General features: G+C 44.1%; 4 protein-coding genes across 6 annotated transcripts; all 4 read right to left on the reverse strand.

Annotated features, from left to right (window-relative positions):
- Positions 1–12,388: 12,388 nt before the first annotated feature.
- LOC311119722 (serine/threonine-protein kinase 40) lies at positions 12,389–35,827 on the reverse strand. Of its 3 annotated transcripts, none has more exons than XM_084157777.1 (11): positions 35,613–35,827; positions 31,302–31,428; positions 30,854–30,939; positions 29,940–30,083; positions 28,565–28,795; positions 27,364–27,416; positions 19,006–19,121; positions 16,689–16,833; positions 16,017–16,136; positions 15,713–15,797; positions 12,389–13,412 (listed from the first exon to the last, which is right to left on the reverse strand). In XM_084157777.1, the coding sequence occupies exons 2-11, from the start codon at positions 31,417–31,419 to the stop codon at positions 13,191–13,193; spliced, it is 1,320 nt and encodes a 439-aa protein (XP_084013903.1). In that variant the 5' UTR covers positions 31,420–31,428; positions 35,613–35,827; the 3' UTR covers positions 12,389–13,190. The 3 variants fall into 3 exon arrangements, with proteins under 3 accessions (XP_084013903.1, XP_084013905.1, XP_084013904.1); XM_084157779.1 differs by lacking the exon at positions 35,613–35,827 and adding an exon at positions 34,563–34,620 and having other exon boundaries at positions 13,103–13,412; XM_084157778.1 differs by lacking the exon at positions 35,613–35,827 and adding an exon at positions 34,093–34,164 and having other exon boundaries at positions 13,103–13,412.
- A 2,744-nt stretch (positions 35,828–38,571) lies between these two features.
- On the reverse strand, positions 38,572–47,445 carry LOC311112449 (protein OSCP1-like; the record flags this gene model as incomplete). The annotated part of the gene is made up of 10 exons (XM_084155583.1): positions 38,572–40,460; positions 40,899–40,962; positions 42,777–42,916; positions 43,299–43,368; positions 43,630–43,758; positions 44,260–44,363; positions 44,902–44,982; positions 45,074–45,241; positions 45,948–46,102; positions 47,334–47,445. The coding sequence occupies 10 exons, from the start codon at positions 47,443–47,445 to the stop codon at positions 40,335–40,337; spliced, it is 1,149 nt and encodes a 382-aa protein (XP_084011709.1). The 3' UTR covers positions 38,572–40,334.
- A 109-nt stretch (positions 47,446–47,554) lies between these two features.
- LOC311116885 (PLAC8-like protein 1) lies at positions 47,555–49,819 on the reverse strand. The gene is made up of 4 exons (XM_084157462.1): positions 49,383–49,819; positions 48,730–48,877; positions 48,442–48,578; positions 47,555–48,179 (listed from the first exon to the last, which is right to left on the reverse strand). Exons 2-4 carry the CDS (start codon positions 48,839–48,841, stop codon positions 48,081–48,083), a joined length of 348 nt encoding a protein of 115 aa, XP_084013588.1. The 5' UTR covers positions 48,842–48,877; positions 49,383–49,819; the 3' UTR covers positions 47,555–48,080.
- A 103-nt stretch (positions 49,820–49,922) lies between these two features.
- On the reverse strand, positions 49,923–57,511 carry LOC311116876 (small ribosomal subunit protein uS15m-like). Its single transcript, XM_084157461.1, has 8 exons — positions 57,215–57,511; positions 54,145–54,210; positions 53,989–54,064; positions 52,108–52,156; positions 51,835–51,919; positions 51,669–51,727; positions 50,763–50,954; positions 49,923–50,477 (listed from the first exon to the last, which is right to left on the reverse strand). Exons 1-8 carry the CDS (start codon positions 57,387–57,389, stop codon positions 50,367–50,369), a joined length of 813 nt encoding a protein of 270 aa, XP_084013587.1. The 5' UTR covers positions 57,390–57,511; the 3' UTR covers positions 49,923–50,366.
- Positions 57,512–71,828: the final 14,317 nt, after the last annotated feature.

The raw sequence follows: 71,828 nt of genomic DNA on the forward strand, positions 1-71,828 counted from the left end.
TAACCCTGCTAGCATTAGATAACTTCCCCACTAGGACCTACTGTATCCACAAAGAGCCAGTGACCTCAGGGAGAGAAATGTTGGGTTTTATGTTTACTGAAGCTGAAATACCCTCTTTGGTAGCTGAATTCAATCAACACAGGAAGAGATGCTATTGGCGTAATATTCGGGGCTTCTTAACATGGAACAGTTTGAGACTGCGTCACCACCCAGAGAAAGTATAAAGATATGACCTTTCCACCACATTTTTCAAATACAAACATTATCTTAGGAAAATGATAGACTTTCAGGAATTCAACAGCGACAGCCTAAAAAAACTCTTTAAAATGTAAAATAAAACTCTACCGCTCTTAGAATGTCTCAATCAGACAAACTCCAAGGTTTTTATTTATCACTTTGTAACTCCTTATTGGATATAGACTGGACATTTACACATTCATTATCTATATGAAAACTATTTGCGTATGTACATTTGGAAGATTTCATTTATGTTTCCATAATTAGACCCCTAGGTTATGTGGAAAGCTTTGATATATAGAGTATATGAAAAATGGTATAGTGCAGTTCAGCAAAGTAAGCATATTTTATGCTACAGAGACGCCATCCTTTACACACGCCTGGAATGAAAACATAAACACACTTCTTTACTTTGGCTAGAGAGGTGATGACACTGTCGAGGAGGCTTGTTATGATGTCGACCAGACCGAGCTCCATTCTCCTCTGCCAAATCTTTTAAATGATTGACAGCGACGGCTTGACCTCATAACAGACCATATACTGCACCAGGTGACCCCCACAGCCCAGACAGGCTCCAAACATGGGCATAATCTAGCTACCAGACTACTCAGGAGACTCCACTCCTTTTCCCTTAGCTTGTGGGTAGAACTGTTTTGGTCCCCTGCAAAGCCACTTCTTGGTTCCACAGTTACAACCCAACAGCCAGCCAGAGACGGCCCGAGCCAAACCCATGGAATCCACATGTGGGCCAGCATGTGAACTGGACAAGTCGGGACCAGCCTGGTCCAGACTACATTCAGCACTATGGGTAACTAAAACTGGCACTGTTTAGGACACGCTGACAGGACGCAGGACTTAGCCCCGGGCATTGCAGGCAGCACTCCAACCATGTCCCATTGTGGCCCGAAGGGAGAGCCACAAGAATTACACCCTGCAGGATTGTTTGACGCCCCACTGCTTCTAAGAACCACCACCACCCTCTAAGATTGGGCCTGAGTCAGACTGCCTAAGACGGGAGTTGTCAGTTAAGCGTCACCCACGTAAGCCCATAATGACCACCTAGCTGTGTTGGCCTCTCTGTGGCTAAGAGGACAGGCTGAGAGAGAAACAGAGAGCTCGATAAAAATAGTAGCTCTTCCAGCCACTGAGCTCCATGGGTTGTTGTTCCCTCCCACCCCTGGTTCTCGCCTCCTTTCTTCCCATGTTCAAAAGGACAAAGGTTGTCCAAGAGGAGAAAAGGCACAATAGCATAATGGCAATCAGAACTGTCTGTTTGTATTGTGTGAAGGGGATTGTAAGTGTGCTGGAGAATGACCTGCGGCACAATTGCAGTCCAAATTCTTTATGAAAAGCCCATTACAATATTCCCATATCACTGTGTGTCGACAGCTGTAGGTTGATGTCTGGCAAATATGTGACTTAGTAATAGTCACATTATGTAGGCCAACCGAGTTGCAGTAAAATGTACCTCCTAAACCATACACGTACACAGCCAGTCGGCCACACACACTAACTCACGTACACAGTCCTGTGCCTGGCTCATGCTGTTCTTTGATGAGAGCTGTAGTGATGGGCTTTAACAGATTAAACTGGCCTCTGAAGTTTGGGGGATTTAATTACAGAGACTATTTACTGCATGTTACTGGGAGATGTGCTCCTACCACCGCCCGCCCACACCAAAGCCTCCTTTTGAAGGGGCAGATTGAGACAGAGGAAGTCCAAGGGCTGTTTCCCATCACTCCATGAAACTCCCCAATGCAACATACTAGGAATTCACTTTAAAAAACACGTTTTCTATGTCTTATAACTCTGTTCTTAAGCGTTGCTCCCAATTCCACCCCTGGTTAGTATGAAAGGGAAAACTATGAGCCACAAGACAAAGAGAGCCCCTTGGCACTTGCATAAAATAACAAAATAAAGACTTTACATCTGTTTTAGCAGTCAACTGTTTCAGCCTTTCTGTTGAACAAGCCCAGTATCATTCATGTCAGTTGCATGTACAGCTATCACCAAAACAAGACTAGACCAAGTGTAGTCAACCATTGACAACATAATTCTAAATGTCGAAGCTCAACAACATAATGAAAACATCACATATTTCACTGGCGGACACGGTAATTGAATTATCTGTGTCATCTCATTTGTGAGCAAGAAGTGAGAAGTTGAGGGAGTATGCTTCTACACATCATTAGGAATGGAAAGTGTGGAAAGAAAGACAGCTGAGTTTCTTTCCTGCAGCATTCCCAATGCTCCTGTCTGGAACCAAAACGAAGCACAGCCTGATGTTTCCTCATTCCCTGGGAGCAGTGTGTGTGTGTGTGTGTGTGTGCTGACAGTGTGAATGAGGACAGCTGTTAGAGTCGTAATCACTGAGTGTTCAGAGGCCTTTTCTCAAGCCTTCCCAAGACTTCCCCCACATTTGGACGTCGCTAAACCTCTGAGGGATAGGTGAGGGTGTGTGTGTATGTGTGTCTATATCCATTAAGTTGGGCTACCATCCAGCGAAAGCGAGACCGCTAGAGTATTTAAGTAAGAGGGATATCAAACTAAATGGTACCAAAAATGTTTTCCTTTTCAAAACGACTGAAAGCTTGAACGTGATACCATCATATTTCAACATTTGGTATTTTGAAAACATCAATGGCCCATTTGTTCAAACCAATTATATTTAATGTCAGACTCAATTAATTTTGTTCACTTTCTATCGGCTTGGGTGTCTCTTTATGCATTCCAAATGAAAACTGTAGCAAAGTAATTTTCATCCAAGACTTATTTCAATTCATCACATAATACGCCTCAGTTTGAATTCAGCATAGCGTTAATATGTGAGTGGATACAGGTAACTCTATCCATGAATGAGTGTTTGTAATAAGAAAAGTAGATTTGAATGGTGCTTGCATTTGTGAGGCTTCATACATTACATTACTTACAGTTGGGAACCATCACACTGGCTTCCTGTAAGGGCAAGGATAGACATTCCTGAAGTGGAACAGAAAACTGGGTCATATTCAGTAGGCAGCAAATGGGATAAAACAGACCCAAACAGGGAGGGACTACCTGAACCTGTCCAATAAGAAACACTCGTTTTTGTTTCTCGTTCCAAAAGGCTTTGCTACGGTGTGCCACAATAAACATGACCCAGTATGGTAGGAGGAGCAAAAGTGAGACGACACCAAGGATATGTAGTATAGTTGTGGGCATTAAAAAGGTTAATTTTCAAAATGTCTGTTGCAGCAACGGTACATTATTACTGTGACAAACACTCTTGCTGGGTGACGCCAAGCAGCATCTCCATCAGCGATCATCTAACAATAACCTATGCAGTTAAATAGATTTCTGAAATATAACAGTGCAATTGCGTCCCTTTTTGAAGCAAATGTTTTTACATGAACTGCAGTGCAGGTTAACTTTAGCATGCCCACAACTGTATGATTAACCTTACCACTCCTAAGACATACTATTAGCAAAAGTGCAAACACCAACAAAAGACCACTCCACAAATGTACACATGAACATACTCAATACTGTTCTGCACAGTGCATAGTGTCCACATACATGTACAGAAACTCAAACATGCATACTCTTGCACATGTGTTCTGCACACATGCTTGCACGTTAGGACAGGGACACAAACACATGTACACGCACTCACACTCACACACACACACACACACACACACACACACACACACACACACAGGCAGCCAGAGCGTGCACACACACACCTCCTTGTTCACCTTGTGGTGGGCCGGTATCCTGTGTTGACAGTGCGGACAAGGACTCCCATTGAAAAGTTCACTCTTCTCCTCCCCCCTGGCAGATGTTCACAGTCAGCGGGCAATTTGAGAATGACAGATCCGCTCACGCGCCATTTTAGATATCCCAAATACCCTGAGACATGGCATGGACAGATGGAGAGAGGGAAGAGAAACCATGCATGCCTGACATGCAAAATGGATGGGATAGTCTTGTGTGGCTCAGTTGGTAGCGCTAGCAATGTCAAGGGTTCAATTCCCACAGGGATAACATAGACATACAAAAAATGTATGCACTCACTAAGTGGAATGTATTAAGTATCTGAACCTGGCTGTATGCAGCAGCCGACAAGTGAATTGACGTCTATGAATCTCTATGGTAAAGAGGAGTGACTGGTGTAATGCACGACAGTTAAGAAAATCTTCTCCCCTTCAGAGGACTCAACATGTCTCTTTATTGCCTAAATTCCAATCCTATCTTGCACAGAGAACAGACTCAGATGCGTCATTCTTTAAAGAATCAAACATGTTGTTTATCCATAGAGCGGCCCAGTTCAGTTGGACTGGCTAATCTCATCTCTCACCCCAGAGAGTTATGTAAGAAGTACATTTCTCCACGTGGAGCGGAGTGGAGTCCAGAGATAAATATGAAAGGAATGGACATTCATCCCCCATTGCCCTGCAACATGTCAAACATGAACACTGTGTGCCTGTGTTGCACAAAATGGGATGAGAAAGAATCATTAATGCCCACTCCAAACAGACAAGAACCAGCGCCAAGTTGGCCAAAGACAAGGCCGCTGCGGGAGCTACACTGCAGCGCGAGAGAGTGGGAGAGAGTGTGTGAGAGAGAGAGAGAGAGAGAGAGAGAGAGAGAGAGAGAGAGAGAGAGAGAGAGAGAGAGAGAGAGAGAGAGAGACAGAGAGAGAGAGACAGAGACAGAGACAGAGACAGAGAAAAAGACAATGGGAAAGAGAGAGAGAGGGGAATGAGAGAGAGAAAGAGAGCGAGAGGGAGGGAGCAGGAGGGGGCAGCTGAAAGCAATCATCTGCCATGGGAAGAGGCCGTTACTGATGTATTTCAGATGCTGATGATGACTTAGAGGTTATGTTGCAGGTACAGTATGTGAAGGTTTAGTAAGAATTGCCTCTATTATCCCTTGAGTTCATGAGGGTACACTATAGCAAAACGTTTCAAAACATTGTGCAACGGAAAACGCAGATTTTCAAATAGTACCTTGCCACATCCCTCCGTTTCTGACCATTTTCCTTTGTTTCGTGCCCAGTAAACACGATCCTGGTCTCACTCAGAGGTGGGTGGGTGGTGCGGATGATGCTGGAATCATTTGTCAGGAAGAGAAGATCAGCCTGTGATTGGACATGAGCGGCTAAAACAGATGTTTTACTTTTAAACTCGGACAAAACAGAGATGTTAGTTCTAGGTGCCAAGAAACAAAGAGATCTTCTGTTGGATCTGACAATTAATCTTGATGGTTGTACAGTCGTCTAAAAACAACAACTGTGAAGGACCTCTGCGTTACTCTGGACCCTGATCTCTCTTTTGACGAACATATCAAGAATATTTCAATGACATCTTTCTTCCATCTTCATAACATCGCAAAAATCAGAAACTTTTTGTCAAAAAATGCAGAAAAGCTAATCCATGCTTTTGTCACTTCTAGATTAGACTATTGCTTGCTGGGTTTCTGTATAGCACTTTGTGACATCTGCTAATGTAAAAAGGGCTTTATAAATCAAATTTGATTGATTGATGACAGATTTGGATTGATTACACTGGATATTCTCTGGACATTCTCCTACTTAAACCGTTGTTGTATCAAATTATGTCAATTACACAGTTATTGAGACAGTCAGTTGTAATCAGGGGTGAAATAGGTCAAAACTCACTCTGGATACTGACCATGTAAAATCCTAGAAATTCACCTTGAAAAACATTGCCTGACGACTCAAACAGAATTCTCCCACTGCTCTATGTTTGCTACACACTTCAGTCTGAGACTGCCATCGTTGAAGTCGTTGTGGTAACATCAAAATGAGGGGTATTGTACAAAACTAAGTAATCAGTGATTGGATAATCTCTAACCAATCAGAGTATCAAAACCAATGACGAATTTTCTAAATGCTGCTTAACCCACGTGTGTTCTGGCTCTGGCCGAACCCATCGGTTTCTGGAATCAATCAGAATGGTTACAATGTTGTGTTTGCGTTCTAGAAATCATAGAGGAGGTACTCAGATCCAGACCCATTGTGGAGAAGAAACTAGTGTGACATGGCAGGAGCAAGGAGTTTGGGTAGCCAGGCAATGAAAAACACACTTTTACATGTCAAAATGTTTCCACTCCTACTTGTAATGTCTTATGCAGAACAAGTCTTCCACAGAGAGCAGTGACGTGTCGTGAACACTGGCCTATGCAGTTGTCTTAATCCATTTAGATTGGACACTCCCCATGTCTACATCACATAACTGACTCCAATGCCACCACAAAGTATTTATTTTAGCTGGCACCAGCTTTGCAACTGTGTTGAAAGTCAGTAACCATTGTTGAATTTGTCTGTCCCCTTTAATGTGGGGACAGAAATAAGCCCTTGTGGTTTGGACGAGAGACCCAGCTGGATTTATAGGTCCTATTTAATGTGGAATTCAGAACTCCATTAGTGATATCAAGTTCAGCAGTGATGACTTGATCTGTGTCCATCCATCTGTCTGATTAAATCAACTAAAGTCAACAGGAAGACGTCATTCTGTGGCTATAAACTGCATCACTAAACAAATGAAAACAAAGACATACATAGTCACTCAGTCACAGCAGTGACTGTACAACTAAATTGCCCTGTGGTCAATGAATCCATCAGTTTATTGCATCTTAATCCAGTTTTAGATCTTTGGGTTTATTTCCTGCATTTACTGGAGTGAAAAAAAAATGAAAGCAATATATCAAAAGAGAGGGATGGTTGTTTGAGCAACAACTGAAGGACAGGAATCTTCTCTCCAAGTGTTTTCCCTAGCTGCTCATATGGAAACCTTATGCACATTCTGAGTGAAGAAGAGATGCCTCGAAGAGCAACAGACCCTCCGCAACACAAAGTAGATGCTCAGAGGAAAGTCAACAAAACACTGACTATGAGATGAGTGGGTGACACACAGGGTCACATTAAAAATTTTGTAAACGGAAGAAAATGTCCTGAAACAGGTTGGCACTACCTGAATTTGTCCAATAAGGAACGCTTGTTATCATTTTCAACGGTGTGCCAAAATCAATGACCCTGCAGTCAGTTAGGTCAATCACCCTAATCTCAACTATTTGACTGTTTATTTCCGACCTTGGACAATGAAGTGTTTACAATAGACTTCAACATGATCAGTTGTGGCATCTTTTTTAGACTCTGCAAAATGAGTTACTCTTTGTTGACGTTGAAGTTGCATGGAAGGTAAACCCTTATGAGCTAATCAGGGCATCATGACAATGGTGAAGCCAAAGTGTAGTGTTGTCTTTTGTTCTGAGCCTGCCAGAGAATGCATCAGCCCAACAGGACACAGCTCAAACACACGCACACACTTTAATTTAAACATATCTGCATAGTGAAACACAACATTACAAACGTACAACACACACACACATCTGGGGATCTAGTTCCATCTCCATGTCCTCATGAGTGGCCAGATGAAGAAAATGTCCTGTTTTCTCAATTGAAAACAACTGTGTAATACTCCAACGCAATTAAGTAAAGACATCATCACAGCCCATGGGGTTGCCTTTAACGAAGCATCCCATCTTGAGACACACAGGAATTCTAGATGGACCCTCTTAACCTCCAGCTGTTTCTAGGCTTATGACAGACTTTGCAGCCATAGAAATATCATTACTAGAATGGAGGGAAAAAAGATCTTCATACAACATAAATTTGGCTGCACCCTCAGAATGTCAGCTTGAATGGGGATGACCATTCTAGTAATTCTATTAATACTGTTGGAGGCTCGGAGCTATTGAGCCGACCCCCGTGGAGACCACCAGTCTTCATCCTTAGCTGGGGGAGAAGGGGTGGGGTACAGCCAAGCGAGCCAGGCCTCCAGTGGCCAAGGCACAGCCAACCATGACATACTCTAGTTGTAGGAGTCTCTGAGGGATGGGCAAGGCTCTGTAGTGTGTCAAACCCCTCGTCATCCACACATTTGTGCCGTTGCTGAGAGACAGCTAGGTCACTGAGCGATGCGCTGTTTGGCAGAATTTTAGGTGACCTCTGGTTTCGAATCTCTCTGTAATGTCATCAGAGCGAGTTGAAAGCAAAGCAGCGGAGTTCTTGTACAGACAGGTACTGAAAAACCTACGAAACAGCTATCCAATCACACTGTATTAATAATTTACTTTAGAGTCCTCTTCATCTCAGTGGGACATAAGGCAGTAACAATCATTTGTCACTGGCCACAGCTTGTGCCCTGTCCCATGAGAGACCAATCTCTTCCAGCTTAGCCACCACTGTATGAATAAGGTAACAAAAAAAAGGCACATCATCCATAACTCAAAATGATATCACAGGAATCCATGTTACAGGACCGATCAGGAGCTTCTGTGTGATAGCAAATGCAGAGACGTGTAAAGAAATGAATCCCCCACTAGGAGAGGGTGTGTGTGTTTAAAGGGCTGAGGTGAGGCAGCCGAGAAGGGGCACATGCCCGTGGTGCAGGGGGAACCAGCAGGGGCCTTCCTGTTGGAGCAGATCAACCTTGGCCCATGGTCCAAAATTCCCTCAGAGAGAAAAGAGACGCACTGTTTCAATCTAGTATTCAACATACACACGCCACTCTCTGCAGGGAGTCTATACACATTCTGTAATGGCATGAGACAGACCCAAGAGACTAAAAACTATAGGAAGATAACCATTCCTTTCAAATTGGTGAACTGAATACATAGTGTTTCATTGATGATTTAGGATCAACACTTAGGATCATTATCATCATTACTACACAATATCTGGTGTTCTTGGTTCTACATAGTCAGAGCAAATGCATTTCTATTTTTTGAGAAGGTACTCCACCTACTGGCAATGACGGGAAGTTTCGTCAACATTTAAAGTTTCACATTAAATAAATGGTAGGAATAGTGTATTTTTCCATATCAAAGTTTATTGCTGACATGCATGTAGAGATTTGATGAAGTACAAAAATATGTCTTTTATACAAACTTTTCTAAATCTCTGTACAATTAGCCAGGTTTTTGTATTAGATGCCCATATCCAACCAAGCAGCTTACAACACAAATCCCGCTGGTTTCAACAAGTTTTACCACCACATCATACACCATAATCTATTTTCCAGTTGAAATATTCAGCAAATCAAATACATCGTTAAACTGACAGACATTTCCCCAATTTTAGAATTATGGTAAAAATGAAAAATAATGTTGAATATTCATTAAATGAAAAAATCCGTTGTATTATGAAAAACATTAGGTTTTTCTGTAAGACTCAAATTCCCAATTCTTCCTGGTTGGTTGATTTCAGGGAACTAGATTGTGGGACCACCTTGCAAGTAAAAAAAATCATGCAAAATCACATTTTACAAAGAGCTCAACATCATGCTTCGTATGGTGCTTTCAGTCCACAGACCATCTATGAAGGGGACAACTTTCTTAGACATCAAATGGGACAATTCCAAAAGCTAAAATGTGAACACCATCTTGATAATGCTACAGATAATACATTACTATCAAGGGTATTTTCTAATAAACCTACATATTTATATCCAATAGTGGGTTATGGTCACCCTCAAGTAAGATGGGATTACAAATTTGCCTTCAACTTCAGCAAGGGCTGTGGTGTTCACAAAACACCCTTTTCTCATGAACTACTGACACACTATCAACTACAATACTGCTTTTATACCCAGAAATTCACATTGAGGTGGGGAAAAAGCGAACATTTCTCAAAATCTAATTTAATTATTATTTTTTTCCTCAAAATGTGGTGGCTAGCATCGCCTCTAATGCATGTCTATATATATCATTTGTGTTAAAGCAGGGCTGTTCAGGAGTGTGCAATGTTACAAAACGTTCAGATAGAAATGAAGATATGATTTTCTGTCATGTTGAATTCGGAATCATGTCAGTTCTATTCAACACATATCTAGCTGCAACATTTGGAACATTTCCCCACATTGAATGTACCCCTGATCAGAGCTGGTATCATTCCACTAGATGTAGATGGCAGCTCTCATGGTGTTGTCGCTGTCATGTTGGTATTATATTTACATACTGACCATAAGTCTGGTATGGGGCGATAAACAGTTGGCCTGGTCATTGTCAAGGCAATAGGCGTTGGCAAGACCGCACAAACAGATCTGGGACCAGGCTAATAAACAGTACATCACTACCATAAATCATTATTTATAATGTGCGATTATTTTCTGTGTAAAAAATAGAACTATACAGTCCGTCTCATTATTAGTGTAGCTTAAATCGACCACGAGTGTGTGGCAATGGCAAAAAATTATAATAAAGAGAACTTCTTTAATGAAGATAGCTGATAGAGAGAAAAAACTGCAATGGTGGCTCAAGTTTCAATGTCTGAAGAAACAAATGGAACCAGAACACTTCTTGCTTAAAGCAATAATGACAAAGATTTGATGCCTGAAAATGGACAGTGAATAAATAAATCAACATACATGAAATTAAGGAAAAATACAACATACAATGACATAGGAGACTGACTCGAGTTTCTACTCATGTGATCAATTTAGATATAAATATGGTGGAGGTCTAAGCAATGCGGATACCCATTAATATGGGCAAGCTTATGTGAACAGATGCCTAATATTGTTCACGAGTTAGTAGTTCAGCAACATTTTGGTAAAGATGTGAATGCATCAACACCTAAAGGCCCCAACACCAACTAACCAATGAGCCTAATCATGGGTTGCACGTTTCTGTACAATATTGTTTTGAACATTTGTTTTGGACTGATGACTGACTGAGCATTCTACTCAATGACCGCTGATTAAGATTTAATCAAAAGTGCGTTACTGTGGCTTGGAAAGAAAATTATCATTTTGATGTCGCCAGATTGACTTTAGATGGAGTATAACGTTAGCTAGCTAGCTAAATTTAAAGGGGAGCCCACCGGATTTTAGCTAGCTAACGTTAGCATCGCTAGCTACTTTTGACAAACTTTGCTAACTAACGACAACATTGCCATCTTTCTAAAGTAAATTTGACGACATGATCAATGGCAAAGCAGTTTCCTACCAAATATCTACCTACTTTAGCAATGTCATCGTATTTCCAGGACACTAGTGCAACTTAGACGAAACAGCCTTTAGCCTCCGTCCAGAATGATTGGATTTATCACGACGTTTGGCACCACTATGGTGCCGCCAGCAGAGGGAGGCCTAACAATGGAATGACGCGACCGAGTGACGGAGACGCAACCTCATTGTTGAGTTTCTCTATGAAATATGACACTATCTATTCAATTATCACGATCATCATAGTTAAGTCTTTCATGATGAGCTACTACAATATAACTTACAACAGCTAAAGGGGCTTGAGTACTATGAGCATTACTGTTGTCTGATTTTAAACTTAAGACATTGCTACGCACTAGAGCATTCACGACTAAAACAGGCAACATGAGGGATGCCCATCTTTCAGTGGACACATTCAGTCCAGCCAGTTTTAGAAAAACCTGTATGTTCTCGGTGTGTGCAAGCAACGGAGGCAGGCAAGATAAAGAGATTGGGAGGATGGCTAGCTTAAGGGTCTGCACTGACTCACTGGGCTTAAATAATGTGGCTCTAGTCTGCACCTACCACTGAAAAGGCCCTGGCTTTGTCTAATACACCCCTGGCCGGAATCACACTTATCTGCACACTGGCAATCACTGGCATTACCATTCATTCACATTCATGCCCAATACTTGTCCCACAATGATGATGTCACACAGGATAAGTGGGAAGTTGAATACCTGGAAGTTGTTCAGTGGTGAACGAGGGGGAGGTATAATTTCCTTGGCTAACAATCAGTTAAGACGCTCCATGATTTTTCACCCAAAGAAATGTGTCCACGTCTCCATTATTAATCAAAGATGCCATTTAGAACAGCAATAACGAGAGAGGATCAACATTAAACATCTAATAAATGTCTAATAAACTTCCCCCCCATCCAGCTCTTGGCATCACAACTTCCAGGTACTTGACACTAGATGCCTAAATGGTAATGGTTCCATAGGGGGTGAGCGAAAGCAAGAAAACAATGCAATCTGCTAGACTTAAAGATAGAAGTTGGCGATTTTGCCACCCTTTGATAGTTAGCATCTTCAATGTAGAATGGATAGAAGGGTAAAATGCTACTTATTACTCATAAGGAAAAAAGCTTATTCATATTCCACATTCCAAACCTTTATGCACCAAAACATAGTAATGCTTTCTGTCTATGGTGACAACATTACCTCTACAATTCCTTGTTTTTTGAGAATGGTGGACATGGCGTAAAATGCACACATGGTTAGAAAGCGATTGAGAGAGGTAGATTTGAAGTCGTAGTTTAGAGACAGACAGGACAAGTCCAGATCATTTTGGTTATGAGGAAACTAAAGAGTGAGCAGGCAGGCGCGTGAGTGAGTGACGTCCATGATCAGGTGATCTCAGTTTGGAGAGTTGAGGGAGGGAGGTTAGAGGAAGGTTGCTACATGGTTCTTCTGGCCCTGTATTGCTCAGGGTTTTCCTAAATAAATGGGGGTAGGTAGGAGGGTGATGGCCAGGTTTCAGCAGAGGGAAACACACACGCGTGTCTGGAATCCCCCTGGCTTGTATGAGTCCATATGTGCCCATAGCTGGCTGGCTGAGAGCAGCGTGTGTTTAAGATCAGTGGGGTTCGGTGGAAGCCTTTGGTTCAGATCTTCAGATTCTCCAGCCATCCCATTCCTGTGCACACCGCCGACACCCAGACTTGAAGTGTGAAAACGATGAGAGGTTGTCAGGTGAGTGATCAGTTCTGGTGCTCCCCCATGTCTGTTCCCACTCCACCTACCTAACTCACCACATCTAGGGGCCCCTCTACCCAAGGGAGGGTCTGGCTGGGGCTAAGCTCCCATCGACATTCTCAGTTTTAGGTTCCCTTCCCGACCCAACCCTTATGTGTTCCTCACCCAACGTGTCCCACAGAGGGCAAGACGAGGGGCGAAGGGGCTACTTCCGGAGGAAGCGCTGGGCCAGGATGGCGGCGTCCAGAGGGCTGACGGGCGTGGCATCGTGGCCCAGGCGCCGCACGGGCGGGATGGCGCCAAACTGGCGCTTGGCGAGGAAGCTGGCCTTGGCCTCGTGAATAGTGTTCTTCTCCTCGGCCAGTAGCAGCTGCTGACGCATGTAGTTCTCAAACTCGTACTGCGACGACTCCTCCGTCACCTTCACCTGGGATACAGAGACAGATGATGTTAGTTACACACTGGGGTCGTGTTCATCAGGGCAGTGGTTTTCAAACCACTTCTCAGTGACCCCCAGACATTTTACAATTTTGTTATATTTACACATTTGTTATTGATTAGTTTAAAATCAGGTGTACTAGATCTGGTATTGCTAAAATACATGGAAGGATGGGGGTCCCTGAGGAGAGGTTTGGAAACACCTGCATTAGGGCACAAAATGAGCAAAAGGTAGTCCCTTCCCAGTTTGTTAGTTTTCTTCTGTTTGGTGCCTACTGAACACAGCCCTGCTGTTACACATAGGGATACTGTTGCACAAGTTAGAGAGTCTGGTTAATGATCTCTTCAGCATCCTTGTCAAAACAGAGCTGATTAACCTACAGTGAGGGAAAATAGTATTTGATCCACTGCTGACTTTGTACGTTTGCCCACTGACAAAGACATGATCAGTCTATAATTTAATGGTAGGTTTATTTGAACAGTGAGAGACAGAATAACAACAAAAAAATCCAGAAAAATGCATGTCAAAAATGTTATTAATTGATTTGCATTTTAATGAGGGAAATAAGTATTTGACCCCCTCTCAATCAGAAAGATTTCTGGCTCCCAGGTGTCTTTTATACAGGTAACAAGCTGAGATTAGGAGCACACTCTTAAAGGGAGTTCTCCTAATCTCAGCTTGTTACCTGTATAAAAGACACCTGTCCACAGAAGCAATCAATCAATCAGATTCCAAACTCTCCACCATGGCCAAGACCAAAGAGCTCTCCGAGGATGTCAGGGACAAGATTGTAGACCTACACAAGGCTGGAATGGGCTACAAGACCATCGTCAAGCAGCTTGGTGAGAAGGTGACAACAGTTGGTGTGATTATTCGCAAATGGAAGAAACACAAAAGAACTGTCAATCTCCCTCGGCCTGGGACTCCATGCAAGATCTCACCTCGTGGAGTTGCAATGATCATGAGAATGGTGAGGAATCAGCCCAGAACTACACGGGAGGATCTTGTCAATGATCTCAAGGCAGCTGGGACCATAGTCACCAAGAAAACCATTGGTAACACACTACGCCGTGAAGGACTGAAATCCTGCAACGCCCGCAAGGTCCCCCTGCTCAAGAAAGCACATATGCAGGCCCGTCTGAAGTTTGCCAATGAACATCTGAATGATTCAGAGGAGAAGTGGGTGAAAGTGTTGTGGTCAGATGAGACAAAAATTGAGCTCTTTGCCATAAACTCAACTCGCTGTGTTTGGAGGAGGAGGAGGAATGCTGCCTATGACCCCAAGAACACCATCCCCACCGTCAAACATGGAGGTGAAAACATTATGCTTTGGGGGTGTTTTTCTGCTAAGGGGACAGGACAACTTCACCGCATCAAAGGGAAGATGGACGGGGCTATGTACCGTCAAATCTTGGGTGAGAACCTCCTTCCCTCAGCTAGGGCATTGAAAATGGGTCGTGGATGGGTATTCCAGCATGACAATGACCCAAAACACACAGCCAAGGCAACAAAGGAGTGGCTCAAGAAGAAGCACATTAAGGTCCTGGAGTGGCCTAGCCAGTCTCCAGACCTTTAATCCCATAGAACATCTGTGGAGCGAGCTGAAGGTTTGAGTTGCCAAACGTCAGCCTCGAAACCTTAATGACTTGGAGAATATCTGCAAAGAGGAGTGGGACAAAATCCCTCCTGAGATGTGTGCAAACCTGGTGGCCAACTACAAGAAACGTCTGACCTCTGATTGCCAACAAGGGTTTTGCCACCAAGTACTAAGTCATGTTTTGCAGAGGGGTCAAATACTTATTTCCCTCATTAAAATGCAAATCAATTTATAACATTTTTGACATGCATTTTTCTGGATTTTTGTTGTTGTTATTCTGTCTCTCACTGTTCAAATACACCTACCATTAAACTTATAGACTGATCATGTCTTTGTCAGTGGACAAACGTACAAAATCAGCAGGGGATCAAATACTTTTTTCCCCTCACTGTATGTCAATCTACAGCTTTATGACTGAGAATGTTTCTTGTCAAGCCATACTTGTACACACTTTTGTATTTCTTACAACACCTTTACATTTATAAAGAACATTGGATTCAACTGCAATGTAATGAAAGTGCTAGCCTCATGGTGGCGCAGTGAGAGCAAGGCACCAGTCAGTAAGGGAGGAGCATTTGGCTCTGTTCCCCGGCAGGCTTTGGGTGAGCTGAAGTTCTGTCTGATGATTAGCCATGTGCTAACGCTAAAGGCTGAAGGAGGATCAAGGGGTTGTTGACCACAGGGATCTCACCTCCTGGAGATGCTCTGGGTGGCTGACCTGGTCATCGATGTCCGGTACAACCTGAAGAGGACCGGTCAAAGATGATACTGACTGCCTGCAAAGCACACACACAGGATACAGTTTATCGACACAGCAAGGGCTGACTGATGATTCTATTGTGCAGCGTTTAAATTAAACATCTTGATGGCATTAAAGATGATATTCTCACACCTGATGAGACATATTGTATTGTCGTTATGCACTTTTCCAACCACAAAACCACTACTGTCAATATTTCCAGTTCTCTCCCTGTCCACCAGGGGGCATGACTCACCATGAGGCGATAATGCCGCTGAGAGACTCCAGGACCTCTGCTGCGGTCAGCCTCTGCTGGGGGTCCAGCACCAGCAACTTCCGTATAAGACACACGGTGTTTTCCGACACACGCCCGTCCCTGAGGGGAGAGAGGGAGGAAAGGGAAGAAGGGTTATATTTATGGCCTTCAGCACCAGAAGGAGAAACTGTTGAATAATAAAATTGGAGGAACCAATAAGAGCATGGTGCCCTGTAGATCAGCTGGTATAGCATAGCGTTTGCAATGACAGGATAGTGGGTTCGATTCCAAGGACCACCTGTTCGTAAAATGTATGCATGCATGACTAAGTCACTTTGAATAAAAGCATCTGCTAAATGGCATATATTACTATTAGTTATAATAGTGTGTGGCTCAGAACTTAATTGATATTGGCAGACTTGCACAAAGTCCTTGAGTAGCCCAACTGTCATGATATGCATAATTGTAGCGTCTTCCAATTTACACCAACGCAGTATAAAAATGGCCTTGAAAAATGCCTATTTGCCGTTGTATGGGATGGAAGGTGTTGTGTGGGATGGAAGGTGTTGTATGACATGTAGCATGCACTCTGTATGGGGTGCATGGTGTAATAATGCTTGTGGTTTTGTATGGGATGTGTGGGACTGTGTGGCGTGTTGTATGTTGACCTACTCTGGGATGGAGTACTCTGCAGCCTTGATCTTGCGGAATAGCTCCTGAGGTATGCTGTCGTAGAAGGGGAACTGGCCATAGAGCATGGTGAACAGCACCACGCCAAGGGCCCACATGTCACTGGGCTTACCGTGGTACGGCCGACCTTCAAAAGGAGACATTAAATAGATTCATTTCAATGTTTCACTAGCTAGGTTTCTATCCAATTTGCGACAGATTTTCATGCGAATCGTAAAAAGATCTGCATAAAAAACAATGCGCATTTTCCCCACAAGTGATGTTTCCATCAAATGTACTTGTTACAGATAAGTCTCTGCGTGATGACGTAGTGCACATAAAAATACTTTGTTGTTAAATTCCCATGTACTGATAGAAAGATACTGGCACGTGCTCTCTAGCCAACAGTCCTATCTGCACGCTGTTGGCTAGAGAGCACGTATAGCCTACATTAGATTATTATTATGGTCAAACGGCAGCCAAGCGTCAACTTTCATGTCACTAGAATAAGACCCTCGATATATATTGGAAAGGAGCATCAAGCTCATCACCATGCACTTCCACCATCTTGTGAAGCTCATCATTTATTTCATCTGTAGCCTAATAAACTGCATGCTTTCTCGACAAGTCGTAGTGGGAGGACCACACATGACATCGCGTGACTCCAAGTTTACTTCGATATGATGTTATTATATCAATTTGAGCAGAAAAATCATTTCCACCGGCATTTCTTGCGTAATTAATTTTACAGACAAAAAAAAAAGATCAGCTCCAGCGTATTTTTTGTTTTGTCAACATTTGGAAAGTTTACCAAAATTTTTTTTTCCATAATGACATTTATTATCCAACATGTTTGGATGGAAACCTGGTTAACATTTTGCGACTGAGAAATGACTCTTCTTTAAAAACATGTTTTGCATATAGGCTTACATATCATGTAACAGCATTTATCATGCATGTCCATGCACCAGTACAATGACACTCAAATATTAATTCAACTACAAATGAAATTGTTTGTCGTTAATCCTCAACCCACTGCTCTTCGCCTCTAGAACCATACAGAATATCTAATTATCAACCACAGAATGAAAGAATAACCAATTGGACACAAACAGAAGACCATGTGACTCTACACTATCCAACTGCAGATCTAGACTCATCTTTCCAAGAAATGTCCAACCACAATTACATTTGGCAATACCATACCTCCATTATGCTTAAACCTAAAAAGGCATGATGAGTCAGAAGCCAGTGATTGTAATGGTGGAGCAATGAGCATGGTGTTCTGCTTTAGGACCAGAGGCAAGTGTTGTTATAAAGCGGTGGCAGCAGTTGCTTCCCTCCCTTCACCCATGGTGCAATTATGGTAATGCCTTTGACACACACACACACACACACAGGGGGGAGGGGTTGGGAGTAGTTTCCCTCTCGGTGAGTCATCGGAGTGACTCACTGGAGCTTCATTTCATTGTTCTGTTTTCAACTTGTCATGTTCCGCTCATATATGCCTGGGTTCTATCTGTGTTTTAATGGAGAGAGGGGAAGAGGCAAGCAAACACCAGCCCAACCTGCTCTTTTCACATATTTCCTGCCAATCGTGTCTAGACTGAAGAGCTTTGAAAAGTAATTCTCATGGTTAGAACCTCAGTGTATGCATGAAGTGCAGGCACAAACTGCTGAGTGATGGAATAGTGTACCGTCTCTTGCAGCAAGCAATTCAAATAATAGCAAAGTGTAGCGCAGTAACGTGTTTGCAGTAAAACCAAACAAAATCAACACCACATACCCTAACACATAGCTTAGCACGAGAGAACATCATGCAACTCTAAGATGATCAAGTCAATAAATGAAAAAAATGCCTTGAGATATTTTCAGCCTTAACCAATGTTCCAAGTTTGCAAAATAGGCTATCTGTGTTGCCTAATAACCGGAAAACAAACATTAAGCAAGCCTCCTGACTGACTCGCAGGTCGACCCAGATTAACTAGGCTGACCCTTCCTTTCAACAGAACAGTAAACGATAACAGGAGCTTAGTCAAACCACCACCAATACATTTCACAAATAACATGTGAATTACCCTTGGAAATCAATAGGCCTACATGATTTGAATCCACTTGTTACATAAAGTAAGCATGGAGATATGCAAGTTTCAATTTAACTGTTATGTGATTGTGTTTGGCATCAGTCAGTAGCATTTGTGACAGACTGATAGAGAACTTCCCTCTCCTTTCCCCGCTCATTCCATCTGTGTGTGTGTGTGTGTGTGTGTGTGTGTGTGTGTGTGTGTGTGTGTGTGTGTGTGTGTGTGTGTCATCTCACCACTCAGAACGTCAGGGCTGATGTAGGCTGGACTTCCTCGCTGGTCCTTCAGCAGGTCGTCCTCACTCACCAGGTGCTTGCCCAGGCAGAAGTTGGTGATGGAGATCCGGTGAATCCTAGGGTACACAGAGAGACACCAACACACCAGGGTCATATTCAGTAGACACAAAACGGAAGGTAGGCCTGTGAGACACACAATGCTTCATGAAACAACTAAATAGATGCAGGCTGACGTTAAAGTGTTTTTTCAGGGAGGTGTAATTCACTCACTGCTTAATTTTACAATCACAGTTAACTGAACATAGCATTATTGACTCCTTAGCATCATCTTAAAAGAAACCAGAGGAAGTTTCAAAGAAACACAAGACTATACGATCATCACGACCACCAGTTGAAGGGCCAACTCCAAACCAGAAGGACAGTGATATCTAGGAGACAGGGTAAACTCCAGACAGTGTGGTGCTCAAGCACCGTTGCTAGGTACCATATTGGTTTCTGTGGAAACATCATAGGCCTATCAGATGTTTGCCTGAGTCATCGTAGATAAAACAGTGTGTGTGGGGGGAGGGGAGCCATGCAGGGTTTAATGGTAGACTTTCATACAGTATCCCCCTGTCCTTTCCAGAACATGTAGAGAGAAAGAGGAAATAAAAAAGCTGCACTGACAAATATGTGAGTCAACCTGTGGTTTGGGATAATTGTCTTGATGACTAATCCTGCATGGCATTGGGTTGGCGAATGTGTATGCAAAGCACATAAGGAAAAGTGCACACACAAGCTTAAGTCCACCCACACGCACACGCACAAGCACACACACACGCATGCACGACACATGCACAGGCTACACAATCACAACTGCAATTTAGCGCCCGAGTCCACTCAAGATCACGTTCTCACCCACATCCCCTTTCTCAAAGGACTGAGGTCAATGCAGCTTCCCCTATTCTCTCTCACTTTCACACTGTATGTAGTTCACATTCTGCTCACACAGACAGAAGGCCACATTCAGGCTAAGGTTAATTCCTGTGAAAACACATGCTCGCTAAATATGCCACATTGTAAAAACATTTTTGAAGATGAAATAATTATGTCTAGATAGTCTACCATTGGAGTAAGCTGTTCAAAATGATTTGTGAACATGAGTAGTCTATAATACAGTTGCCTTTTGAACTTCACAATGACAGGAGGCTGCGCTTGAAGGGCTCTCTAGATAAAAAGCTGCTTTATGAAGGGGGCCTTTCTTTTGCTGGCACTCATCACACAACTGCGGTTGCTATTCTTACTCAGTATCCTCTCCATGAATGAGATGGCGTGTTCGCCTCGTGAGAGGGACCCTTAGGACTGGGTCGACCAAAAGAACCACACCGTCTCCGCTTTCTGGTCATGTGACCCCAGGAGACAGGAAACCAGAAACCTCAACATCCCTTGTGACTCCCCCCGTCCTGCCCAAAATAACCCGACTGATGGGAAAGGGGTTGAACATGGCATCCTCTGGCTCTGCATGAAGTTCAACAAATTGCACTCAAAAATAAACTAAGACTACCAATAGTTCAGCAGGAGTCCCTCAATTGAAGCTACATTTAATTGAGATTTTATCTTCAGAAAAACAACATTAGAACAGTGTGGTGAGGTTAAGGACTTCTCAAACATTTTGGGATTTACCTGTGCGTGACTGGTGTCCCATCCAACACAATTTACAGTATTAAAAAAGGCCAACTTGGCTTTCCAATACATAAAAAATAATAATACAAAGATTCACTATGAAATGCTACTAAAAGCTGCTCCTATTTTTACTTATTTGTCAACCCGGTACTGCCAGCCAAACCTTTTTTTAAGTTTGATTTGCAAATGTTTATTTTCTGCATAAGCAAACTCCTGACAGCACACTGAGCTTTGCAAGACGGGGAGAAGTTGGTGAGGGGAGGAAGGTAAGATTGTCAAAGGTGTAAACTAATCTTCAGCACAGTCAGTGGGAATAAATGCATCAGAGGTTGATGTCGCACCTCACCATCTAAAAGACTGTGCCTAGACGGACGAGAGGGATGACCTGACAAGTGTCTAGTTTGCGATCAACCCAACATCTTACAACCCTGAAGTACACCCTCAACATTTAACATTTTAGTCATTTAGCAGATGCTCTTATCCAGAGCGACTTACAGTTAGTGAGTGCATACATTATTTTATTAATTATTCATTGTAAATAAGAATTTGTTCTTAACTGACTTGCCTAGTTAAATAAAAAAAATCTAAGTAAACTTCGATTCACGCGATGATAGGCTATGTTGTGTGGTCCTCCCACTAGGACTCGGGAAAGCATGCCGTTTATTAGGCAACAGATGAAATAAGTTAGTGAGTGGGGTCACAGTCAGGGATCAGCCATTATTGTTGGCGACTCTGGAGCAATTAGGGTTAAGTACCTTGCTCAAGGGCAGAACGACATTTTTCACAAAGTCAGCTCGGGGATTCAAACTAGCAATCTTTTGGTTACTGGCCCAACGCTAATTAGCTTGATGCTCCTTTCCAATAAATATAGAGGGTCTTATTCTGGTGACATGGTGATCGATGCTTGGCTGCCATTTGACAAATCAAAATAATCTCGCTCTTATCCATGATAATGTCTTCATGTAGGCTACCCTACCCACACTGTATGTGCGAGCTGTTGGCTAGAGCGCACGTGCCAAGACCAGAGTGGATACATTTGCTATATAACGCAACAGTTTTTGTGATAAAACCATCAGTAGAGTTCAAAATGTTATGGAAAACCAGTTAAGTTATAATTTTTTATTAAAAGTTATTTTTATTTGCACTAAGTCATCACGCACAGCCTTTTATCTGCAATAATTCCATTGGAAAAACATCTCCGGTGGGAAAATGTGCACAATGTTCTATGCAGATTATTTTATATTTGCATGAAAATCTGTCATCAATTGGTTTGAAACAGACGTCGCATCAGGCCATGTGATGAGTGATATGAAAAGCACTACAAAATAAATCTGGGAGGCCTTCCTCCCTACATCTCTCCAACCATCCCCCACACTATATGCATGCACACCTAGCGAGGACACATGAAACACAAAATGAGAGCAAAGGCGAAAGACAAAAAAGGAAGACGAGGGAATGGAAGAAGGGAATCATGAGAAAGAAAAAAACAGAAAAAGGAGTAACGAGCAAAGACAGTTTGTGAGTAAAAAAAGAAAGCCTTATGACAGACAGAGCAGAGGGAGAGAAAGTAAATAGAGGGCTGAGTGTAAGACATGTGTGTCCGTGGTGAGTCAGCCCTGAGCTATGGAGGGCCTTTGGCAGGCCTCTCCTTTTGTCTCCAGCTGGGACAGAGTGTTCTGCTCGTCTGCTCTGTTCCGTGAAGCAGCCCCAACGGCCAAAACAAAACACTTTGTTTCATCACCACTACGGCTGCCGCATGGCGCTCACTAGGGCTGCACAATTAATTGAATTTTAATTTAAATTGCGAAATTGACATCCACAATATCTATATCGCAAGAGGCTGCTATATTTTGAAATGCCACTTAGCCATCTGTAACGCACACTTTTTTAAACTTTTGATTTATTACTTGTAGTTCAGAGTTCTCTCAGTGTCTCCTCTTTTGGCCACTACCCAAACACCAAGCCCCACCCCTCAAGCAGGCACTTCCTCATGCTAGATTCACTATAGATGGGTTAGCGGACAACGTCACGAAAACGATGTGTGCTCCCATGGTGCAGAAGTCAGCGTGTTGTTGAGATTCTGGATGGCCAGATTGCTAGGAAGAATGACAAGAAACTTCCATGTGGGGAATTGAAAGTGGCTTGTTTCATCTTGTTATCGATACCATGTGTTGTTTTGACTGATTTTAGGTCAATGCTAATATGGCAAAAATTTGCTAGCTAGCTAACCAACAACTGTAAATGATGTATTTGAGAGACAAGTGCTCAGTGTGCAAATGTATGTTTTCAATAAACAGAGATTAAATATAGCTTACATGTTGTCATCACTAAGGCAACCCAGTCTATTTTCCCCCCATAGTTGCGCACGCCTCGGTTTTGTTGCTAAACAACCAACCAATCTATGCATGCATTGACCAAACAGCATGCTCTCAACAGATGTCCAAACAAGACAGCTTTTCACTTTGCTTCTTAATATAAATCCACATTTTCTACATTATACTACTCATTTGTGTAACTTGCTCTCTGCAAAACGCTAGCTTGTTGGTCTTAGCAAGCTGCTAAATCTCACTAAACCACAGATCTTGCTAGCAGACTTTTGCTCTAATACAGGCTGGTACCAGCGGTGGAGTATATCAGCATTGTTTATGCAATAGCTTGTTCTTAAATCAGAGAGGAAAATAAATAATATTCTCAAATCTGTCTGAATGTACCTATTTAAATCTAATTAGGGTCCCATGGGAAACACTGACTAACACTTTGGTTCCTACTGTCACATCCAACCCCTCCCTTACTTTTTCCATTTGTTGTCATTAGAAAAAACTGCATTCCAAGTGCCCACTGTATTCCAACCATAAAATTTGAATGGCCATTCCATTTCTAGGATGCCATCAGTTTACCCAAGTGTTTTGATCGATATTCACTAGTAAAATCACAATTCTGTTTTTTGCAGCCCTAGCGCTCACCATTACGGGCACCGGCCGTCTCCGTTCCCAGTGTGTGCATAGCAGTGTTTCCCAATCCTGGTCCTGAGGATCCAAAGGGGTGCACACTTTTGTTTTTGCTTAATTCAACTAAAACCAGCTTATCAACAAGTCTTTAGTTGACCAGGATCGGGAAACACTGCTGCACAGTATGTTAGTGTGTAGTGGAGAGGGGGTGGGGAGAAGGAATTGAGGTAGTAAACACTTCCTGGCAGTGGCTAAAATGCTTTATGTGCATAGACTCACATTTAGGTGGTGTATGGCCACTTGTATGTGTGAGTGGGATTATGTAAATCCATGATTATACGCACACTTATATGATGTATATATCATATTAATATTTAGATATGAATGTGTATGCATGAATGAAACTCATTCAGACACATGAATATGCCACTTTCCCATTGTTTAATAGCATACACATGCAGCATACACATGCAGAAATACTATATGAGCAAGGGGAGGAATAGCAAAAGCCTGCACTGTTGATCTATTACAAAACAGTCACTAGCATACTCCTACATTTCATGGGCTCAAGACAAACTGTGAATTTAGATCAATTCACTGTAAAAAAAAAAATATATAACCTGTGTGTCTTTAAAAATGAAGAAATCCATCAGGGTTTTTGAGAGGCTCTGGGTGCACAATAGAGCTGGCAATTGCCAGGGACCTCACGATATGATATTACCACGATACTTAGGTGCCGATACAATATGTATTGCGATTCTTACAATTCTATATGTATTGCGATTCAATACTGTGATTTTATTGCGATTCGATGTTCCAAACATATTGCTCACCATATATATGCTACAGAGGGACAAGAGAGGATGAGAAAACAAGTTTTGATCAGCCATGGAAATAAGTGCTGAAAACAAATTGGCTCCCTATTTAAAAATATGGAAAACTAGCTATGAAGGAAAAATACTGGAGTTTTGGGTGCAGGTACAGCCAACTAGCGCAAAAACAATATTGCGATATTGTCAAAACGATATATCGTCAAAAACAATATCCTGATATGCAACTATCGATTTGTTCCCAGATCACTAGTGCACAACCCCCCTCCGCCCTCACTAACACGCACTCCGTTCACACACACCGCACATGTGCCCCAATTCTTGAAGCTGGGTGTATGACGCAGTTTCCTGCTTTTTTTGCAGAAATGCCTTTTTGGAAATGTGAACTTTCATGTGCCTTAATAACAACCTCGTATGTAATCTGTAAATATATATAAAATGTGAAATCACGAAGCTGTTTAGCCATGGAGAAAATACAGAACACTGCCTAGCCATGATTGGTTGAGATAATGAGGGGGTTGGGACATTCACGAGAAAGAGTCTCAATTATGTCACTCAAGGCTTCCCTGTCAAATGGCACGTCCTGATCTCTGCTACCACAGATATTTGTAAACTTATTTGGATGGACTCATTTTCATCATGGACAACATGCAAAGTGTAGCTACAGCTTTCAATAACAGCGTTGTCCTGAATACAGCTGCTGGTATCGACACAGCTATGTCTTCTGTGGCAATAGCAGTCTGTTTGAAGCATAGCGAGAAGGATTCTTTTGAAAGTGTTTGTCTGCCGTGAATCATAATCCATACACAGGTAAAAGCTTACAGTTAAAATGGTGAGATAGCTACATGTGCATACGTTATTGGCTCAACTGTATCAAAAGGTCATTTTTATTGTTAGACAGTTGCATACAGGTAACGTTATAGCCAGCTAGCTAGCTGAGCTGGCCAGTTGCATTCTGAAGTTAATGTTGATTGCTGATGTGCAAAGCCATGACGATAATGTTTGTCATCAACCGAAAATAGCCACTGTGGTTAAGTGACAGGGACACATAAAATGATGGCTAAATAGCTAGCTATCTACACTGAGGTAGTTTTTTGCATGTTCAACTAGCAAGATGAATACTAGCCTCTTTTAGAATCCGAGAGTGAAATAGTTACACTCTCATCTCTAACATGTAGGCTCAGCGTTCCCGAACAGACCCATTACAAGTCAGAATGTTGAACAAACGTCATTTCAACATACTTTACCGGTTGTCCGCCAATTTCGTCCCCATGTCGGAGGTAATCTGATTCAAAATATCCACAGGGAAGTGTTATCAACCCGACCTTTTGTACGCTGGTCTGTATATCGGTTTGTATTTCCAGTTGTTATTTTCAACACGGATGCAATTTGCACGTGACAAACACTTGCACAATATGGCAGAGTATAACCAAACCACAGACCGACTGATTGTGAGGAAACGTGCGTCAGATGACTACGTTAGGTTACATTCGGCTCTTGTTTACATAGTGTATCAAGTGTAATGCGTCAAGAAATTGAAATTACAAGCGACAGAAACTACTGGCACCGCAAAAAGTCGGGTAAACACTTTCCTGTGGATACCCTATCTCCACCTCCTACCGACAGCATGTACAACCGGTAAAGTGTAAATATCATTTTATTCAACATTCTGACTTGTAGAGACAACCCGGCAAACATATTTTTATAAGATAAGGACTTTTGCAATGAAAAGGCCATGGACATTACATGCCCTGTTCCAAAGGGCAAGACAAAAATATGTTCTCAGGCTAGATTCCTTTGTTCATTTCATAACCTGAACCAAAGTCACTCAAATGATCTCATAATATAGGCCTAGGTCTAGATAGTGTTTACCTTTATGTGTTATGTTTTTTCTAATTGTAGGCTACTACCTTTCAAGATTAAAATACTTGATTAACTTATTTTGTCTTTCAAGCACTACCTTACTGCTTTAGCACATGGCCACAGTCACGTGTTCACATGTGAATTATTTAAGAGATGGTTGGGTCTAAGGCTTAAGAGGGTGTGAATAATGCTAAACGGGCGTAAACAATGAGCAACACGTAGCTGTTCAATGTGAAAGGTTCTTTATTATACAACAATAGGCAATTTGATACTGTTAATGGTTTGCCTAATGGGGGAACTTGGTGAGATAATGTTCAGAGAATCCATTTTGGCAATTTGGTGAAAGTATTCCTTTTCTAAATATACGTTTCCTAAGGATTAATGTAGAGCAAGCGTGAAATCATATCAAAATGTTTGAATGCCCTTTTTTCCCAAATGGGATTATAAATGTATTAACTTTTAAACCAGCATTACTTCCCCATGTTTTCTCCAACTGCAGTTTATGATGTACCATTTTGAAGCTCTGAGTCTAATTTTATCCAACGTAAAAAACACCATTTAAAATTTGGGAACATAAGACCGAAAAGAGATGGGGGGTGTTTGGAAAGGGGGCTTTACGGATGAGGAGCTGGCTGCATTCTGTAGGGCCTATATGCACTGTGACCTGCACAGCACTGTGACCTGATGTGCACCCGAGTCAGAGTTCAAACCATGTGCGGTTCCAACCCCCTCACTCCCAGAGAGAACAAAGCAAGAGGGCACGTTCCTCGCTCTCTTTATTTTTCCTCGCTAGGTTCCCATCACTGCCTTCCAAACCCGAACGCAGGGAATTATTCACTGACTCGTACGAGACAGAGAGAGATGTGGAGAACGAGGGAGAGCGAAAGAAAGAGGGAGGGGGTGAAGGGGGACTGGGTTGGGATATCAGTCTCTGCCTTGAGGTTGCAAGGACTTGACCCTGCTCAGGTTGAAGGCCAGTTGCACACCGGATACACGCTAGATGGGGCCTCTCGCATGGCTGAACCAAATATGAAAGCGTGAATCTGAGCCCTTACCGTTTGTTCAGCACCATGTTTCCAAGCTTCAGGTCTCGGTGCACTATGTTTTTCTGCAGGGGGAAAGAGGTAGAGATGGATCAGATGTGTCACCGTCAGACTGTTGATGAATGAAGCACTGGAACAAAAGCAACTCAAGTCAATGCTGTTTCTGCTCTATAGGAGCGGTTTATCTTGGACGATGACTCATCGGAGGGGCTACATAACAAAAATGTAACATTCAGATTTTTCTGAACTCGCCAGACAAATGTTTTAGAACACCTACTCATTCAAGGGTTTTTCTTTATTTTCTACATTGTAGAATAATAGTGAAGACATCAAAACTATGAAATAACACATATGGAATCATGTAGCAACCAAAAAAAAGTGTTGAACAAATCAGAATATATTTAAAATTTGAGATTCTTCAAATAGCCACCCCTTTGCCTTGATGACAGCTTGAGTGAAGGAAAAGCAGCCAACATGTGCTCAGCATATGTGGGAACTCCTTCAAGACTGTTGAAATAGCACTCCAGGTGAAGCTGGTTGAGAGAATGCCAAGAGTGTGCAAAGCTGTCATCAAAGCAAAGGGTGGCTATTTGAAGAATCTCACATTTTGATTTGTTAAACACTTTTTTGGTTACTACATGATTCAGTGTGTTATTTCATAGTTTTTTTTATTCTACAATGTAGAAAATAGTAAACAAAGAAAAACCCTTGAATGAGTAGGTGTTCTAAAACTTTTGACCGGTAGTGTAAATTGGAGACGGTAAAGAAAATACACTTACATAATACATTTTTCATTCAAAAACAAATTGTCAAAGCTATGCGTCATCTCGGCTATAGATAACTATATAGTCAAGTCAGTGACCAATTACTTGATCATGAAGGTCAGCCTGTCAAGGCAGTTGGCACTGACCAGATAATCTGATCTACAAATCACTAACTTCCAAACAACTGGCCATCAACAGATAATGAAAAGTCTGGTAAATCTGCAAAGCACATAGCAGACTGAACCTTAGTCAAGAAGCAGATGGCTTTAGACTGTTTCGTACACGTCCAACAGCTACATTGTAGTCGGACTGAGTTGAATCACTGATCTACAAATCACCTCGCATTCCAAATAATCAGGCACACGCATTATGTGATCAAGATTAGCACCTCATCTTCCTCAAACTGATCCCCTCAAATGTGCTGTACGCGTTTTGTTGGTCGGTCTCACCTTGTGCAGGGCCTCCACCACGCGCACCACGTCATAGAAGACGACGATGGCCTCGCGCTCGCTCAGCCGCTTCTCCTTGATGACGTAGTGCTGCAGGTTGATGAGGTCCGCAGTCTTGTCGCTGAAGTCGTGCGCACAGAGGCAGTCCAGCACCAGGCAGATCCGCTTCTTCATCCGGCGCACCTTGCCATTGTTGGCCTCCGGGTCCTCAACGATCTCGTATGCCCGGTCCTAAAGTGGACAGGGAGGGAGAGCGGGCTGGTTAGGGTGATGAGAGAGGAGACCGTATTCTTTATCTGTGCGTGTTACGATCTGTTGATATGGGTAGTGTTCAGTAAACACAAAACAAAAGGCTTGTCCAATAAAACGTTGGTTTTCCATTGCAAAACATTTTGCTACGGTGTGCCCTAAAAAATACAACTCTGGGGCATCTCTTTAGAAGCATGTAATAAAAAAATATACATTCTGACAAAAGTCATGACAATTGAACAGCTTCCAAATCATACGTGCCAAATGGCATCACATGGACCACCTCTTCCATAGCAGAGTGAAGTTGCAGTCTGGCTTCAACCAGCTATGAGAGAGAGATGACAGGGCTCAGTGATCTGTGCACAATCATCCCATCTCCAATGTGAATAGGACACATTCACCTCTCTACTGAGCCGGGGGGGGGGGGGGGGGGGGGTGAGATGAATAACAATGGTCATTCTCTTCTATTCACCTCAGAGCGAGCCATCGTCCCCAACTGCTCCCCATTGGTATTGGTTTGTCCAGGTTTAGAGATGGCTGGGCCTCTAAAGGCTTTCTGAGAAAAATCGTTATTAACTGGTCCTCTTGGTGACGGAACTATAATAAACCGATCAATACCACTGTAGCCTTGAATGAATCACGCCGCAGCCGCACGGCTCAATGTAGCTATTCTAGGAAGAGCGCGTTGAGGATCAGGAATAGGGTTGTGAAAGAGAGAGAGGCGGCAGATGGAACAATAACAAAGTTCTAAAGAAATGGGAAGGGCGGTAGGGCTGAGACACTACGTGAGTGGTCGGCTGGGAAAGTGATGGCTTGAAAAAAAAGGTGCTTCAATATCTCTACGGAAGTATCTCTAAGCTCAACTGGACTGGGATTGTGCAGTGTGGTTACTCGCAATGTGCTAACTTGTGAGAGCTCCTTGTGGTTGGTAGGTAGGGGGTTTGATTATAACTTTGGGAGGCTGGCAGAAAACTATGCAAGTCTCATCAGAATGAATAATATACAATCACAGTAATTCAGTACAGGTCTGTGAAGTTCTCATCATTGAAAGACATTGCAATGGGCAGCAGCGCCTAGCGATGTACCTGAAAGTTTGTGACACTCCAAGTAAACTCTTGCTATTTACCTGGAACAGGCCATGGTGGTGCACCACTCCGTCCTGGTTATGTAGCAGAGAAAGGAGGGAGTACTCGGTGTGCAGCAGCATCTTCCCCTGCCTCTCCTCCTGGGTCTCCCCGGCCGCGTCTGCCCGCTCCTCCAGCGTCAGAATCTACAACAGAAAGCAGCAGCAGGGTCGTGTTCATTAGGCACCAAAAGGAAGAAAACTGACTGAAACAGTGAGGGCCCACCTAGATTTGTCCAATAAGAAAGACTTGTTTTTGTTTCCCATTGCAAAACATCTTGCTACTGTGTCGCCTAATGAATTCGACCCCGAGGTCACGAGCCCAGACGCTCTGGGACTGGGGAGAAATCCCTAAACAATGAACCACATGCAGTCGTCTCCCCACAACAATGCCTAAAGATGTACCATAACAGCTGACCCCAGACAGGTGATCTAGGGCTCGGGAAAGCACTTATGAAGAGGGGGTTGCGAGCCAGAGGGGACACAATACAGGCCTGCATGTTTGGCACATGTCCCTAAATGCTACGGTCAACACACTCAGGAGACACTGAAGGAGGGGGTGAGGAGGGGTCATACCATAGACTTAGCACTGGAGCCAAAGCAGGGTGGGGAGACACCTTTTCACTCTTCCTAAAACACCTCGTGTGTAAAACAGATTATTGGATTGCCCCAATAAACAAATTGCCTCTACAGTTTGCCTTCCGCCTAAGCAAGCTGCTGCTCTCAAATAGGGCCGTAAAGGAATAACTGAACACCAACAAAGATGTCTGTTTAGGAAGGTCAAAGGTTCAAATGGCTATTGGGACACTGTAACTAACTAGCTATTGTTTGAAGATACTAATTAATCTCCATCGAACAATGAAAATAAATAATTCAAAAGAAACAGATATTGAGTGTGAGTCTGTGCGTTCACTCACCTTTAGCTGGTAGAAGTCATCCGTCCCATCCTTCCTGGCCAGACACTGCACTATGCTTGGCACGGGCGAGTTCCCCAAACGAGGCCCTGTAAAGAAGAAGTGGCAACAGCTGCATGACCAAAAGGTAAGGAGTGTGTGTGCCCTAATGTAAACCATTAGGAGGCATGCACATTTCAACACCCCTAACATAACGTTTTGTTACACGTCATCTAGCAGACAGCAGAAGTATTGTGCTAAGGTTTCACAATAAAGTTAACAGCATACATTTCCTGAAAAGACTGCAGAAACAACAACTCTGCAGAATAGATTCTGAGCCGTCTACCCCATGTCAAAAATTCCTCACATTCTTGTCTCAGGCAAACTGAATCCCCCCACCTTTTCCTTCTTTCCTGCGCACACACAGTTGTAAGAGGCCAACCTTTCCCCCTGAGTAAACCCCATCTCTTACCCAGGACGAAGGGACCTGCCCTCTTGGCGTTGCTTCCAGCTATTCCAGGACACAGGAGTTTGCTGGCCCTGCCTGAGGTCTCTCCGGCCCCCCTCTCCAAAGAGCGCCGCTTAGACATGCTGGAGCTCTGCAGGAAGAACACAGCGAAAAAAAGCTAATCAGATAACATCAGATCAAGATAGGCACGTTAAATGGTGTAAGACAGAAATGTGACCACAAGAAGCAAATCTCTCAAACTAGCTGATACGGTCTTGATGTTCTTCCAGGCCACTAGCAAAATATCCATCTTGAGCTGCATAATTAAACCGCTAAGATTCTGACCAAAATTCTATCAATGTGTCATACAGTAGAAAATACATTAGTTCTCAATTATCAATGAAACTGCATGACTATACCTGGGTCTCTCCAGAAGTTCTTTAATGACTCTATTGACTAATGCAGCAGACTGTCTGTCTTGTGGTATGAGAGAGGAGAGGGTTTAACCCCTCCCAAACACTTTACTAAACCCCTCCCACAAGTTTACCAACACAGTGTGAATAGCTAGCCATTATAGGTTCATTCAGATGATGTCTCTGGTGAGAGCGATGACACCTCAGCTTTAATCCCCACAATGTGGCATGCAAACGAAACATCCATGTACTCCCACTGAATGACAAATGCCTTGATGCAGAATGCAGTAGGATTACTGCAACATCAGCTCCTGCAAGGGTGGAATTCTGGTGAAAATGCTAAAGATGGCAAAAAATGTAATAGGGCTAGGCTGAATGCTTTTTTTGTGCATACATGCTTTTTCATGCTGGTTTCATTTGATCCTTTACAATTACTTTCTGAAAATCCTGCTGCAGCTCTTAGGACCTCTATATCAGGCGGTGTGAAAGGAAAGCCCGGAAAATCGTTGAAGACTCCAGCCACCCAAGCCATAGACTGTTCTCTCTGCTTCCATACAGCAAGCTGTACCGGTGCATCAAGTCTGACACCAACAGGCTCCTGAACAGCTTCTACACCCAAGCCATAAGACTGCTAAATAGCTAACAGAATGGCTACACGGACTGACTGAGTTGACCCTTGTATTTTATTTTTGCACTGTTTATGCACACTCACAGGACTCTACACACTCACTGACACTCCAACACATACATTTATACTGACTCTACACACATGCACTCACATACAATCATCATTTATGCTGCTGCTAGTCTGTTAATCCTATATCTGTATGCCTAATCACCTTACTCCTATACATATCTAACTATCACTCCAGTATCCCTGCACATTGTAAATATGGTATTGGAACTGACCCTGTATATAGCTTCTTACTTTCTTGTATTCTTCTTATTTCGATCTTATGTTATTTTTAGTGCTACATTGATATTGATTACTGGATTGTTGGGTTTGGAGCTTGGAAGAAAGGCATTTCACAGTACTTGTGCACATTACATTAAAACTTGAAACTTAATCTGCACTGGTTCGTGGTTCTCTCAATCTGTGGCCTAGGCTATGTGGTGAGTTTCAACCATTGACAGTAAAAGGGCACGACTTCCTCTCAGAAGACAGTTTCCCATAAAAGGTTAGGTTCATGGCTTTTTTCATGACAGAAAAATAAATAACAACGCTACCATTTCTGATAAGGAACTGAAGGCACATGCCAGGGGAACCTGTTTGTGACACATTGTGACATCTATGTAGAGTAACCTGCCTACCTTTATAAGACCTATGGTATTCTATCTTTGAGCGGTATTTGCTTTGCTTGCTGCCTGCTGATAATGAGTTCCTAAGTGATGAAATGCGCTCTGGTTCCCGTAACAGGGAAGTAATGCCCAGAACCAACTGGAGGGGAGTGAATCACTCGGTTCAGTTGCCCCCAGGGTTACCATGGACTAGGATTTGTCAGAAATACTAAAATGTCAGAGGGATCACACCAATAAGAGCGTGAACTGAAACATGTCCCAGAGTGTAAAAAGGGGGCATCGTTTCAGAGTGAAAACAATGAGAATTTCTGCTGTGAAAATGCAGCACAAAGATGGTAGGTCAATGTGCCTAAAGACAGCATTGTGGTGACCGGAGATCTTTAGTGGACACATGCCAGTACAATTTCAACCCTACTAGAGACGTTCCAGGGTGAGATGAATCGGGCTGATAAAGTGGAAGCATAGAGGGCAATAACATTGCATTTGAATTACCTGCATGAGAGTAGACATTGGAAACTGACACACACCCAAAAAACTCAAAGTATGCATTACAGGCAACACTAGTCAAAATGCTCACACATTAGTCAACACAGCGAACATTTGAATTAACCCCACGAAAAATTAGACATCTTTCCACTTTGAAACTGTTCCGCCATGGGCCACACGGCTTGGCTCTGGTGAGGACAGGACAGTTTGCAGCAGTCACAGTGGGCCTACACAAATTCTCACTTCTATGAGAATTTTTTCAGATCCCAGACAGCAGACAGTGTCATAATCATGTCTCTCGCCATCTCAAGCAGTCATCAATCACCCAGGGAGGCATATGAACAGTGCTTTTCATATGACTCCCAGTCACATGTGCAACTGTAGGAGAGCAGTATATTATATCAATCAATTACTATACTATTTATTTACACAAGTCATCTAAACTAAATACATGTTAGACATTGCAAATTGCAAAGATGGAATAGTACACAGGGTATGCTGCTAAAATGACTGTCCAACAAGGTAACTATTACAAACAGCACCTGCCGGCTCTCATTCAGATGTGCATTTCTACAAGAGCACTGTACTGCCCTAAAACCATCTGACAAAACAATTACCTTTCTGTAATGTATGCACCTTAGGCTTGCCTGAAATGGGCTGCTCACAACTTGACTTCAGATTCGTTTGACGTTTGATGAATGTAAGCCAACCAAGGAAAGCACAATGATTGGCAACAATAACTTCAGTGCAATGGCATGCTAAGATGCAGTCTTATCTGCTGCTGACTGTACTGAGAGAGTAGGAACATAGCCCACTGAATCATATCAGACAAAAGGCACCAGAGAGAGAATCTCCCACACCATCCACGAGAACATGCACTCTTTAAATAGCTAGAGAGAGCGCACACACACACAAACGGCCACCATAGGTGACTGGAGATCCACCCACGGCCTATTATAGCGGCATGAATCATGCATTGCACACCGTGTTCTGTTGCAAAATAAAATAATTTGCTAAAAGCATTGCTAAAGGAGCCAACCCGAAAAAAAAAAAAATAGAAACAACTATAATTTTTACACATTCATACCTGGAACCTATGCTATAACCTGATAATTAATTGAAAAAGAATAGTCCAAGCTATCACAATGTTGTCAGAGGATTTGATTCACACAAATCACGTGTGATCGAAGTTGAACAAAGGATTTCTTGACTTGAGCTTGCACCTGTCAATCACCCTAACTATATTGGACATCATGGTAAAGATACCTAGCTAGCTCGTAATGGGCTTATCTGTTTGATGTACATCGGTGAAACCTTAACAGCCTTCAGCGCTCCTGACCTACCATCTTGCAGCTGGCTGCCTATTGTTACATTTTGAACGCCCTTGGCCATACAAGGTCACAAAAAAATAAACTAGAGACATAGGAATGACGACAGAATGTTGCAAGGGGGTGTCCGTTGCAACATTGGATCAGGCTATCATTTGATAAATTAGCACGCATCGCAGCTATGCAATCCCTCAAGTACACGACCCCTTTTGACTCTTACAACCGACACGAACAATCACCATTTGTCCTCAAGCCATTGAGCCACCCTGATCTTATGTCATGACATGAGTAAAGTCTAACTAGGTACCATTTATAGTACCGACTGACCGACAACCCACGAGCGTTCACAAACAAGCCCCACGCCCGAACGCAATGTTGTAGCAAAATAAGTTTGTAAACGAACAGGAATTAGTAAAACACAGCGCATATACGGTGTATGGGAAAAGTGGGTACGTTAATTACAAAACAATGTACGATAATCGGCGTCAGCGAAGCTATGCTAGGTAGCCTAACTAAGGTTAGCTAAATGTGCTAAGTCCATTCGGCACGAGCAACCCAAAGCTAGCGCGAACTACAACACCGTTCACACATCGGAACGACCCAATGACAAATGTGCATGGTATTTGTGGCAATTAATTTGTGCCGTTTCCAATTTACCCATTGTCTGCTACACAATACACATTGCGCAGAACGGGGAGGCCATTTAAACAAAGTACATGCTAGCTAGCTACTACTAACGTTACTACCGCTCGAGCAAGCTCGTTCGCCACCTCGCTCACTCAGGTCTTTTTTCTTTATCAACAACTTACCTCGAGCTGAAAACGCCGAGGAAAGTCTACGTTGTATTGCTACAGAATGGGCATTTCTTTAAAAGTATTGTTCCGTGCATACGCAGTTGGTTCCCCCAACCAAAGGACACCGTATATGGAGGGTTGATATCGCGCTATGTTTGTTTTAGCCACTATTACCGAAATGACCACTCAGGAAAAGCTGCCATTCGTCAGCTTTCTGATCGCATCTTTCCATAGCAGCGCCACCTGACAACGGAAATGACGCAAATTGCATGACTGACAGACTTGCTCAGCCAATAAAAAAAAAAACATAATTTGGTTCAGTAATTTTGTCTCACAGATGCAGTTGATTGATTGAGCGTTTGATGAAATGTGTTCGACAGGAGTACTAGCGATGACATAACGTTGAGCAGAGGTTCAGTGTCAAACTATGTGTCAAATTCAATTCAATATAGTTTCAAAATGCATACATGGTTTTACAACACTGTTATACAAAAATTAATAAGTAAATTGTGAGCTTGGAGGCAAATATTGTATCCATTCATAACTAATCAATGGCAGCAAAAAGTCCAGCATTACACTCAATTCTCCATTCACATGCTGTGATAGCTTTGTGCCTTAGTGAAATTCTATATCCTTAATTGCAAACAATTCCTCCATTCACGAGAAAGGATCTAGCAAGAGAGAGGAATGTCCCTTGAGAATGAAATAGGCTACAATAACTTTATATTCCTATCATTATCCTCATCTCTACTCAGATGGATAAGAGGATTTTGGTTTGACTCCCAAACATATCTACACCTTCATTATAATGCATGACTATCGTACATATCGTACATATTGTACGAGATAACTTGAGTATTATACAGTTATACAGACATTTACAGTACATGTATTTGATTGATTAGCAATCTTTTAAGCAATAATGAAAGGTGCAGAACCACTCTGAAAAAAGAATAGTCTTTTTCCTCCCTGACCTGTTATGCTGACTAACATTTCCTTTGGTCCAAAAAATGAATCCTTCTACAAGCAGACCCTCCCATGCTGATCCAAATGTAGCATCCCTCTTATGGAACAATAATCTCTCCCCCACTTACTAGTTTCGATCCAGTGGGTAGGTAATAGGGGGGATGTAAAGGGCACAAAGTGATTTGGGCTGCACTAGTCTTCCTGTGTTGACTCAGCACAGTGGATGCCCCTGGCCACATTAAACACTTGTCAGCCTGTGTGGTTAACAGTGTCCAGCCCACAGCTTTTGATGAGGAAACTATGAATCATACCTTAAGAGAGCTTAGAGGTAGAGAGGGACATACACTATATTTCTAAAGTGTTCTATTTAATTATGTGGGAAGCAACCCGGCCTTGTAAGAGTCTTCCATTTGCACATGGCCCATTCTCTCTTTACATGCTTCAATTAAAACATGAAAAATAGTGGATGATTGGTGTAGGAATATAAAGCATATTTTTGTTGGTTTTTTTGTTTTTTAACCCTTGTTTAAGAAAATAAGCTAACTGATAACACATTCTCATTTACGGGAACAACCTGGAGATGAGTAGCAGAGAGGAGGGGGTGTGCTCCAGTGACTGTTTGTTTCCCAAAGAAACCATGCCCTTGTGTAAGGCTCTGGTCTGACATCTCTCCCTCTCCCCAGCAGACTGTTAAGAAGGCCTCACCTGAATCCCCCACCCACAGGTCCATTCAGCACAGTCATGTCTCAGCATGTTTTGACTGCTTGGTTTGCACTGATCTTGTGTCTGTGTGTGTGTGTGAGTGAAAGAGAGAATGTCTGGGCGTGTGGTTGACTGGGGGAGAGGGTTCTTCAGAGACATGCCCAGACTATCAGTTTCTCTTTGACTTGATTTGAGGAGGCACTCAAATAGCCCAAACACATGCAGGTACAGCATTGTGCTGTTTACATTGCAATCTTAATTGTAGGCCGGCCTATGCAGACAAGCAGGGAATTTGGGAAGGGTGAGATTTACTTGGACATAGTGTTTGTGTCGGATATTAGGTTTGTATGTTATGATGGCTAATCCCATGTTCCATATAATGCTGTGATGTTGTTTTTATAGAGATGAGTTGACTATATTATTTTGTGAAAGATTTGTTTCTGGGTGCCGATATTATGAGTTGACTGACTTTAGATGGGCAATGTGGGTGTCTTTATGGAAAGGTAAACGAGTGCTAAAGTCACAACCCAGGGAGTGGGAGTAGACTCGTCACCCCTGTAATGTCAATACAACTTTTTCATTATTGCTCAATTGAAAAACTCAGTAAACACAAAATGTCTCAGCAGTGTGTGGGCAAGGGGGTGATAGTGTCGGCGAGAATAAACCAGATTACAAGAAATGAGGAGCAATATTCTCCCCTCTCTCTCGCCTTGAAAATGATTTTGCCTCAGGCAAAGTGTTTGTACACTGAATGTAACGAAAACTCTTGAAAAAAAATACTCTTTCTGCACTCTCATACTGCTGTCAAGCAGTCTAGACATGACTATATACAAAGTTATAAAGCAACAGCTCCCTCTAGTGACAGGACTCCTCTACAACAACAACAAAAAGGAGACGTAACAAAACAGCTCTAGATTAGCACTCTATTGCATCATCAAGGGCACTTAAAATGGCCAATCTGCTATTGAAACAATAACAAAGCAGGGACCCCGTCTGTTCTGGTAAAAAGTTGAGGAATGGGCCAGGAGAAATGTAACCCCTCTCAAATTCATAGACAGAGCTACGGGTGCAAGGACTGACCATCCATGTCAAAATGATCATTTTAACCATGTTGAGGAGTAAAACAATATTATATTTTGGAATCTGAAGGGGTGTGACAATTGAACCAAGCTCATGAGTAATTTAAGTTATATTCTTCAAGAATCAATGGGTATATATCATTAATTTATAAATCCAAAAATGGATGTAGCAACTGCAGATTGACCCTTTAAATAGAAATGAATACAGTACATAAATTAAACAAAGCTAATGAGAGTTTCATATTTATTTACTTTCCAATCTATGTATTACGAAATTGACTTTTCTATAAAAAAATGTTTTACAATCTTTAATATTTCACCCCCCCCAAAAAACAGAAAAAGACATACACTGAAAACATGTACACCTCATGATAAATAAATAAATCTTAGACCATATGTCATATTGCATCAAAGAATCAGCTACTTCAATACATTATTGTGGTTTCATTAGTGTTGTGTCCCACATAATCTATTAGCATTCCATTTGATGATGACATTTTGCAATAATTCACAAAATATTTACAAATTATTTGTCTTCATTTATTTGAAGACACTAAAGGCCTAAGCCCTAAACATACTTTATATATTTTTATATTTATCCCATACCAAAAAAAAAATCAAGGTACAGTAGAACTTTCTCAAAATATTGATTGAAGCGGGATCAGCAGAGCAGAAACCATTGATTGGAACAAATATGTTCCAACGATTCCATTTGACTTTTCAGTGCGACCTCTAGTACAGAGCTGTTGTATCTGTAACTTAAAAAACAAACTATTGAGATTACCACAATAGCACAAAATACAATCAGCAGCCAGTTTATTAGGTACACCCGGTTCACGAAAATGGATCGCTCCTACAGACAGTGAGTCACGTGGCCTGCTATATAAAGCAGGCAGACAGGCATCAAGGCATTCAGTTACTGTTCGATTGAACGTTAGAATGGGCAAAACGAGTGACCTAATTGACTTTGAGCGTGGTATGATCATCGGTGCCAGGCGCCCCGTATCCAATATCTCAGAAACGGCCGCCCTCCTGGGCCTTTCACACACGACTAGGGTTTACCGAGAATGGTGCGACAAACTAAAAACATCCAGTCAGCGGCCGTCCTGTGGGTGAAAACAGCTCGTTGATGAGAGAGGTCGAAGGAGAATGGCAAGAATCGTGCAAGGTAACAGGAGGCCACAAACAGACAAATAACGGAGCAGTACAACAGTGGTGTGCCAAACAGCATCTCGGAATGCACAACTCATCGATCCTTGTCACGGATGGGCTATTGCAGCAGACGACCACACCGGGTTCCACTCCTATAAGCTAAAAACAAGAAGAAGAGGCTCCAGTGGGCATGCGATCACCAACACTGGACATTTGAGGAGTGGAACAACGTCGCCTGGTCCGACGAATCCCGGTTCCTTTTGCGTCATGCTGATGGCAGAGTCAGAATTTGCCGTAAGCAGCATGAGTCCATGGCCCCATCCTGCCTGGTGTCAACGGCACAGGGTGGTGGCGGTGGTGTAAAGGTGTGGGGAATGTTTTCCTGGCACACGTTAGGTCCCTTGATACCAGTTGATCAACATTTGAATGACACAGCGTATCTGAACATTGTTGCTGAACAGGTGCATCCCTTCATGGCTACAGGGGGGTCCGACCCGGTACTAGATGGGTGTACCTAATAAACTGGCCACTGAGCTTACAACGTTTCCCCACTCTCTTTTGCAAAATGCACAGTCTTGCAGACAGTTTACAGTTGGTCCTTGCTGAACAAATGAATTGACCTGCTCAGGTCACATCAGCATCGAAAAGCTCTACAGACACACGAAGATGAGGTTTGTGTTGTGTGTGCGTTTGTTAGACAGTTGCCATATTTGCTGAGTGAGAAAGACGGCACAGCACAGCAGAGCAGACAAGACACTGTCCTACAGTAGAACACACCGTTCCTAACCAACTCAGCTTTGAGCCCCGCCCTCGGATTCTGGTCACCATGGTAACACTGTCACAGCCCGTCCATCATGGCCAGAAGGTCATCCCCTTTACTGCTGGCACTCGATGGGTAGGGCTCGCCAGCCTCCTCCGTGAAGTCCCCCATGATCTTGGCCAGCTCCGCATTGGCTTGCTGGTTCTGAAAGACAAGGAGGGGAGGGGCTTATGATTGATTACGGTACATCTTGTTAGACTGGCCCATCCTGATCCTAATGCCTCTCGGATAACCTACAAACCTTAGCCTGTCAATTAGACATGCAATTCCGTTTGGGCAGCATGTCTGATCATGGGTTGTTCGTAAGTGCTAAGAGATGACTGCATGGGTGCAGTAAGTCTCCTGTGACAGGTTTCATGGGGACCTTTTTGATGGTTACACCACAGCAAGCATTTCGGTACACCTGCAATAACATCTGCTAAACACTTGTATGTGACAAATAAAAATGGATGTACAGTAGGACGGTCTCGATCTATGAAATGCTTCCATCTCATCCCTTTAAGTTACATAAAAGCATGTTACATGGTTGAATATTTATCTAGCCTCTGTGACAGAAAGAATATAGGTTAAAATTAACCTTACCATAGTCGCTTGGATTTTTATGACGTCATATGAAAACTCGTCTGGTCTCGATATCAAGGCCTCCCTGTGAGGAAGACAAATCCACATTATTGTTAAAAGGCCCAGTGCAGTCAAAAACGTGATTTTCCTGTGTTTTACACACCACATGACCAAAAAGTAAGTGGACACCTGCTAATCGAACATCTCATTCCAAAATCATGAGCATTAATATGGAGTTGGTCCCCCATTTGCTGCTATAACAGCCTCCACTCTTATGGGAAGGCTTTCCACTAGATGTTGGAACATTGCTGCGGGGACTTGCTTCTATTCAGCCACAAGAGCATTAGTGAGGTCGGGCACTGATGTTGGGCGATTAGTCCTGGCTCGCAGTCGGCGTTCCAATTCATCCCAAAGGTGTTCAATGGGGTTGAGATCAGGGCTCTGTGCAGGCCAGTCAAGTTCTTCCACACCGATCTCGACAAACCATTTCTGTATGGACCTCGCTTTGTGCACGGGGGCATTGTCAGGCTGAAACAGGAAAGGACCTTCCCTAAACTGTTGCCACAAAGTTAAAAGCACAGAATCGTCTAGAATGTTATTGTATGTTGTAGCGTTAAGATTTCCCTTCACTGGAACTAAGGAGCCTGAACCATGGAAAACAGCCCCAGATCATTATTCCTCCTCCACCAAACTCTACAGTTGGCATGCATTGGGGCAGGTAGCGTTCTCCTGGCATCCGCCAAACTCAAATTTGTCTGTAAGACTGCCAGATGGTTGGCATTGTGCATGGTGATCTTAGGCTTGTGTGCGGCTGCTCGGCCATGGAAACCCATTTCATCAAGCTCCCGACGAACAGTTATTGTGCTGACATTGCTTCCAGAAGCAGTTTGGATCTCGGTAGTGAGTGCTGCAACCGAGGACAGACGATTTTTACACGCTACGCGCTTCAGCACTCGGCGGTCCCATTCTGTGAGATTGTGTGGCCTACTACTTCGTGGCTGAGCCGTTGTTGCTCCTAGACGTTTCCACTTCACAATAACAGCACTTACAGTTGACCGGGGCAGCTCTAGCAGGGCAGAAATTAGACTAACTGACTTTTTGGAAAGGTGGCACCCTATGACGGTGCCACATTGAAAGTCACTGAGCTCTTCAGTAAGGCCATTCTACTGCCAATTTTTTCTATGGAGATTGCATGGCTGTGTGCTCGATTTTATACACCTGTCAGCAACAGGTGTGGCTGAAATAGCTGAATCCACTAATTTGAAGGGTGTCCACATGCTTTTGCATATATAGTGTATATATTTTCACACAATGAGGTTGGAATAATAGTGTGAAATTGTGAAAATTACAATAATGCCCTTTTAGTGTAAGAGCCATTTGAAAAGACTGCCTGAAATATCAGCCTGTTTAGGAGGAATGGAGTTTTGGCTTGCCTGGTGACATCACCAAGCGGTAAATTAGTTAATAGACCAATAAGAAAGACAGTTCAAAACCTCTCTGCCAATAATAGCTAGTTTTCAGTTTCCCCTCCCCACTCAGACCACCCCCAGACAGTCCTAGCAAAATTCTTGGTTGAGAATTTGCTCTGCTAAGAAGCTAGTTCTGTTTCTTTTTGACAATTTTTATTGGAAACAATCACAGTAAGTTACTTAAATCGTTAGCCAGAAACGATTTGATATTGAGATAAAAACGGCTACATTGGACCTTTAACACTGATAGTGATTCTTAACTCTGACAGTAATTTTTAACACTAGTTTAACTTAACACTGAACATAATTCAAAATTCAGGTTCAGTCCATTTCATCAAGTTGTGAGAAGTACTGTTGTAATTCCACCTTTAATTGATCCACAATGACACAAAATACAACAAAACAATGCTCATAACATAAGGGGACTTACTCTTCTTCCTCATCTGTGGCAAAGAGGTTGACTCGGAAGCCACTGTCTGCATTTCCTGGTTTCTGGACTTCCAGACCCCCCATTAACCTGGCCAACATGTTCAGCTCCTCTTTGGCCAGGGGGTTTGGAGCGGTGTTGACCTGCATACACAGTGAATGTGCGTATAATCATTAACATAATGCATGATTTAGCTGTCTAGGGCATTGTCCATTACATTTAAGGCTTAATTACAGATGTAGCTTAGTCTGACTTGGACAAAAAAGCACTTCAATGAAGAATAGTCATTAAACAATTTTGGTCTTGGACTAGGCTTATTCTTTGTCTGGGAAACGTGTCCTTACTATAGCCTAATCAATGAAGAAATAACACAGATATCAATACTATTTCGACCCTTTGTCAAAAATATAATATCGTAGGACATGCTTTAAAATGACATTTATGAGCAAACATGCAAGGCCTTGCAGGATAAATGCCTGTAAGATAAAATATACAGCGTAGTGGTTAAGCATAATTTGAACTCACCGACTTTTGCTGTGCAGAGTTTTTGGACGTCCCTGACATGTGTGTTTCTACCGGACGGCTCACACTGTACCTGTGGGTAAACAGAAGTCAAGCACTTGACAAACTGAAATAGAATGTAGCATCATGGGGGAGGCTAATAAACCTGTCACTGTGTAAATTATTCACTAAACAAATTGCAGTGACTTTGAGTTACCATGTTGATTTAGGCCTATATGACCATTGACCACAGTAGAGGAAATAGTAGAGAATTTAGTAGTATCAGTGGGGGTATGTCCAGGAAGGTCAATGGTTGTCAATACAGTGTGGAGCAGGTGGGCAGCACAGCACTTACATGTTAGTGCCCAGCTTGATGACCCTCTCTCCAAACATCTCAAAAGAACCCTCGCGGAGAGCGCTGGTGTAGTTCCCACTGTTACGGAACTGCAGTCTCTTCACCTCTTCGCCATTGCAGCAGAACATTCTGAGGATAACAAAATATACACACACACAAAATATTCAGCAAGAATACATCATATGAGGCAATCGATCATTTCCTAAAGATATTTTGCAACTTCTCCTGTTTCCCAGAAGACACTTCAAACAATGCAAATATGATACTGTTCAGGATGGACATTGATCCCAAGACACAATAAATGAGTTTTAAGTACGGCTGCACTCAATCCCTTGGCAAATAGAGCTGTGCTAAAAGTAGGCTTTTCTCAATTTAGACGGCTGCTCGTTCAACACACCCTCAGTAATGCAATTAGCTGCAGATATGCCCGTCTAAATTAAGCCGACAGTGTCTGTGAAAGGAAAGCAAATAGATGCCATCTAACAGCACAAAACAAACAATGGATAGCCATTTTTCAATGCATCTAATAAAATAGAGATTTTGCTCTATTGCAACAAACTTGGCTTGGTTGGATTGGTGGGATTCCATGTTATTTGGGTGTGGAAAATTATAGCTGTATGGCTGTGGTACCTGATAAGTCCTGGGATATGTGTTCCGTTGGGCACAGGACCTGAGATCGGGAGGACAAAACGCCCGTTGGAATTCTGCACTTTGTCTTTGAGGAAGATGGACACCTGCAAATACAGATGAGCAAAATGTAGTGATAATTGTGTAACACTTTGTATAATCTCTCGTGGACAGACTACTTAAACCTAAATGGTACTGTAGATCTGTCCTGATACAACAGCATGTGTGAGATAACGAGCAGCATTAGTTCCGGAGCTTTGAAAAAAAAAATCTAGATTTCGCAGGTGTTAGCATCTGACCAATTCTCGCAAGACTTTAGTTCTGGGTTAACCGAGATTATGCTCTGTATAATTCATTATGATGGGGTTATAATGCATCGTAAATGGATAGTTCACCCAAATTACATACTGGGTTTCCTTACCTTGTAAGCAGTCTATGGACAATGACAGCAATTCATGCTTTGGTTTAGCTTCCCTGGCACTCATTCAAATGCTAACGTTTTAGCATTTGTGACACAAAGTCATGGTACCTTTATTAACATTTTCTATCTCTGAAACCCATCAAAATATGCCCCACTCCCCCTTCCCAACACACTCATTTTCTGTCGAAAAAGTTAGACAAACTTCTGGGAGATCATGAACTCACCCTTATGTGCATGTCTTGAAAGAAGATGAGGAGTGTTTGCCGGATTAGCTGAAATTCACCACTAGACAAGGGTGTGTACATCTATAAATAAGAGCACAAAACATGCAATGAATAAGAGATCATACTGAACACTTAGCTGAGGTTTGGGCAATTGAAGGGAAGTTCATTATACCTCTATGAGCTGTCTGTATGTCTCATCAACCTGGCTGAGAATGCTTGGGGTGTCCTTCACAAAATCCTTGATGGCATCCATATGGTTGAAGGACACAAGGAGGATATCTTTGGGCCGCGGGCAGAGGAGCACCTGGTACTTGAAGGCCATGGTCATCAAGTCATACAGCTGTGTGCATGAACAACATAGTCATATGGATGATGATGGGTTATTGTCATGCTCAAAAATAGCTGCTGCCAGTTCATAATGTACACCAGAGGGAGCCGTCAGCAGATTTGAACAAACTGCTATGCAGTTGGACTTATACAACATTTAAGCTTACAGCCATGATTAATATTTCAAAATGATATTCTATTTGATAGCCTATATCAAACCACTTTTTAAACACAACAGATAGAACTCTTCAAAATAGTCAAGCAATAATGGTGCAATAAATGATAAAAGCTTAGAAAATATTGGTCTACATGGGGTTTTAAGTGACTTGGACAATTTCCCCAAGTACCTAGAATTAAGACTATTAAAGGGTCACTGGGAACAGAGGATGTGATTCTGAGAATGTGATGATAAAAATGGTAATGTCGTCATGGCAGCTACTCAGCTGACTCCAAAATGTGGTGAATGATAGTTAGATAGGGATTTATTTAACATCTATCTTTCTCAGAAAGGGTTATCCCAAGAAAGGGTTATCCCAGAAAGGGTTAACCAACTTGATTGCCTTTCACTTACGACAAAGGGTCCTGTTAATCAGGCACGAAACGGAAGAAAACAGACAAACACAGAGGGACTACACATCCTTGTCCAATAAAGAACACCTATTTTCGTTTTGCTACGGCGTGCCCTGAACATGACCCAGGTGACACGATTCCATCCATACCTTGTCCATGCTGGCCTGGTTGAGTCTCATGATGGAGGCGTGGGCCAGTCGGTCAAACACGGTCCTGAGGGCCTTCTTGGAGTACAGCTCCTGTGGCTTGAACAGCTCCTCCAAAAACTTTTTATTGAACATGGTGGTGATGATGTCATTCATAACTGGCAGAGTGAGGGCACAGGAGAACAAGGTTGAGGCCAGGTCACAAGTAGGGGACTGGAATAATGTTGGTCTGTAATGTTAGACTCATTAAGATGACATCATCAACATAAACATTGGGAGGTCTTTCCGACTTAAAGACATTAGATTTTTTTTGTTTTACAAACAACCAAATCTGCTAAGACTTATTACTGGCTCTTCCTAATGGAGCCCATAATATAGGCCTAACGCAGTCTTGATAGAACTGGGCCCATATTCAACAAGTGTCTCTGAGTAAGAGTACTGATCTAGGATCAGGTCCCCCTGTCCATTCATTATAATCTAAAAGGCTGAACTGATCCTGGATCAGCACTCCTACTCTGAGATGTATTATGAATATGAGCCCTGGTTTTAACTGTTGATGTTTGTAGGTGTGAAGTCGCCCCCTTGTTTATGATTATGACAACTGGGGTGTATTCATTAAGGAAACCGTTAAAGAACCAAACAAAAGCAAACTGAGCAAACAGAGAGAAATGGGGAGGGACCTTCCTGAATTTGTCCAATAGAAACTCTTGTTTGCGTTTTCTGTTAGGAGTAAACGGTTTCTGTTGTAAAACGTTTTGCAACATAATCGGCGTAATGATTACACCCCTGGCAGAGTCTACCTTTAAAATCAAGAAGTGCCGTGCTCAAAAGAGTCTACCTTTAAGCAAGCAGATGTGCATTCTATAGGCAAGGTTTAACGTCCACCTATTCCCAATTGTCCTGAGAAAGCAACAGCCTTTTAAACCATCAGCAGCATTATCAGCGTGCAAAGTTATTTGATTTGGGAGGTAGAAACCGGATTTCTCTTCTTAATAAAGGCCATGGCTGAAATCTCTACAATCTTGGGGGCAGAGTGAATGAATATCTCTGGGCAAAGATTTCATCCAGATTGTTCTACCAATGTAATACTCTGTTGGTTTCCTTGAAGGCCTCAAAGCAGAGCATGTAGGCCTAGAGATGCACTGCATGAGAAACATCAAAATACCTCTCCTTCTGTCATCCTCTATCCAATCAGCTACAAGTACAATGAAGAATTTGCAGGTTAAAACACAGGCAGGGAGACACATGAATGTGCTCCAATTTTTGGCAACCAGGTTGTGGACATGACAAGGTCAGTGATTCCCCTGTTGGTCAGGTAGCTAGTTGAATTCTAGCCTAATACACCCAGACAGCTAAGCTAGTTAGCTAACTAGCTAGCTATAATGTTACCTTTCTTGGCTTTGTCAGCTGGAATATTCTGAGCTCTTAGGCGTTGATCCAAGATGTAGAGCATTTCTCCACCGAGATTAATAAAAAGCAGGGGTAGCGTCCTCGAAGACATATTTGTCGTATTGTGCTGGATAGCTAGCTAGTGAAATGTCCCCTTTTTGTCTCGTTTAAGCGTATGTAAGCTTCCACTTGGTTGCCAGGTCACGAAGAAAAAGGACCAATCAGGTAGCACGTACGGTATCGTGCAAATTTTATTTTTTATGCAAATCAGAGATCAAGACGTTTTAGGAAAGGCTTGACTGTTCATGTTCATAGATACCTCAGTGTTATGAACGTCCCTGGGACAGCAGCCTGTAAATCATCCTGGAAAAGGACAAAATGCCATTGGAGACAAGAAAAAACAGAACTTTATTGTACATAATAATAATAATAATAATAATATGCCATTTAGCAGACGCTTTTATCCAAAGCGACTTACAGTCATGCGTGCATACATTTTTGTGTATGGGTGGTCCCGGGGATCGAACCCACTACCTTGGCGTTTCAAGCGCCGTGCTCTACCAGCTGAGCTACAGAGGACCACATCTTATGTTCATACATGGTGTTATGAATTCTTAGAGCAGGACTGTTTGGGGGTAGGGGGTCAAATTTAAACAAAACAAAAGTACATTACAATTTGTATCAACAATATGTGACATGAGATTAATTTAACTTCCACTTGAAAATGTCTTCAATTGACTGTACAAGTCAAACGTCCCCATTCCTGATGCGAATTTCACGGGCCATCCTGCACATCTCAAAGAATCCACAGCAACAGGTCATCAACGCATCATTGCATATCGTCCCCTGTAAAAAAAAATATGAGAATAAAATATGATGAGAATGAATCCACCAAATATTTGACAGTTCAAGTCCTCAAACTAGGGAAAACCAGTAGGCTAATTTGTCAATATGTGTACTGATGAAACGGTCCCTTCCTGTCTTTCATAATAAAAGGGTGAGACTGGCTGGGACAGGAATGAGTTGCAGTTCTCCCTAGTGTGCTTTAAAATGACATACTCAATGCCTCACCATCCCTAATTACTTTAGGCTTCTAAGTGTAACATACCTGAATCCCATAGGTCAATCTCATGTGGGTCCTCATGGCTGTCATGCCTCCTGGAACACAGCCAAGGCATGGGTTCTCACCATACTTGTTAGCTGTGTAGCAACTCAATGCTGGTGGGCAGATGAAGCCCAAAGCACCTGTATGACAACATTTTACCTTATTGTAAAATCCAGAAAATAGGAAACACTTTTTACTTGAAACACTTGACAACCATTAAACCCTATGGTATGATACCAGGTAGGCCTACTTAGTGATGATACTTAAGGTCTTATTTGTCTCAATACTCACAGACTAGGATGTCACTGCAGCAGGAGCACAGCCCAGTGCTCCACTCGCCCGTCTGCACATTTGTCCCATAAGAGCCTGCTCCTGGCTGGTGGGTGATGACTGGGTTCGACATGTCAATCAAATGGGGTCAGCTTCAAACACCTAAAAACTAACCACATCGAACAGTTAGCACAGTGGTTGAAGTTTGATCATTTCCCCAATACAGCAATAAAACAAAACTAGCAGCATGTAGACTGTTGTGGGATGGGAAATGTTCATTGTCGTTTTTTCCTTCCTTCAAGATCATTGCTCATAAGAAAGTTCACATAAAAGTTCCATACACTGGGTACTCAAGTTTATACACGGGTCCATTCATACCTTGAACCACTATATACTGCAACCCTCTTATGTATTGCAATAGGTTTTAATATAATTACATACGTAAAATGGGATATTGTTGTATTGCCATTTCATTAAACAAAGACTAATAATAACTGTTGTATAACTGTTCTGTTTCATCAAAATTGTACAAGGACAAGACATGTACATCAATTTCAACTGTTTCTCAGAAAGCGGTAAACCTGAACATTTTAGGTAGTTGTTTATTATTAAGTAGTTACTCTATTGTAGCTTTTCTACAGATGTGAGAGCAGAGGAAAGAGCATGTCACTCACCTACGTTGTCTGCAGCTCTGAGCCTCTCCAGATCTGTGTCGATACACTTTTAACAGGAAGTTGTGATACTAAAGCTGTGAACAAGCGCTGATCACACACTCCTATGTTTCTCAAGACAACTCTCAACAGTAATGCAAACACCAAAATTCACAGTAGGACAGTTAAGCTGTTTTATGACCTCACCATTCCTCAGAATTATAGGTTTATAGGTCAATTCACAGGTGACAGATCATGAGTATAACCTCGGTTTAACATATGAGGTGGATGAACACCCAATATCTGATGTTCTTTCAGTTTTCGCAAACACGATTGCAAGCTAAGTTCAGGGAAGTCATCATATGATTAATCTTACACTTCAGTTTCAACCACAGTTCAACCATAGGGCGTAATGTTCTTATTTCTCATATCTTTCATTTGCATTTTAATCAGCATCAAGTAGAAGTGTTATCTCTTTCAATTGGGGTAGTTACACATCACCATACACAAGTGACTATAAGTGATAAAAGTGATAAAGGTGAAACATGCATATAAAAAAAAGGATCGCAAACAATACATTTTATTAAATTAAATGATTAATTGTGGGTTTATTTGATTGTCTCAGGTCACATATGCTGAGTATAAATAGACATTGCCCACCCCAAAACCACATATCTGCATCACTGTGTTTATTTGGACCAAATGTGGTTGATAATGCATCAACTTGCAGAGAGGACAGGAAGAATGAAGACTTGGTGTACTACAAACAATAAGTTATTCATGTTTCTTATTACAGTATAGCAATACATGGGAAAATTTATTTTGCATTGCTGGTGCCACGGGTGGGTGGAGATTTGTCCTTAGGACAAATGGAATGGTCAAAAATGAGCAAACCCCGCCCACCTGGGGCCATGCAAAACGAATTCGCCCATTGAGAGCAAGACTGAATGGATCGAGTAAGACAGACATTGGAGCGTGCCTTGCAATATACCCCGATACTGTAGTAGTTTATTGGGTTCCTATAGCTGTCGTCCTGGCTGGTTCTGCCAGGATGGGGGCGAGGGTCTGCTTCATTTTCTTCCTTTGCTCCAGTTTCTGTTTCTGCACCTCTTTGAAGACCTAAGAAAAGGACACAGTCATATAAACCAACAGCAAAAATGACAACAACAACAAAACTATAAATGTCTCCATCTTTGCTTTGGCTTTTAGATTAAGTCATGCATTTGACAAATGGTAAAAGCCATGGTTCCACAGCCTGCATACAGCAGAAAGATTAACAACAAGAAAATTGCAAGTCTGGTCCCAGATCGGTTTGTGCTGTCTTGCCAACCATACAGTACAAACCACTCTGGGACCAAGCTAGAAAACGGCGCTAAGTAAAGTGAATGGAGTTTGGTTGTCTACCTTTATGCACAGGGCCTTCTTGGCCAGCCAGCGTCGGGTGGCGTGTCTGTAGTACTCCGGGGGGAAAGTGTAGGTGATTCCCAGCTGCTGGCAGACATGTTCAAAGGCGTCGTAGCGAGTCACCCTCAGGTGCTTGAGCAGCTTCTTCCTGCGGTCAATGGCCATGAGCATCCGTCGCTTGTTCGCTTTGTCCTGATACAAAGATGGGGTCAAAACACAGAGTCAGAGGTGAAATGGAGAAAAAAATATGCTTAAAGCGATAACAATATTTAGGGCTCGATTAAATCCGTAGCGCTGAAGAGCAGTGCTGTAGCGCGATTGAAATTTAAAGGTAATTTCCCCATTGAGCCGACTATTGCAGCGTTCACCGTGAATGGAGTCTCCGCGAACGCAGGAACATTGCCTTTAAATTTCTGTCGTGCTATAGCGCAGCTCTTCAGGACTACAGATTGAATCGAACCCCTAGTCTGGGAACATGTGTGTTTTACATAATAGAGGAGTTGCTTTTCTTATGAAAAATAGCATAGCTATTTTGAGACAGTCAAAACTGTCTAAAAGTGAGATACTGTATAGAGACAGACTGCCAAACCTTGGCTTCAACATTTTAGCTGTGCTAAAGGTTAGATAAACAGTTATATTTTGCAATATGTCTGCAAAAATGTTGGATACAATGTTACGTGTATACGTTGTGACAGTGTAAATTCCCAGCATGCAGCAACACCATTACTAATCTGTCAAATGTCATGGTGGGTGTACGCACTACACAGGAAATCCTGTTGACAAACCTCACACCAGATAGGGAGGGGTTCGGAAATTAAACGTGTGGAAATAATATGCATTCACGTCACTGTTACTATAGGGACCTAAAATGACACAGTCTTGCATTTACCCTTCGCCCATACACACCTTAGTATGTTTGTGCAGGTGCTCCTGGTAGTTTCGGATTTTGGAGGTCAAAATGGCCACTAAAAGGTAAAGAAAGGGGTTCAGAAGTGAACAAACGATTGCTGAAATAAGGTGGTTCCTCAGAGGAAAAGCACGGTTGTTCACTAGGTCCAAAACAGGAATTTACCCTTGACTTCTGTAGAGCTGCGGTCAGCTTCATCCCTCTGGACTTTTGCAATTAGCTGCTCCGTTTTCAATCGCAACTTCTCACTCTGGTGACACAACATGGTAGTTTGATTATGCAATATCCAGCATAGGTATAGAAAAACTATTGTACCATAATGTAAACTATAGCAACTAACAGAGGTATACAACAACTGTAGTTACTCTTATGTAGATAGTCTTATGAGCACAAAGAGAAAGATTAATAGAATGTAGTAACAAGGTGAAAAGAACATACGTGGCTTGCTAGTTCCAGTGTCAGAAGTCTCTTGACCAGGTCATCAGCTCTGTAAACACATAACAGATCAGCATTAGGAAGAGAAGTACTGTATAGTAGAGGTATAGTACCAACGCTGAGTAGGCCTACATACAGTGCATTCTGAAAGTATTCAGACCCCTTCCCTTTTTCCACATTTTGTTATGTTACAGCCTTATTCTAAAATTGATTAAATACATGTTTTTCCTCATTAAATCTACACACAATACCCCATTACGACAAAGCGAAAACAGGTTTTTATAAATTTGAGCAAATTTATGAAAAAGAAGAAAACAGAAATACCTTATTTACATAAGTATTCAGACCCTTTGCTATGAAACTCAAAACTGAGCTCAGGTGCATCCTGTTTCCATTGCTCATCCTTGAGATGTTTCTACAACTTGAGTCCACCTGTGGTAAATTAAATTGATTGGACATGGACTTGGATTGCACACACCTGTCTATATAAGGTCCCACAGCTGACAGTGCATGTCATAGCAAAAACCAAGCCATGAGGTCGAAGGAATTTTCCATAGAGCTCCGAGACTGGATTGTGCTGAGGCACAGATCTGGGGACAGACTACGGTTTGCAGCATTGAAGGTCCCCAAGAACACAGTGACCTCCATCATTCTAAAATGGAAGAAGTTTGGAACCACCAAGACTTTCCCTAGAGCTCGCCGCCCGGTCAAACTGATCAATCGGGGAGTAGGGCCTTGGTCAGGGAGGTGACCAAGAACCCGATGGTCACTCTGACAGAGCTCCAGAGTTCCTCTGTGGAGATGGGAGCAACATCCTTCCAGAAGGACAACCATCTCTGCAGCACTCCACCAATCAGGCCTTTATAGTGGAGTGGCCAGATGGAAGCCACTCCTCAGTAAAAGGCACATGACAGCCCACTTGGAGTTTGCCAAAAGGCATCTAAAGGACTCTCAGACCATGAGAAACAAGATTCTCTGGTCTGATGAAACCAAGATTTAACTCTTTGGCCTGAATGCAAAACGTCATGTCTGGAGGAAACCTGGCACCATCCCTATGGTGAAGCATGGTGGTGGCAGCATCATGCTGTGGGGATGTTTTTCAGCGGCAGGGACTGGGAGACCGGTCAGGATTGAGGGAAAGATGAATGGAGCAAAGTACAGAGAGATCCTTGATGAAAACCTGCTCCAGAGCGCTCAGGATCTCAGACTTGGACAAAGGTTCACCTTCCAACAGGACAATGACCCCAAGCACACAGCCGAGACAACGCAGGAGTGGCTTCGGGACAAGTCTCTGAATGTCCTTGAGTGGCCCAGCCAGAGCCCAGACTTGAACACGATCGAACATCTCTGGAGAGACCTGAAAATAGCTGTGCAGCAACGCTCCCCATCCAACCTGACAGAGCTTGAGACGATCTGCAGAGAAGAATGGGAGAAACTCCCCAAATACAGGTGTGCCAAGCTTGTAGCATCATACCCAAGAAGACTCAAGGCTGTAATTGCTGCCAAAGGTGCTTCAACAAAGTACTGAGTAAAGGGTTTGAATACTTATGTAAAATGTTTTAGATCTAATAAATTTGCAAACATTTCTATAAACCTGTTTTTGCTTTGTCATTATGGGGTATTGTGTATAGATTGAGGTAAAAAGAAAAAATTATTCATCAATTTTAGAATAAGGCTGTAACGTAAAAAAATGTGGAAAAAGTCAACGGGTCTTAATACTTTCCAAATGCACTGTATTGTACAAATAAATACATAGAATAACTATTTTAAACAACATCTCAGTGCCGTAGTTGTTTGGACATGGGAGAGATGAACATACATGAGCCATGTCTGCATGACATAAAATACATGTAATTTAAGTCAGGACAAATTAAATGTACATACGTTTGAGCGAGTGGAACAGCAGCATATTCCATTTTCAGCATTGTTGGAGACAGATCACTCAGCTGACTTTGCATCACTGATGGAAAAAAACTTAGACAGTAAATATCAAATATCCAAGTGGTCTTAGATCAAATAGTTGACCTTGGTCCTCCATACCTGGCTTCTTCTTTCTTACGGCACGGGCATAGTTTCTCACAGGCTGAATGGTGAAACTTCCAATACCTGGTAAGAATTAAACAAATTATCAAACAATACATAATTACTCTTAGTCCATTGCTTTATGAACCATAGGATTGTGCCAGGTTTCTGCCTGCAACTCCACAGAGTGTACAAAACATTAAGAACATTGCATAGACTGACCAGGTGAATCCAGGTAAAAGCTATGATCCCTTTTTGATGTCACTTATTAAATTAACTTCAAATCAGTGTAGATGAAGGGGAGGAGACAGGTTAAATAAGGATTTTTAAGCCTTGAGACATGGATTGTGTATGTGTGCCATTCAGAGGGTGAATGGGCAAGACAAGTGATTTAAGTGCCTTTGAACGGTATGGTAGTTGGTGCCAGGTGCAACGGTTTGTGTCAAGAACGGCAATGTTGCTGGGTTTTTCACGCTAAACAGTTTCCTGTGTGTAGAACGGTCCACCACCCAAAGAACATCCAGACAACTTGACACAACTGTGGGAAGCATTGGAGTCAACATGGGCCAGCGTTTCTGCTTTTCGACACAGTCCATGCCCCGACGAATTGAGGCCGTTAATGAGGGCAGCTCAATATTAGGAAGGTTTTCTTAATGTTTTGTACACTCAGTGTATGTGCCTGAATGAGAAAGCGTCTGTAAGCATGTTCAGCAGCAACATGGTTTGCAGTAAGAGTTGGGATGTCTTACTATAGTAGTACTTGTTTTGATGTAGGCCTACATTTTGTGAACTGTGGTGCAGAGATCATAGAAACAAGAGTGGAGTGTCATGTTCTGCATACATGATCAAGAGTGGTGAAGTGACGGTGAGAAAAGCTGCTGCATACACATTGCAGGGGACCAGTGGGGAAAATAACTGCTTCCCACATCCTCTTCATAAAAACCACTTACTAGCAGACTGACTGATTGCATGATAAGAAATGTATTAGTCAAACAGTTGAAGTCAGAAGTTTATATACACTTAGGTTGGAGTCATTAAAACTCGTTTTTCAACCAATCCACACATTTCTTGTTAAACTATATTTTTGGCAAGTCAGTTAGGACATCTACTTTGTGCATGACACAAGTAATTCTTCCAACAATTGTTTACAAACAGATTGTTTCACTTATAATTCACTGTATCACAATTCCAGTGGGTCAGAAGTTTACATACACTAAGTTGACTGTGCCTTTAAACTGCTTGGAAAATTCCAAAAAACGATGTCATGGCTTTAGAAGCTTCTGATAGGCTAATTGACATCCTTTGAGTCAATTGGAGGTGTACCTGTGGATGTATTTCAAGGCCTCCCTTCAAACTCCGTGCCTCTTTGCTTGACATAATAGGAAAATCAAAAGAAATCAGCCAAGACCTCAGAAAAATATTGGAGACCTCCACAAGTCTGGTTCATTCCTGGGAGAAATGTCCAAACGCCTGAAGGTACCACATTCATCTGTACAAACAATAGTACGCAAGTATAAACACCATGGGACCACGCAGCCTTCATACCGCTCAGAAAGGAGACGCGTTCTGTCTCCAAGAGATGAACCTGCCACTGCTCCAAAACCGCCATAAAAAAGACAGACTACGGTTTGCAACTGCACATGGGGACAAAGATCGTGCTTTTTGGAATAATGTCCTCTGGTCTGATGAAACAAAAATATTACTGTTTGGCCATAATGACCATCGTTATGTTTGGAGGAAAAAGGGGGTGCTTGCAAGCCAAAGAACACCATCACAACCGTGAAGCACGGGGGTGGCAGCATCATGCTGTGGGGGTACTTTGCTGCAGGAGGGACAGGTGCACTTCACAAAATAGATGGCATCATGAGGAAGAAAAATGATGTGGATATATTGAAGCAACATCTCAAGACATCAGTCAGGAAGTTAAAGCTTCGTCGCAAATGGGTCTTCCAAATGGACAATGACCCCAAGCATACTTCTAAAGTTGTGGCAAAATGGCTTAAGGACAACAAAGTCAAGGTATTGGAGTGGCCATCACAAAGCTCTGACCTCAATCCTATAGAAAATGTGTGGGCAGAACTGAAAAAGCGTTTGTGAGCAAGGAGGCCTACAAACCTGATCCAGTTACACCAGCTCTGTCATTTATTGTGGGAAGCTTGTGGAAGGCTACCCGAAACATTTGACCCAAGTTAAACAATTTAAAGGCAATGCTACCAAATACTAATTGAGTGCATGTAAACTTCTGACCCACTGGGAATGTGATGAAAGAAATAGAAGCTGAAATCATTCTCTCTACTATTATTCTGACATTTCACATTCTTAAAATAAAGTGGTGATCCTAACTGACCTAAGACAGGGAATTTTTACTAGGATTAAATGTCAGGAATTGTAAAACTGAGTTTAAATGTATTTGGCTAAGGTGTACGTAAACTTCCGACTACAACTGCATGTCTGGGTTAAAATGGCATTACCTTCGCACCAGTCTAGTTACAAATGATTCCTTTCATTTCAGCTATTTGGACATCAAATAATGTTCATGATCTATTTTGATGTAATCTATTTTTATAATGAAACCATTTAGCTAGCCTAGTTGGTGTACACAGGATGATAACAACAATGGAGTAGTGAATTTATGTCCCTATACAAATAGCAAGCCTGTGTCACTGTGTACAAAAAGATAATAACTATTGTGTACCGGTCTATAAATGTGTTGTTGTGATTAACTATCCGTGCACTAGACATCCTAGCTAATTGCTGCAGTGCCCTCTCCTGGCCTACCCAAGGAAGAATTGTACTCATGACATGACTAATGGAAAATCACCTTTTTACGAGGTGTTATGATGATGATAAGTGGGTTCACACAACATCTACCTTTCCCTATTTTTCAGTAATGGTTCATTGATTCTTGCTCGGCGTGTGCAGTTAGCTAGTTGACATGCATGCGAGCAAGTGCAAATAAATAATCGGCGCGCGTATTGACAAGCCGTTTCATTGTGGCATTGACTTATACGGACTCCTTAGCTAACTAAAATATCGCAAGCCCCCGTCTACTCTATGAAATTAGTAGTATAAATATATATTTATTTACCTGTCAATACAGTCTCATTGTTGCTGTTTGAAGGCCCTGTGATGACAGAGGTACATGCCCCATGTTTAAATGGGAGAGACGCACAGGTTCCTTTCAGCCTGGATAAAACACCACATTCTCGCAGAACGACAGATGTCGATTTAAGAGCACTTCTTAAAGCCATGCTTAATAACATACTGATTAAGAGATGATTTGATATGTATGTCAGGTTTTACTGGTCAAAACATAACGAGTGAACAGCATTCGTCCCCTACAGGAGGATCGCCATTTTGATTAGACGTAACTAATCAGACGGAGAAGTCGATTCAGGAAATGAGAAGGATGCATGAATAATCTATGGAGTCACTCGTTCAAGCGTTTTTATTTTTTTTGCTGTAGTAGCCTGCGTCATAACATTTATCCACCGGACAGAACCGGTATGTTCAAAAAAGACTATAGCATTATTATCCTTGGCATTTACAGTATTTATTTTATTCACATGAAAGAGTGACATTTTTACAGAATCCTTTTTTTTTTTTTATGAAAGAGTGAAAAATAGTAAACTGTATAGGCCAATACCAATACATTAAAGGTCTGGCACACTCATCCTATTTCCCAAGTTAAAAATAGCCTTTGTAAAATTGGCCTACTTTGAAAACTATTGTAGCGACCCGCACAGACAGCTGTGTGTTATGTGTTAGGCTAGTAGATGGTTGTGTTGTACCTACCAGTACCCAGTGTTCGCGGGGTCCGACATGTCAATCAACCTGCTATCTGCCAATCACGGGAATGCCTGGAATGTTCTGATGCCGGGCATCCTGGCGTTTGGCGGAGTGGCGTGGAGGGGGGTTGGGCAGGGGGATGGAGCATTGGAAGTTAAGACCAGGTTTAGCTTTTGTTCTCTCTCTTTTTACGTCTGGGCTTCACAAGAGAAGGTCACGATTGGCTTGTGGGTTATCTTTCATTTATTTGGCGTGGGCTACGGCCAAACAGTAGCCTGTGTAAAGTTGGTTTAATAAACCGTCCATTCGTAAACTCAATCCTCTGTCTGGACAGTTGTTCTTTTATGATCTAGTCAGGTCATTACATTGGTGTCAGAAGTAAAAACAATGATAAAAGTTAGCCAGCTAGCTAGCTGACTTCTGTGGCTAGCTACCGTAGGTGAGAACGGGGGTTGAAGATGCTTCGAGGGAATCCGAAAGTGAAGGTGGAGGTAGGGGACGATTATGGCCAAGGAGGTGCGTGTGCATGGACGTCGGGGGTTCTGGCTGAGGAGATCGCCAGGGCATCGGAGCCCAGAGGCCGCTTGAGGGAGGACGTTAGAGTGATGGCGGCTGAAGCGGGCATGAGTGCTTCGTCGACTGTGTTTCGCGCGGATTCTGGTGGGCGGACCGAAGGGATGACGTCGACGCGGCGGGACGAGGAATCTGGGGCTCAGGATGTAAACAAACATGGCAGCGCCCAGTTCCCGGCTGCGTCCGTATCCGTTAAGACCCCGAAGTATTCCGGTAAGGCGGATTGGGAAGCTTTTCATGCTCAGTTTGAACTGTTAGCTCATTTTAGGGGGTGGTCGGATGAAGATAGGGCACTGCAGTTGGCTTTATGCCTCACGGATGAAGCTCTGGCCTGTTTGATATTGATTAGCCCCGAGGACAGACGTGATTATGGTGCTTTAGTGGGAGCACTGAGGAGGCGCTATGGACAGTGTGTACAGCCCGGGCTACTGCGCTCCGAACTGAGTAATAGACGCAGGCAGCCTGGAGAGCCTCTACGGGTGCTAGCTAATGACATTGAGAGCCTCTCTCGGCGGGCATATGCTCACATGCCCCCCTCCGTGCAGAGCGAGCTAGCACGGGACCAGTTCATACAGGCGCTCTCTCCTACGGAGCTGCGCATACAGACCCAGCTGGCTCATCCTGAGTCATTGCAGGTAGCCTTGGAGATGGCTTTGGAGAGGGAGCTGGTGTGGGCTGGGGCTTCAGCTGGGGCTTTGGTGGGGGTGCAGGGAGACAGACCCTCTGTGCGAGCTGGGGGGCAGAGCAGCCCGGAGCCGGAAAAGCCTGCATGGGTGGCTGAAATGACAGAACTCATTCGTGCTGTGTCGCTACAGGCGGCACGAAACACACGCCCTGGTCCCAGGGTCTGCTGGGGTTGTGGCCAGCCAGGCCATCTGCGCTGAGATAGCCCCATGTCCCCCAGAGCTCAGGGAAACGGCTCGGGGTCCGCATAGACCGGGTAGTGCGGACCCCTGGCTTTCTATCCCAACCACCATCTTCTTCAGGAGGAGCCCACCGGCACAGACGGGGAAGCAAGGCTCCACTTCCCCCAGAAGCAGACGAGGGCAAGCGGATGGAGCCTGTTGTTGTGGTGGGCCGGACCTGTGTTGGGGACTTTTGTCATGTCCCTGTCACTGTGGAGGGGGTGCCCTGCTCCGCCCTGGTGGACACTGGGTCCACAGTAACCCTGGTGAGGCCAGATATTGTGCCAGGTTGGACTCAGTGTGAGCCTACAACTGTGCAGCTCCGCACAGTCACAGGTGAGCTGGCACCCATGAAAGGGAAGGGAATAATGACTCTGACAGTAGGGGGCAGGACTGTGCGTCATCCTGTGTGGGTGGCGGCTGTGCAGGACCCTTGTATCCTGGGGTTGGACTTTCTTAGGAGCACAGGCTGCCAGTTAGACCTAAATAGGGGCACACTGAGCTTCCAGGGAGGGCCGGAGGTCACCATGGCCCCTAATGTCACATTCACTCAACCCAACAAACCCTTTACTCCAACAGTTAAAGCAGCAGAGACTCATGGCTGCCCCCCCTCCCCCACATCTGGGTGTGACTTTTCCCCAGCCCCCCTGTCACCTACGGCGTTGCGTTACATTCCCCCAGCTACCTCCACGACACAGTCCTCTGTGAGCCCGGGCCGCGCCCCCCCAGCCCAGCTACCCCAGATGGGAGGGGAGAGGACACTGTCTGCAGTGAGGGAGATATGGGGGAGGAACTGTGTTGGTCTTGACCCCGAGCAGCAGGAACGGTTGAGGCAGTTGCTGTTTGAATTCAGAGACAGCTTTGCGCTGAGTGAGGAAGAGGTGGGTCAGACTCATCTGGTGCAGCATGAGATCGACACAGGTGATGCTCGACCTATCAAGATGCGTCCCCGCCGTATCCCGCTGGCACGCCAGGAGGCGGCAGACAAGGCTGTGTTGGAGATGCAGCGGGCAGACTTCATTGAGCCCTCAGACAGCCCCTGGGCGGCGCCAGTCGTCATGGTTCCGAAGAAGGGGGGCAAGCTGAGGTTCTGTGCGGACTACAGGCGGCTGAATGAGGTAACCAGGAAGGACTCATACCCCATACCACGTATCGATGAGTCGCTGGACCTGGTTAGGGGGTCCTCCTGGTTCTCCTCACTAGACCTCCGCAGTGGCTACTGGCAGGTGCCCCTCTCCCCAGAGGCCAGAGCCAAAACTGCGTTCTCCACTAACAGAGGACACTGGCAGTTCAAGGTCCTGTGCTTTGGCCTGTGCAACGCTCCAGCTACTTTTGAGCGTTTGATGGACAGGGTGCTGGATGGCATCCCCCGACAGCAGTGTCTGGTATACCTCGATGACATCCTGGCCCATGGCAGCTCCTTCCAGTCAGCCCTGGGGGCGCTACGGTGTGTGCTGGAGAGGGTGGCTGCCGCAGGTCTGAAGCTCCACCCCGAGAAGTGCCACTTCATGAGGAGAGAGGTGTCCTTCTTGGGCCACCGAGTGGGGAAGGAGGGGATCAGCACCATGGAGGACAAGGTAGCGGCTGTCAGAGACTGGCCCACCCCCACCGACCAGTGTCAGCTGAAGAGCTTCCTGGGCCTGGCCTCGTACTACAGGAGGTTTGTACGGGGCTTCTCAAGCGTTGCTGCTCCACTGAACCGCCTGCTGCCGAAGGACAAGGCTTTCACTTGGACAGTGGAGTGTGAGGAGGCGTTCAACACCCTCAAACGTGCACTGATCGAGGCCCCCGTGCTCGTCCCCCCTGACCTCACATTGCCCTTTATCCTGGACACAGACGCGAGCAATGTGGGCATGGGTGGGGTGCTGGCCCAGGTGGGGCCAGAGGGGGAGAGAGCGGTGGCGTACTTCAGCAAAACATTTGACAAACATGAGCGCCGCTACTGTGTCACCCGGCGGGAGCTCTTGGCTGTTGTGGCTTCCGTCAAACACTTCAAGTACTACCTGGGTGGTCTGCCCTTTACTGTAAGGACTGACCACTCTGCTCTCCAGTGGCTCATGTCTTTCAGAGAGCCAGAGGGGCAGGTGGCACGCTGGTTGGAGGAGCTTCAGCCGTATGACTTCACGGTGGTGCACAGGGCAGGGGCACGCCACTCCAACGCCGACGCCATGTCCCGTCGGCCCTGTACTGCAGACGGCTGCCGCCACTGTGAACGGAGAGAGGGACGGGAGAGAGAGCTGTGTGCAGAGGAGGGGGTCTGTGCCACAGTGTGTCGGGCGAGCGGGCCTGTCTGCTGTGAGCTGCAGACTGTCGACGTGGCTGAATGGGGGCAGCAGCAGGGACGGGACACAGACCTACAGCCAGTGCTACAGTGGGTAGAGGCGCAGGTGAGGCCACCATGGGAAGAGGTGACAGCGCTCTCACTGGCGACCAAAGGGTTGTGGTCAAAGTTTGAGCGACTGCGGCTGGCTGATGGCGTGTTACAGCGGGCATGGAAGGAGTCAGCTACGGGGGAGGAGAGGTGGCAGGTGGTGGTCCCAAAAGCATTGCGGGAGGCTGTGCTCCAGAGTACTCATGGGGGGGTGGGGACTGGACACTTTGGGGTCACAAAAACACTGCACCGCCTCCGTCAGGGCTTTTACTGGGGGCAGCACAAGAGGGATGTGGAAGACTTTTGCCGCCGCTGTGACAACTGCACAGCGAGAAAGGGCCCCCCAGGCCGCTCTCATGCTCAGCTCCAACAGTTCCCAGTGGGGGCTCCCATGGAGAGGGTGAGAGTGGATGTAGTTGGGCCGTTCCCCACCACAGACAGTGGAAACCGCTGGGTGCTCACGGCCATGGACTATTTCACAAAGTGGCCCGAGGCCTATGCTCTGCCTGACCAGGAGGCAGAGACCATCGTCGACGCCCTGACAGCGGGGATGTTCAGCAGGTTTGGAGCTGCAGAGTCCATCCACAGCGACCAAGGCAGAAACTTTGAGTCCCGTGTGTTCGCCACCATGTGTGAGAGGCTGGGTATGCACAAGACCCGCACTACTCCTCTCCATCCTCAAAGTGATGGCCTTGTGGAGCGCTTCAACAAAACGCTTGGACAGCAGCTGGCCATCGTCTCTTCCAAACACCAGCGTGACTGGGACAAGCACCTGCCTATGGTCCTCATGGCATGCCGCTCCGCTGTCCAAGACTCCACCTCCTGCACGCCTGCCCTCCTCATGCTGGGGAGAGAGATCCGTACCCCTGCGGAGATGGCGTTTGGTCGGCCCCTGGATAGCCCTCATGTTTCCCCGGGGCCGGAGTATGCCCGGAGACTCCAGGACCGCCTGGAGACAGCCCACACCTTCGCCAGAGAGCAGCTGCTGAATGCAGGTGTGAGGCAGAAGAGGAACTATGACGTGCACACCCGGGGAAGGCACTTTGTGGCTGGGGAGCTGGTCTGGGTCTACAGCCCGCTAAGGAAAAAAGGCAGATGCCCCAAGTTGGACAGTCACTGGGTGGGACCCTGCAGTGTCCTGGAGAGGGTAGGGGAGGTTGTTTACCGGGTGCAGCTTCCTCCCAGGGGGAGAAAGGTGACACTGCACCGGGACAGGTTAGCCCCATATAGAGGGGCCTCTTCTCCCCAAACCCCAGGAACCCCCACAATTCCCCTCTCTGGCAATGACATTCTCCAGGCACCCACCCCCAGGTGCCGCAGACAAGGCTCCAGACAGCCCACTCCCCCTGTGTCACCGCGTGGTTCCCCAGAGCCACGGACTGTATTACCCGTTCCCGCTTCCTTGTCCCCCATGTCCTTGCCTGCATCCCCTGGTTCCCAGAGGGGCACTCTGCGGCCATCACAGCCACGCAGGCAAAGGAGACCTCCGGGTCGCTTCAGAGACTTTGTTTGTTCCCTCGGGGACGAGGGACTTTGTGGTGGGGGGGCTGTGTAGCGACCCGCACAGACAGCTGTGTGTTATGTGTTAGGCTAGTAGATGGTTGTGTTGTACCTACCAGTACCCAGTGTTCGCGGGGTCCGACATGTCAATCAACCTGCTATCTGCCAATCACGGGAATGCCTGGAATGTTCTGATGCCGGGCATCCTGGCGGTTGGCGGAGTGGCGTGGAGGGGGGTTGGGCAGGGGGATGGAGCATTGGAAGTTAAGACCAGGTTTAGCTTTTGTTCTCTCTCTTTTTACGTCTGGGCTTCACAAGAGAAGGTCACGATTGGCTTGTGGGTTATCTTTCATTTATTTGGCGTGGGCTACGGCCAAACAGTAGCCTGTGTAAAGTTGGTTTAATAAACCGTCCATTCGTAAACTCAATCCTCTGTCTGGACAGTTGTTCTTTTATGATCTAGTCAGGTCATTACACTATGCTGCGGGTGAAAATGTATTGGTCACGGGTTGCAGGTTTTTGCGCTACTTCTAAATTGCACCGCGGCCACCATGGCATCTCTTTACATTTTTATTTTATTAATTTCACACTGCTACCGCTGACTATCAAGCAATGAGGCAGGCTGTTGCTGAGTGAGTGAGTGAATGAGTGAGTCAGTGAGTGGTGGGGAGGGAGGGGGAGGGCCGGAGGTGTGTGTGTGTGTGTGTGTTGAGCACAGTCATTGGTGTTGAGAGAGCGCTGCAGCAGGCAGACATGACAAGTGATGTGAGAACAACTAACTAATTAACTAACACTAGCTCGCTACATACTTCTCCCTCATAATTCTTCTTTGCCTCATTCGTTGTATCCCGACCGCCCCCCAGTCCTACACTCTTAGAAAAAATGGTTATTTCGGGTTCTATATTGAACCTTTTGCTTCTTTGGACGAGATTAAAGAACCCTTTACTAAAAAGGTGCTATAAATCCAGTGAAGGCAAATAACCTTGAGGGTTCTATCCCTACCCCAGAGTGTAATGTGGATTTTAGCAAACAACAGCTAACAAAAGCTAACACAGTCACATCAAACTCTGAAATGACAGCGAACTAGCTCATTTTTCATTTGTTTTAGTTGTTTTGCATTGACATTTATATCTATATTAATGTGCTGTTGCAAGATAAATGTTAGCTAAAAGCAAGAGGAAATAATGTGTTTAAAAGCTTACACTCATAGGGTGCGTTCGTAAATTCACTTTGGCTATCTACTCCGATTTCAGAGCATTCTCATCTGAGTGTGCCAAAGTGCAGAATAACTGATTAATTTACGAACACGCAACACCCGTTGAATATGACCATTATCAGTAAACGTAGTAAAAAAAAAAACTATTAAATTGTTGCCAGCAGCACAGTTAGTCACCAACGCTCTAGATAACATGAAAACAGCCTAACCAGCTCTGCTAGGGCGAGTAAAATGGTCAGTGTTCTCTCATTTGTGTATGGAAGTAGCTAGAAAGCTAGCTAACTTTAGCCAGTTAGCTTGGGTGCTTGACTGCCGTTGTGAGGTCAGAACGCTCGGATTAACCCTACTCCTGGCCAGAGCTTCCAGTGTGCGCTCTGAACGCTCCGAGAGCAAAATGCTCTGAATTTATGAAAAGACAATCTGACAACGCTCTGAATTTATGAACACCTAGAGTGCACTCTGAGGGGGTCTATATAGCACCTTTTGGTCAATTCAAATTTTAATTGCCATTCTTTAAAAATCCACTGCCATTCCAGCATGATGATGCAAGAGGATGGTGGTTGAAGTTGCGAATAGCCTACCTATAAGCACATTATTTTTCAATGTATTAAGGGAAACAAAGTTGATTATGTAATTCAAATATATGCAGCCAAAGTCATATGATAAACTATAGAATTTGAGCACCGTTTTAACGCTAGCATAGCTAGCTAACTAGCTAACTTTGCTAGCTAGCTAACTTTGCTAGCTAGCTGACTACACAGGAAAAAGCTAGGCTACTTTAATTAGTCACTTTACAAGCTACCTAGCTAACTCTTACAAATAAACATTATTTTTTATTATGGAATATGCCAAATAGGGCTACAGACCCAGCCTGACATAGGCTATTAGCTTGTTACTTTTATTTCAGTATTTCAGTGTGGAGTCAGATGAGGGGACTGTGTTTCATGAAGCCATTAGAAGACTGTTGCCTACCTCTGTTGAATGTACATTATGGGCAGTGGGCTGACTGAGAGGAGGTATGCATCTAAATGATTTATAATAAATTATGTATAATAAGTCTTTGTGATTCAATAGCCTAGTTAATCATTGCATGACTTTTAACATACTATCTATGTTTTGCTCAGTCTGGCAGTAACCAACTGTCAGAGGCAGAGGATCTCTATTTTGGCTGCTGCTGACAACAACTGCATGTAAGTTGTTCTTCTACATCATAACAATTATATGTGCGCATAGATTTTGTCTTCACTTTTTTCTTCTTCTCAGGAACCAGCCTAGACAACAACCCAAACTGTACTGTTCCATAAAGAAGTCAGCCAGAGTTGATACCAAGATTGACGTGGGCCATCAATCAAACAAACAGATGCCTCCCTGGCCACCAGTGTTTATTTCCAAACTAAGTTTGCATATAATGACAATAACATCTCAAAACTATGCTGGTATTCCTTTGTCCATTATTTAATTGTTTTTTATATTATATTCTTAGCGAAAAATATGAAAATGTATTAGCAGTAGCCATAATTCCTAAATGTCACCATACAGGGTTCTATATGGAACCAATTTTGTTTCAGTGAAGAAGAACCCTTGGGGTTCTGATCAAAGAACCCTATAAAAGTGTTCTATATAGAACTTTTAGGGTTTCCATATATGAAGCAAGCAATAGAACCCTTTTGGTTCTTTAAGGAACCTTTTTTTCTAAGAGTGTACCAATCATTACTAGAGCCAACAAAGCAGGGGAGAGAAACAAAAATAATCATCCAACATTTCCAGAGAGAAGGAGAGAGGATCCAAATTAAAGGGATACCCTTTATGATACCCTTTATTGACTGATGCCCAATGATGCCCTTTATCTACTTCCCCAGAGTCAAATGAACTTCTGGATATCATTTTTATGTTTCTGTGTCAAGTATGAAGGAAGTTAGAGGTAGTTTAGTGAGCATGCTAGCAGATACCCATAGACTTACAGTCATTGCACTAACGCTAGTTAGCAATTGCTCGAGCGCTACAACTTCCTTCAAACTGCACGCAGGGACATATAAATTGTAGCACACTCTGGAATATGTTCCGGGATTCATCCAATGGCATTGAGGAGTGTACCATCTCAGTCACCGGCTTCATCAATAAGTGCATCAATGACGTCGTCCCCACAGTGACCGTTCGTACATATCCCAACCAGAAGCCATGGATTACAGGCAACATCCGCACCGAGCTAAAGGCTAGAGCTGCCGCTTTCAAGGAGCGGGATACTAATCCGGACGCTTATAAGATATCCCGCTATGCCCTCAGACGAACCATCAAACAAGCAAAGCGTCAACACAGGACTAAGATTGAATCGTACTACACCGGCTCTGATGCTCGTCGGATGTGGCAGGGCTTGCAAACTATTACGGACTACAAAGGGAAACCCAGCCGCGAGCTGCCCAGTAACGCAAGCCTACCAGATGAGCTAAATGCCTTTTATGCTCGCCTCGAGGCAAGCAACATTGAAGCATGCATGAGAGCACCAGCTGTTCCAGATGACTGTGTGATCACGCTCTCCGTAGCCGATGTGAGCAAGACCTTTAAATAGTTCAACATTCACAAGGCCAGATTACCAGGAGATGTACTCAGAGCATGCGTGGACCAACTGGCAAGTGTCTTCACTGACATTTTCAACCTCTCCCTGACCGAGTCTGTAATACCTACATGTTTCAAGCAGACCACCATAGTCCCTGTGCCCAAGAAAGGGAAGGTAACCTGCCTAAACGACTACCGCCCCGTAGCACTAACGTCAGTAGCCATGAAGTGCTTGAAAGGCTGGTCATGGCTCACATCAACACCATCATCCCGGAAACCCTAGACCCACTTCAATTCGCATACCGCCCCAACTGATCCACAGATGACACAATCTCAATCGCACTCCACACTGCCCTTTCCCACCTGGACAAAAGGAACACCTATGTGAGAATGCTGTTCATTGACTACAGCTCAGCGTTCAACACCATAGTGCCCACAAAGCTAATCACTAAGCTAAGGACCCTGGGACTAAACACCTCCCTCTGCAACTGGATCCTGGACTTCCTGACGGGCCGCCCCCAGGTGGTAAGGGTAGGCAACAACACATCTGACATGCTGATCCTCAACACTGGCGCCCCTCAGGGGTGCGTGCTTAGTCCTCTTCTGTACTCCCTGTTCCACGACTGCATAGCCAAGCATGACTCCAACACTATCATTAAGTTTGCTGACGACAGTGGTAGGCCTGATCACCGACAATGATGAGACAACCTATAGGGAGGAGGTCAGAGACCTGGCCGTGTGAGGCCAGGACAACAACCTCTCCCTCAAAGGAGTTGATCGTGATCTACAGTAAAAGGAGGGCCAAACAGGCCCCCATTAACATCGACGGGGCTGTAGTGGAACAGGTTGAGAGCTTCAAGTTCCTTGGTGTTCACATCACCAACAAACTATCATGGTCCAAACACACCAAGATAGTCGAGAAGAGGGCACGACAAAGCCTATTCCCCCTCAGGAGACTGAAAAGATTTGGCATGGGTCCTCAGATACTCAAAAAGTTATACAGCTGCACCATTGAGAGCATCCTGACTGGTTGCATCACTGCCTGGTATGGCAACTGCTCGGCCTCCGACCGCAAGGCATTACAGAGGGTAGTGCATACTGCCCAGTACATCACTGGGGCCAAGCTTCCTGCCATCCAGGAGCTCTATACCAGGCGGTGTCTGAGGAATGCCCTAAAAATGGTCAAAAACTCCAGCCACCCTAGTCATAGACTGTTCTCTCTGCTACCGCACGACAAGTGGTACCGGAGCACCAAGTCTAGGTCCAAATGCTTCTTAACAGCTTCTACCCCCAAGCCATAAGACTCCTGAACAGCTAATCATGGCTACCTTGACTATTTGCATTGTCCCCCCCTGCCCCACTCCACCCCACCCCCTCTTTTACGCTGCTGCTACTCTGTTATTATCTATGCATAGTCACTTTAACTCTACCCACATGTACATATTACCTCAATTACCTCGACTAACCGGTGCCCCCGCACATTGACTCTGTACCGGTACCCCCTGTATATAGCCTCCCTACTGTTATTTTATTTTACTGCTGCTCTTTTTTACTTAAAACTGCATTGTTAGTTAAGGGCTTGTAAGTAAGCATTTCACCTTAAGGTCTATACGTGTTCTATTCGGTGCATGTGGCAAATAAAATGTTATTTTATTTTATTTAATAAGAGGAGACAAGATGAGTTTGGTCTGTTTGCTGTATGCATGTTGAAGGGGGTGTGTCGTCTACAATCATTCACTTCCCTTCATTCACTTCTGGAAGTTTACTCAAAAGATGAGTGAACCATTCCTTCACTTCATTATAACATCTTTGGTCTGACAGACGTTTACTGTCACGCCTACCCCTGCTCCCTCCCTCCGGCGCTCGACATCGCCGGTCAAAAAAACACTGGTCCTGGCAACTATTATTACTCACACCTGTTCCCCATCATTACGCTCACCTGGTCATCATTTTCTACGTGATTACTCCTCCTTTATTTAGCCCTCAGTTGACATCAGTCATTAGGTAGTATTGTTTTCTCTCACGTTCTCTACGCTTCTCTTGTTTGTTCATCGGTATCGTTTCTTTATTAAACTCACCTTCTGCACCTGCTTCCTGACTCCCAGCATATATGTTACATTTACGTGACACCCAGAATGGATTATATAATGTCAACAAACATGGGGCCACTCATAGCAGGCAAATAGCTTAACATTAGCTCATCATAATCAGCACAACCTTCAAAAAATTATTTTACACATGTCATAGGTGTCCATTACAATCTATGCAATAATCGGAATACATTGTTTGTCACCAGTTGTCACGCTCTGGCTCCGGGACTCTGTATGTTGAGCCAGGGTGTGTTCGTTCTGTGTGGGTTGTTTCTAGGTTGGGTGTTCTAGGTTGTTGTTTTCTGTGTTGGCCTAAGTGACTCCCAATCAGAGGCAACGAGTGTCAGCTGTTTGCTGGTTGTCTCTGATTGGGAGCCATACTTAACTGTCTGTGTTTCACTTTGTGTTTGTGGGTTTTTGTTCCGTGTCGGTATGTTTAACCGTGGACTTCACGAATCGTGTTTTGTTTGTTACTTTAATTAAATAAAGTCATGTTTGTTTCACACGCTGCGCCTTGGTCTACTCCTTACCCTGACGATCGTGACACCAGTACTTGAAAACATGTGAATACAACTGTAAATACATTATAATCCATACATATATATACTGTATTCTAGAGTGGAACAACAACACGATTGTCACGGATTCTGCCGAGGCTGCTCCTCCTCCTTGGTCGGGCAGGCTTCGGCGTTCGTCGTCCCCGGAGTACTAGCTACTGCCGTTCGATGTTATCGGTGTTTGTTTAGTTTTGTCTGTATTGTTTACACCTGTTCGTCCTTATGTTAATTATTTCCCTTATAATTACCCCTGTCTCTCATCTGTACTTTGTGTGTGATTGTTTTCCCCTTCACGGTTGTCTATTTTGTGAGCGGGTTATTTCCTCCCTGCGTGGAGTTATTTTCTGTGTCCTTTTGGATCCTTTTCGTATTAAAAGTACGTATCCGAGAGTTCTGTGTCCTGCGCCTGACTTTGTTTACCGCATCTCACAGACAGTCATGACAGAATCACACACCTTACCATGGAGTCAGCAGGAGCGACGGCACCGACTGGGTCACTCGAGGAGCGCGTCCTACAACAGGCAGCGATGCTCCAAAATCTTGGTGCCGCTATGGATAACGTTATGAACACTTTGGGACGATGGGAGAGAGGAGGTTTGCCCACACCTCCTCCAACGATACCACCACCATCGGCTACTCCTATCGTCTCACATCCGGAGTCCAGTGGGATTCGGCTCTCGCTCCCGAGGGCTTATGATGGCACCGCAGCCGGGTGTCAGGGTTTCCTGCTCCAGGTGGAACTTTACCTGGCAACCATTCACCCGGCACCCTCGGGATACGAGAGCGTGTCCGCCCTCATCTCCTGTCTGTCCGGCAAGGCACTGGAGTGGGCCAACGCCGAGTGGGGAGGGATAGACGCCGCTACTGTGAACTATGCGGAGTTCACCCGCCGCTTCAGGGCAGTGTTCGATCATCCCCCGGAGGGGAAGGCGGCGGGTGAGCATCTATTCCACCTCAGACAGGGGAGGAGGAGCGCACAGGAATTCGCACTGGACTTCCGGACTCTGGCTGCCAATTCGGGATGGAATGAGAGGGCCCTCATCGACCACTACAGATGCAGCCTGAGGGAGGACGTTCGTTGAGAGCTGGCCTGCAGGGACACCAACCTAAGCTTCGATCAGCTGGTGGACACGTCGAATCGCTTGGATACCCTGTTGGCTACCCGCGGACGTCCAGCGCTGGGGCCGTCCATTCCATCCCCCAGCACCTCCGAGCCGAGCCCTATGGAGCTCGGGGGTGCTGGTAGTAGGGAGGCCAGGAAGGAGGCTGTCCCCTGCACCAACTGTGGCCGCTGAGGACACACGGCGGTTCGGTGCTGGGGAGGGTCTCCTCGGATTCGAGGCAGCAGGCAGCGCACTGATGAGTCATTCCCGGTGAGTAAGGTCCCAACTCACCCAGAGCTCTCTGCTGTTCATATGTGTATCCAAGTGATGTTTCCAGAAGTTTCTTCTTACTCCCAGCATAAGGCGCTAGTCGATTCAGGCGCAGCTGGGAATTTTATCGATCGCCATTTCTCATATAAGTTAGGGATCCCTATATTACCAGTCGATGTGCCCTTCCCTATCCATGCCCTAGATAGCCGGCCTTTGGGGTCGGGATTGATTAGGGAGGTCACAGCGCCACTGAAGATGAAAACGCAGAAGGGTCATGAGGAGACTATACAGTTGTATTTAATTGACTCTCCTGCGTTTCCAGTGGTGTTGGGACTTCCCTGGTTAATATCTCATGACCCCAACATTTCATGGCAACAGAGGGCTCTCAAGGGATGGTCTGATCAGTGTGTGGGGCGGTGTGTAGGTGTTTCTGTAGGGGCAACGACGGTGGAGAGTCCGAACCAAATGCCCACAATGCACATTCCTCCTGAGTATGCCGATTTGGCAAGCGCCTTATGTAAGAAGAAGGCGACTCAATTACCACCTCATCGACAGGGGGATTGTGCGATAGACCTCCAGGTTGGCACGGCGCTCCCTCGCAGCCATGTGTATCCTCTGTCTCAGGAGGAGACGGCTGCTATGGAGACATACGTCACCGAATCCTTGAGACAGGGATACATACAGCCTTCCACTTCTCCTGTGTCCTCAAGTTTCTTTTTTGTGAAGAAGAAGGATGGGGGTTTACGCCCGTGTATTGATTACCGTGGTCTCAATC

Source organism: Coregonus lavaretus, assembly GCF_964263955.1.
Source record: "Coregonus lavaretus genome assembly, chromosome: 3".
Lineage (NCBI taxonomy): Eukaryota > Metazoa > Chordata > Actinopteri > Salmoniformes > Salmonidae > Coregonus > Coregonus lavaretus.

Excerpts from the sequence above, each read along its gene's own strand:
- LOC311119722 (XM_084157777.1), bottom strand. The coding sequence starts at position 31,419 with ATGTCTAAGCGGCGCTCTTTGGAGAGGGGGGCCGGAGAGACCTCAGGC. Across the intron at positions 28,796-29,939 it reads ACCACCATGGCCTGTTCCAG|GACCGGGCATACGAGATCGT; the intron begins GTAAATAGCAAG and ends TGTCCACTTTAG. Across the intron at positions 15,798-16,016 it reads AGCGGCATTATCGCCTCATG|GCAGTCAGTATCATCTTTGA; the intron begins GTGAGTCATGCC and ends TGTGCTTTGCAG.
- LOC311116876 (XM_084157461.1), bottom strand. The coding sequence starts at position 57,389 with ATGTTATTAAGCATGGCTTTAAGAAGTGCTCTTAAATCGACATCTGTC. Across the intron at positions 54,211-57,214 it reads CAATGAGACTGTATTGACAG|GTATTGGAAGTTTCACCATT; the intron begins GTAAATAAATAT and ends AATTCTTACCAG. Across the intron at positions 52,157-53,988 it reads GCTGTTCCACTCGCTCAAAC|AGCTGATGACCTGGTCAAGA; the intron begins GTATGTACATTT and ends ATGTGTTTACAG.
- LOC311116885 (XM_084157462.1), bottom strand. The coding sequence starts at position 48,841 with ATGTCGAACCCAGTCATCACCCACCAGCCAGGAGCAGGCTCTTATGGG. Across the intron at positions 48,579-48,729 it reads CTGCAGTGACATCCTAGTCT|GTGCTTTGGGCTTCATCTGC; the intron begins GTGAGTATTGAG and ends GTTGTCATACAG. Across the intron at positions 48,180-48,441 it reads GATTGACCTATGGGATTCAG|GGGACGATATGCAATGATGC; the intron begins GTATGTTACACT and ends TTTTTTTTACAG.